The sequence below is a fragment of the Mustela nigripes genome, chromosome 2 (assembly GCF_022355385.1).
Source record: "Mustela nigripes isolate SB6536 chromosome 2, MUSNIG.SB6536, whole genome shotgun sequence".
NCBI lineage: Eukaryota > Metazoa > Chordata > Mammalia > Carnivora > Mustelidae > Mustela > Mustela nigripes.
Window position 1 is genome coordinate 190,481,727 of NC_081558.1, and position 72,089 is coordinate 190,553,815.

The window sequence follows — 72,089 nt, forward strand, 5'->3', positions numbered from 1 at the left end:
CAAATGATTATTAGCTGCTTGTGTCATTAACTCAGGTTGGAGGTGACTGAGTCCTAAGGTTCAACATATAAATTTAAGGGGATAAATGTTGTTGGGTTAGGGCTTATCTTTAAAGAAAATCACAAGACAGACAAGTATAAAGGTGACCATATGACCAGCCTGATCATAGGCTCCAGTCAGAGCTCTGCCAATAGGCTGGGTAGAAATTGACAAGATTCAGACTGCTGTTTCTCATAAGGACCCAACAGAATGAATCTTTAATGACTCGAACTGTAGGTTCAAGGATCCAAAGAATGCAGTCATTTTAGTTAAAGTACTATCAGTAAAGTACTAGTCTGAACAGACTGCATTTTATTTTACTGTGAACACTAAAGGAAAAAAAGTTATAACCGGGATTGTATGCCTGTATTTCATTTACAGTGTTTGAGTTCTGACAGGCCTGTATAACGGAGGCAGAACTCAACTAAAAAAATATGCCAATCAAGTGTCAGATTTTCACCATAACTTTCCTAGAAAGGTGTTTTTCCCAGTATCTACAAATCACAAAGAAACATGAGCTGTGAATCTATAACTGTACATAAGTACTGTTCTGGAAAAAAAATAGGAACAGATGACATTAGCATGACCAAGATGTTTGGTAAACAGTGAATTATGATTTTGAGATCATCCAAAAAAGGCTTTTTAAACAATTGTCCAGACTTTAAAAGTTTCTTCAGGTAGTAGATCAGTCCCAGTCTCACAGCAACTAGAACAAAAGCTTCAGTGAAGGACCCAGGGACCACTCCGCTGCTTGGGTCATTGTTGATCGCTCTGCGCACCCCCTCCTGATCTTCCATGGACGCCTGTTCATGCTCGACAGCTGCCATCATCCCTGCCTGCTCATTAATCATTTCTTCCAGCTTGTCCTGGTGAGCTTCTATTTCAATGTCTTGTCCTTTGTGGTCCTCCCCAATATCAATGGAAAACATCACTGTCTTTGGAGTCATGGTAGACATCCTGTTGCTAAAACAAAACCTAATGTGTTCCATCCATGCCAGCAGCAAATGTGTATTTCCCATTGGACTCTCGGTCTCCTTTATAAACTCTTCTATTATCAGGCCCTGTCTTCCCCACATCGATATCAGTAGGAAGCCTCCATCCACTGTCTCGAAGAGGAGGCCCACCGTGGTGCCCAAAGTGACCTGCCCCAAAAAGCACTCCTCTTCATGCCTGTGGATCCGGGCAAAGTAGCCCATGACTGTGACCAGAAGGGCAGCCAGAAGGGTGGCCAGGAGCACCAGCAGCTCAGGGAGCATAACCATGGTGTGAATGGGGCCAAAGCCAGGACCTAGACTGGGGCCTCAAGAGCTGCCACCACCACCACCACCACTGCCTCCCCAGCCACTGCTGCCTCTGCTCCTTCGTCAAGAACGAATTTAGTCATCTCTATTATCAGTCAAGCCTTGCCTGACCTCATCCACTGAAGCTGATCCTTCACACCACACCTAGGAGTCATCATTATTTCTGTAGTTATCACTTGGAATTGCAACATATGTTTATACAAGTAGCTTTCCTAATACAATATAAATTCTTTGAGTCTAAGAATTCAAACTTTTCCATTTTTGTACTCTGTATACCTATCATACTTGAGTAAGGCTTATTGATGCGATTGAGATGATTAGGGACATAGTAACCCCACTTCTTTTAAGGCGATGCATGAGGAACACGTAGGTGTTTGTAAGATATTTTAAAGATGCAAAAGCAAGTCTTCAGAGATATACTCTCAAAGAAATATTTCAAGAAATAGCTAGCACAATACTGAATGAGATTAACAAAGTTGGAAGAATGACAGTACCTGACTTTGAGACTTACTTTAAAGCTACAGCAATCAAGACAGTGTGGTATTGGCAGAAGAATCACTGGGACAGAATAGAGAACACAGAAGCAGATTCACATAAATACAGTTAACTGATCTAAGATAAAGCAGCAAAGGCAATACAATGAAGGGAAGCATAGATTGTCTTTTCAACAGTGGTTGAACAATGAAACAATTGGACAGCCACATACCAAAAAAAAAAAAAAGTATATCTAGACAATCATATTATCCTTTACAAAAATCAACTCAAAAGGGATCATAGATCTAAATGTAAAGTGAAAAGCTATTAAACACCTAACAAAATAACATAGGCAGAAGACCTGGATAACATTTGACATGACCATGACTTTTTAACACCAAAGACACGATCCATGAAAGTAATAACTGATAAGCTGGACTTCATTAAAATTAAAAACTTCTGCTCATTGAAAGGCAATGCTAAGAGAATGAGAAGACCAAGCCACAGACTGTGAGAAAATATTTATGAGACCCATCTGATAGTTTATCCCAAATACACAAAGTATTTTTTTTTAAGATTTTATTTGTTTATTTGACAGACAGAGATCACAAGTAGGCAGAGAGGCAGGCAGAGAGAGAGGAGGAAGCAGGCTCCCTGCTGAGCAGAGAGCCTGATGCGGGGCTCGATCCCGGGACCCTGGGATCATGACCTGAGCCAAAGGCAGAGACTTTAACTCACTGAGCCACCCAGGCACCCCCCAAATACACAAATTCTTAAAACTCAACAATAAGAAAATGAACAGCCCAACTGAAAAATATAAAGACCTTAGTAGACACCCCACAAAAAAGATATATAGATGGCAAATAAGCATGTGAAAATATGCTCAATATCATATGTCATCAAATGCATACGGAAATGCAAATTAAAATAATAATGAGATTCCACTACATTATCTATTAAAATGGTCAAAATCCAGAATACTGGCAACACCAAATGCCTGTGAGCAGGTATAGCAAAGGGAAGTCGCATTCACTGTTAGGGGCAGTACAAAATGGCACAGCCATTCTGGAAGAGAGTTGAGCAATTTCTTATAAAAACTGATGAGGGATGCCTGGGTGGCTCAGTTGCTTAAGCCACTGCTTTGGCTCAGGTCATGATCCCAGGGTCCTGGGATCGAGTCCCACATCAGGCCCCTTGCTCAGCGGGGAGCCTGCTTCTCTCTCTACTTCTGCTTGCTGCTCTGCCTGCTTGTGTTCTCTCTCTCTCTCTGACAAATAAATAAATAAATAAAATCTTAAAAACAAAAAACCGAGGAAGGATAGCTGGAAGGCAGGCAGGCAGGGACAAGCACGCCACAACCCTCCTACCTCCCAAGGAAATCACCCTTAAAAGGATCTTATACTATCCTGGTAGGAGCCCTCTATCCTTTGGACAGATAGTAACAAAAACCTGATCTGATCCGATGACAGGCCAGGGAGGGTTAACCAGATTAAAACAGCCCTCCAACAAGCCCAGGAAACCCCTTATACTTAGAAACTCTGATGGGTGGGGCATCTGGGTGGCTCAGTGGTTGGGCATCTGCCTTTGGCTTGGGTCATGGTCTCCCCCGGGTCCTCGGATCAAGTCCCACATTGAGCTCTCTGCTTTAGCGGGAGGCCTGCTTCTCCTCCCTCTCCCACTCTCCCTGCTCGTGTTCCCTCTCTAGCTGTCACCCTCTCCCTGTCGAATAAATAAATAAAGTCTTTAAAAAAAAAAAAGAAAAACCCTGATGGCAACCCTCTCAGCACCGACAGAGAAAAAAAAATTCTGTAACAAAACCAAACATACTCTTGCCATATGATCCAGCAATCGTGCTCCTTAGTATTTACCCAAAGGAATTGAAAACTTATGTCTACACAAAAATCTACACATGGGTGTTTATAACAGCTTGATTCATAATTGCTACAACTTTGACGTATCCAAGATGTCCTTCAGTAGGTGAGTGGAGAAGTAAACTATAGTATCTCTGGACAATGGGATATTATTCAGTGCTAAAAAGAAATGAGCTACCAAGCCATGAAAAGACATGGAGGAATCTTAAATGCATATTTTTAAGTTAAAGAATCCAGACTCAAAGTGCTATATACTGTATGATTCCACACCAAAGGGGGGGGGGTGGTAAAAAGCAAAAAGCAAAAGCAAAACTAGGGAAACAGTAAAACTATGGAAGCTGTAAAAACCAAAACTATGGGAAAGGTAAAAAAGACAAGAAGTCGGAGAGAAGCAAAGGATGAGTAAGTAGAGCCAGAGGATTTTTAAGGCAGGGAAAATACTTGTCCGATATTGTAGTGATGGATACTGTGTCATGATACGTCTGTCCAAACCCACAGAATGTACACCACAGAGAATGTTAACTCTGCAAACCAGAATGATATATGAATGCGGATTCATCCATTTTAACAAATGTATCACTCTGCTGGGGGATGTTGGTAAAGGAGAGGCTTGCAAGTGTGTGAGCAGATGTGCTAGAAGGTGGAGGAGGGGCTATAAAGCATCTTCCACACCAAGAAGTCACTTTGAGACCAAAAAACACAAAGCAAGCCACTCCACACCATTTACACAGTTCTGTTCAGGGTAACTCAACAACAGGGAGTGGATCGGGCAGTCAGGCTGTCCAGTGCTTGCTAGGCAGCTGCTCTCTGGGAAGTCTGGATTGTATAGAGGGAGGGGTTGCTAGTTATCTACAGTGATGCGATCTGTGTACCAGTGGGGAGAGAGCGGAAGAACTGTGTTATTTCTACTAGTTATCAACAGCTTTAGGGAAGATGAGAACAAGCCTTCCTGCCTTCTGGTCAGGATATACAGTAACCTTCAAGGGACCTAGCACATGTCGCCCCAAGGAAGGGCATTGCACAGGCATAGACACGATGGAGAGCCTAATATGGAGTCAGTATTGTCAGCCATCCCTACAAAGGAAATTTCTGTAACTTCCCCTCCCTTTTGCTGTGAAGCTTAAATGGCTCTAAATTAATAATAATAATAAAGTCTTAGTAAAAGAAAAATTTTCAGGCAGTCTCTGAATTGAGACCATCTGGCTAACAGTCAAGCCAGACGACCAGCTTCTAATGACTTCATAGCACAGTCTTGCCCTGACTCAGACTGTGAACACGGCATGACTTCTCCATAACTTCTAAAGTCGTTGACACCAACGACCCATGACCAATGCCTTGCTTCTTGCCTCTACCGTATGTAAAGGTAGTAGCTAGCTGCCGTGCAGGCAAAGGTGCTAGACATTGTGATGACTTAATCCTTATGGCAATCCCGTGAAGAAAGCTTGATGACTGCCACCATTTCTTGCTGAGGAAACTGAGGCAGAAAGCTTAAGTAGTCAGATGCAGATCACCAGCTGGTATGTGGCAGAGCCAAGATCTGTACTCTGGAAGCCTGGCTCCTGGGCTTGCACTTAAAACCACAAGGCCCCACAGAGCTGCTGTAGGAGTCCCCCTCCCACAAAGTCAGAGTCCTAGACATTCTGGTTCTCTGGAAATGCACTCACAGGTGCTTAAGATGCGAAGTCCTGAGCGACAACCAATAGCCTTCCGCAGCTTATTTTGTAAAATGAGATTTCGGGGAAGAAAGAGCGACAGTAACGGAGGCACAGCATTTTTCCACTTATAAATTTATTCATCACAACGTTTTATGCACAAACACATAGTTTGTGTGTTCATCGCACAGTTATAAATAGATACACTCAATCTGGTAAAATGTAGAGGAAGTGGGCAGAGTATTTTTAATCTTGATAAAATGCTTCAAAAAGAAGCCCATTCTCAGGCTCTTTGGGGTCAGATGTAGGGACATCTGTGGGCTAGATTCTTTACCGCTTCCTCAGTAGCCTTGAATGTAGATGTTCCATGTTGGGTCTATTTTTGATCCTCAGAACAGCTGGTATACCCAGCACCAGTCCTTCTACCTGACTGAAGTGATCCAATGTCCAGGAAGTTCTTGCCATGAAGGGATATACTTCATGGGCATTTCCATTGAGATCTTTTTTCTCAGAAACCATTCCCACTTTCCCCTGCCTACATTTGAAAATGCATCCTTTAATTCGTTACTTCTAATCTCTTTCTTCGCAGTCCATCAATTTTACAGCAGATGATAAACACTACACCCACTACTGCAACCAGGAGTGATGACTGGCATTGTTTTTATGTCACCTCGCAATATCCTGGTTATTATTTTTTTTCATAATAATATAAAGGTAATAACTCTTAGTTATTTTAGTCATTTCTAGTTCAAGTAGTACTAAATAAAGTTAAATTCATAGTACCCTTCTCAATTGAGCAATTGGAATCATTCTTAATACTATTTTAGAGGGGCGCCTGGGTGGCTCAGGGGGTTAAGCCTCTGCCTTTGTCTCAGGTCATGATCCCAGGGTCCTGGAATTGAGCCCCGCATTGGGCTCTCTGCTCAGCATGGAACCTGCTTCCTCCTCTCTCTCTCTGCCTGTCTCTCTGCCTACTTGTGACCTCTGTCTGTCAAATAAATAAATAAAATCTTAAAAAAAATATGATCTTAGAATATGATAGCATATTAAAGGTGTAGAATTATGTAGAGAAAAAGAACTGGTTTAAAAATTGGATTTTAAAAAACTAGATTTGGGGTTTTTTCAGGGGGGCGTCTCATTTCTGCACAATATGTGAGCACTGGCTGCCTTGTTTGAATGTCTTTTCAAGAACATCTGTATAGAAAACAGCCTTGCAGTATAGAAGCAGTGTCTCCTTCTGGAGCAAAGGAAAAGCTTGCTTACTGTTCAGTATAATATAGAGCACATCCCTCTCTGGGGAAAAGTCCAGGCAAGTAAAGTGCTGTAATAAAAGATGGAGGTTTCCTAAGCTTGTAGTTGATGTCTGCAGTGCAAGGTGCAGACATCACTGGGCCCCTTTGTGTTGCCCTGTGAGAGTTGTGTGCTTGGCTATGCTATTGCTAAGACCAACAGGGTTTTTTCCCTCTGAGCCAGAAGTCTTACGTCTTCAGCCAGCATCTATTCAACTGTGGCAGAAAAAATTGTTAGCTTGCAAGTAGGGAAATGTCTCAGCCCCTTCTAAGTTATTGACAAAAAGATCTAAAAAAAATTTAATCCACATTGTTATACGTAGATACAGGTTTGGGGTGAATTAGTGAAGTGGGGGGAGGAAAGAGAAATTAAGAGGAAATGCTAGTAGGAATAGGATTTATGATTTTTGCATCCCACTTCTTTTTGTTTTTCCATGTTTCTGCAATCGATATGTATATAAACAGAAAAAAAAATCAATGTTTCATAAAAATAACACACCAGGTATACATACTTTATTGCCAATGTGAATTATATTTCTTCCAAAATGGTAGTTCCAGTGTTTTCAAACTTAGGAATATAGAGAAGTGATGAATTTTTCTGTATTCTTTTATACCCTATCGCTTTATAGTATTCTTATTTGTTACAAGGATAGCTGATTCTATTGTGTTTTGTTGGTATAGAGTATTACCATCTACTAATAACTTTAGAAAGGAGGATGCAGAGTTGGTGGTGTCTATAGATGGTAGTAATACATAATATAATATGTTACTAAAGTGTCTTAGATAGCATGCTTCTATAAGCTATATATCATATATACCTTCTTTGTTATCCATCAAATTTATATGTATTTTATATACACATGTTTCCATCTCACATTTTATTTGGGCAAAATTTCCAGGTAAAAATAACTACTAACAGTGATAACAGATTTCCTTACCTTGATTCTGATTTCCACAAGAGTAACTTGGCTGTTGCATTGTTGATTAAGTGAAAACCATTGATTTAAGGTAAATAGTATCATCTTTAAAATGTTTCATTTTCTTTGTCATTTCATAAAGTTTTATTTTGTCCTCTATTTTTTTGAGCTAAGTTTTGGATTTTGTACTGGGTTGAATAGTGTCTCCCCTCCTGCGGTTCCCCAAATCCACATGCACTCAAAACCTCAGAATGTGACATTACTTGAGAACTGGGTTTTGGCAGATGTAGTTAGTTAAGAAGAGGTCATGCTGCACCTTTCCTCCCTCAACATCCATATTTAATAAGTTGGCTTGCTAATAGTTCCACCTTCAAAATACTTGAGTCTAATCACTACATCCAGCAAAACAAACAAGACCAAAACGACAATGACAAAAACACCATAGACTTGGCCACCATGATCGATCACACAGCATTTTTAGTGGTTCCTCTGCTTTCCCACTTACCTGCCTAGGGGAGTGGCCTTCCAGTAATGAAATACAAACACTGTTACTCTTATGCTTGAATGATATTAGTGGTTTTATGTTATATTTAGAATAAAATCCAAACTATTACCATGGCCAAGAAGATCTTTAAAACAGGGCTTCTGCCAATGTCATCAACCTCAACTCCTGCCACCCTGTCTCTGGATTCATGAACTCCCAGCTCCACTGGCTTTTTTCCTATTCTTCCAACACACTTTTGTTCCTTGGGTCCTTATATTTGCTATGCCCTCTGCTGGAAATCCTGTTCCCTAGATCCTTGAATAGGTGGTTCCATTTTGGCCCCCAGACTACCCTCTCAGGGAAGCTTTCCCTGACCATTTCAATGAACTCAATCCCTCTCATTTCCCTATATATTTTCATTGTTATTCTTCTCACCACCTCATCACTCTCTGAAATTGCTTTTGTTACCTTACTGATTCTTTGCTTGAAGCCTACCGAGTTCAAAACCTGCTTTCTTTTGCTCATGGCTGGGTCTCCAGCAAGATGTCAGGCACACAATATACATTCAGCGCATGTTCGAAGGAATGAATGTTTGTTTACGTAGACACATCTCATTTACACATTCTAGGTGCAGCACATAGTTTGTCTTGCCACGATCCATGCTATTTCATGTTTCAGAATTCATATTGCTTGACTTTTGCTGCCTAATAAACCATCCCAACACAGCGTCTTAAAACCACCACCACTGGATTTAGCTCGTGATTTTCTGAGTGTATTATGTTTCTTCAGGTCTGGGCCAATTCTACCCATCTCTGTGTCTGTGGTCAATCTGCTGGATGGCAGTTGTTCGGCTGAGGTATCTTAATTTTCCTCCATTCCTTGTCTCATCCTTCCAGCAGCCTAGCTTGAGCATTTTATTATTTTTTCCCCTTTTATATAATTTTTTATTTTTTATTTATTTTTTAATTTACGTATAATGTATTATTAGCCCCAGGGGTACAGGTCTGTGAATCGCCAGGTTTACACACTTCACAGCACTCACCATAGCACACACCTTCCCCAATGTCCATAACCCCACTAACCTCTCCCTCTCCCCTCCCCCTGGAAACCCTCAGTTTGTTTTGTGAGATTAAGAGTCTCTTATGGTTTGTCTCCCTCCAGATCCCATCTTGTTTCATTTATTAGTTTGGGCATTTTAATATGATGTCTCTGGGATCCAAGTCAAGAAAGTACTTGTCAGGTCTCAAGTCGGGTTGCATTTGCTATTGTCCCAGTGGCCAAGGTAAGACACATGTGCTCAGATTCAGGGTTTGAAAGTGCTGTCTACTGGAATGGTTACAGGGAGATTTGAAAAAATTGGGTGGTATTACTGAAACAATCTACCCCAGGTGGAAAACCACCATACGCTGTGTATATTTGTTTCCAATAGTATAGTTTTCTTGGATTTCTGGGCTACTGATTGCTAGAAAGGGAAATAATGTAGGAGAATGTGGAGAGTGGAAATTTTCTTGCTCTCAGAAAAGTATTGAGTCTGAGTAGATAAATGACCACACACTTCTGGCCGGAGAGTGAAATGGAGTCACAGTACAATGAGTCAATCTCTTTTCCCTTCCCCCATTCTCAGTTCAACCATCTGCCTCAATGTACCATTTGTGTACTTTGGTACACAAAGTACACAAATGGTACTTCCTTCTGAAGTTTGGAAGATTATAAGTAATTTTCCTAGATTGCAGATATTTTCAATCCTAGATTCTGTGTATTTCCTTGACTTGTTCAAATGAAAGGGAGGTAAGGGTGAATCCATCACGGTTGGCTTCCATTATCATAACCCTATGGTGTCTTCCAAATTTTTCTTTACATTAAAACTGCTCCTATACTCAAATCTACAATTATTAGTCAACTGTTACTTTCTTTGGTACAGATTATGGGGAAATATGGTTGGAATAAGATGGCCCCTATGATCAGTAAGTCATTTCACAGAAACTATATCTTGTGTTTCAGAAGAAAGTTTCTTCAGGGTAGTGCTCTAGGTCTTGTGGTTCTGAAAATACATTTAGCTTGATCATTAAGATAAAGTGTATTCTTAATAAATTCGAATTCTCTTTGTCACTCTCTCTCTCATCTCATACCCTCTCTCAACTTAAAGAGTCTTCTTCTAAGAGTAAACCTACCTTCTAAGTCCTTCCTTCTTCATTTACTTTGACAACCCTCATCTTGAAAACCTTTTTCTCAGACACTTTCCCAAGTAAGCATCTTTCCTACCAAGGGTTAAAGAGTAACACAACACTAACATGTGCGGGACAGTAAAACAAACAAACAAACAAACAAAAACCCTTTGATAACTTACAAGTTCAACTTACAAAGGTCCAGTGATTTTAGAATCTATGCCTGTTGCAGACATATTTTTTCTTTCTTTTAACCTTCAAATTATTTCCTTTCCCAGGGAGTTGTTTTTAAAAGACCCACATTTTATCATTCTTCAATGTGTTTTGAGTGTTAGTGTTTTAATACTTGAATGATATATGTGGAAGAATTTTTTGGAGTTGAATTCTAAATGCAAATTATTCTTAAGCACTCTGTCTTGACTAACATAATCTAATATTAAAATCTGGTTTTACTACATTTTTAGAAAAGAGTTTAAGACACAGTTAATATTAAATTTGATGTACTGTGAGAGCTCGGTGATCTTTAACCAGAACAACTTGTAACATTTTGTTCTTCTAAATAGCCTACAGTCAAATGGTGACTGCCTACTCTTCCTGACTAAGCTAAAAAGGAACTTACTGCTTCATTTAATTTTGCATTTATCATTCAACAAATATTTATGAAACCCCTGAAACAGGCCAGGCATTGGTCTCATCCCTGAAAATACCAGGATGTATAATACAAAATATCCTACTCGGGAAGATCACATCCTCGTGATGGATACAGACAAGTAAGCAAAAAGTTAATAACCCATGCTTTTACAGGGACATGAAATAGCATCTCTGGGAAACAGAGGAGGTGAAAGCAAAGGAAGTGATTTGTTCAGACGTAACAAGTTAACTATGGAAAAGACCAAGAAAAGGACCAAGTGAGAAGTGAGGACAAATCTGAGTTAAGGACTGGAAGGTGCTAATGGGGATCAAACAGGAAAGCTAGAAAAGTATTCAACGGAGTCCTAGAGAATCTAGGGGAATGATCTGTTGCTTTGAATCTTCAAACATTTTCTGCAATATTATGTTCCATTTGAAACACTTTAATCATGACTGTTAGCCTACATGCAAACACATTCTTCCATGTCCCTGGAGAAATAATTCTACCCTTAGCCAAGAGCCTAGCATTCCAGAAACTTAAGCCATGATACAGAAATCCAAATTCAATTCAACACCATCTGCATAACCAGCTGTTCACCTCCCATATTTCCTTCTTTTTTTCATGTACCACATGTTCATGGGAAAAAAGAAATTATGAATGAAAATGTTATCTGTGCTTTGAAGTCCTACATTTTCATAACCTCAAAGTCATCCACTGATGTTCTCTGACAGCGTCATTTATGCCGTCTGGAGAAGCAGACTATATTGTCTTGAGGCAGGACTCAGGTATTTGGTAATTGTTAACAGGGTCTTCATACTAAGAGCCTAAAAGCGTATTTCAGAAAACCAGCACATGTGTCTGGCAATTTGCTAGAATGGTGACATTCAACAAGACCTTGGCAGCTGGCAGGCACTCGCCAACCACAACACAGTTTCTGTCAGGCTCTTCTTTTTGGAATATGCCTTCTTCTCCAGTGACTTCCTGTGATTTCCTGTCCACATGTCCATCCACTTACTCGTCCTCAAACATTTATTTGCCTAATGCCTCTTACAGACTCAACAGACAATAAACAACGAACATATCTTTCAAGTATTGTCAATTACTCAAAGGCTTTCTTTTTGCTCTTTTACTCCCCGTGGTCACTGAAGGTAATAAAACTATCTAACTTCTAGGGCATTTTTTTTTTTTTAAGATTTTATTTATTTATTTATTTGTCGGAGAGAGGGAGAGAGAGCGAGTGAGCACAAGCAGACAGAGAGGCAGGCAGAGGCAGAGGGAGAAGCAGGCTCCCCGCCAAGAAAGGAGCCAGATGTGGGACTCGATCCCAGGATGCTGGGATCATGACCTGAGCCGAAGGCAGCCGCTTAACCAACTGAGCCACCCAGACGTCCCTTATAGGGCATTTTTTAAGTACTAAGTGAAATAGTGTGAGTCAAGGACTTAAAACAGACTGGTGGGGCACCTGACTGCCTCAGGTGGTAAAAAGCATGTGACTCTTGACCTTGTGATCTTAAATTCAAGCCCTACCTTGGGCTTGGAGCTTACTATCAATCAATCAATCAATAAGTCAATCATAGACTGGTCCATTGTAAGTATGCATTATGTATTTGCTATTAATATTATAATAACATCAAAAACACCATTAATACATAGGCCATAAATGTTATGGCCCACTATTTACCTAAAGATACAAATGTAGTGATCCGAGGGGGCACGTGCACCAAACGTTGATAGCAGCAATGTCCACAATAGCCAAACTATGGAAAGAACCTAGATATCCATCAACAGATGAATGGATAAAGAAGATGTGGTATATCTATATCTATATCTATATCTATATCTATATCTATATCTATCACACACACACACACACACACACACACACACACAATGGGATACTATGCAGCCATCAAATGAAATGAACTCTGGGGCGCCTAGGTGGCTCAGTGGGTTAAAGCCTCTGCCTTCGGTTCAGGTTATGATCCCAGGGTCCTGGGATCGAGCTCTGCATTGAGTTCTCTGCTTAGCAGGGAGCTTGCTTCTTCCTCTCTCTCTCTGCCTGCCTCTCTGCCTACTTGTGATCTTTGTCTGTCAAGTAAATGAACAAAATTAAAAAAAAAAAAAACAAAAAAAAAACCCGAAATCTTGCCATTTGCAATGACATGGATGGAACTGGAGGGTACTATGCTGAGCAAAATAAGTCAATCAGAGAAAGACAATTATCATATGATCTCTCTGATATGAGGGATTTGAGAGGCAGGGTGGGAGGGTTGTGGGGGGCAGGAAAGGAAAAAATGAAACAAGTTGGGATTGGGAGGGAGACAAACCATTAAGACTCTTAATCACACAAAACAAACTGAGGGTTGCTGGGGGTGGGGGGTAGGGAGAGAGCTGCTGGGTAATGGACATTGGGGAGGGTATATGCTATGGTGAATGCTGTGAAATGTGTAAGACTGATGATTCACAGATCTATACTCCTGGGGCAAATAATACATTATATGTTAATAAAAATAATTTTTTAAAAAGATTTTATTTATTTATTTGACAGAGAGATCACAAGTAGGCAGAGAGGCAGGCAGAGAGAGAGGCAGGCAGAGAGAGAGGCAGAGAGAGAGGAGGAAGCTCTCTGCTGAGCAGAGAGCCCGATGCAGGGCTCTATCCCAGGACCCTGTGATCATGACCTGAGCCAAAGGCAGAGGCTTTAACCCACTGAGCCACCCAGGCGCCCCAATAAAAATAATTTTTTAAAAATACAAAAAATGTTATGACCCACAACAACAATTTTATGAATGTAGCTAATTAAAATATTCTTGTAATTGTACTTTGTCTATTTTGGCCACACATACACACAATTTAAACAATTATCCAGTACATCAGAATGGTTTTACAGCTTATAAATGATGCAATTTGGGTTTTTTTAAGTGTATAGTTTATTAAACAAAATCTAGGATTATACTTCCTTGTCATTTCAGTCAACTAGTGTGGGAACCAAGGTATAACACGTTGGTTTATTGGTGATTTATTTTTTTAAATATAAAGCTTATTATGCCATGGAAACACAAAACAGGCAAATCAGTAAAACAGTAATACAATATTTAATTAGAAAAATCCTAAAATTAGCCTAAATATAATAAAACTATGTGGTTGAGAGGACTTTGAAAGACAAAGTTGAGTCTGATTCTGTGATGCATGCCGAGTAGGCATTCTGAAAGATAAAGAATCTAAACATCTCATCTCCCTGCTTCCTTTCCTATCTCTTCCAGAACAGTATGTCTTTAAAGCAGTCTGGCATAACGTATTTTGTGCATAATAATCTGTGTGTACCTCTTGTTGTCTCAGAAATTGTTGTTGAAACCTGTGCCTCATTATGATCCTCCAAAAAAGTGCATTTTTCCCCTTTTATTTTTGATCTATGATTTCCACAAATTAAAAAAATATGGTTAAAATATTGTTTGAAGACTATGAACTTGAGGTTAGAGGAGTCAAAGCCTTCTTCCTTTATCTCAAAAACAAAAAATGGGAAGAATTAGGATTCTTGAGAAGTTACTGCGATCTGGAAACTTCTAAACACTTTGCAAGTTTATGTCTTCAAGTTATCCTTGGAAGATCTTATGGCAAGGAAGCTTTATTATGAGGGTTGTGGGACCCATTAATATGCTATAAGTCTCTCTATTACCTAGAGACCTTAAGCAACCAGGTACACTGGAACAGAATTTCTGCTCCTCATAATGTACCTATAGTGCATTTTATTTAATTTTAAATGTCATTAATATCACAAAATGAGACTCAAAAGTTGCTGGGGCTATCTGGAAAAATAATTGGAGGGGATTAGAAAAGTGAAATTGCATGAGGGTTTGTGGTTTTGTTTAAGAATGTGGGAAATCTGGGCGCCTGGGTGGCTCAGTGGGTTAAGCCTCTGCCTTCGGCTCAGGTCATGATCTCAGGGTCCTGGGATCGAGTCCCACATCGGGCTCTCTGCTCAGCAGGGAGCCTGCTTCCTTCTCTCTCTCTCTCTCTGCCTGCCTCTCAGTGTACTTGTAAGTTCTCTCTGTCAAATAAATAAATAAAATCTTTAAAAAAAAAAAAAAGGAATGTGGGAAATCTGTGAGCAAATGATTACCTGACAGAGTAGAGAGTGGGGGTCTCTGCAGACTTGAGTCCGAGGCCTGTGAAGTGAAGAGCTCAAACAGACACTGAAGAAACTGTGTTCAAGGACTGTAGGACAGTCTGGGGTACAGGCTGCATGATCGGATCCCTAGACAAAAAAAGTGAGGAAACTTCTACTTATTTCTGTCTGGAACACACATCTAATACTTAAAGGGTCTTCACACAATGGCCCCAATTAGCCATCAAAAGACTTAGGAGGCTAAAGTCATTGTTGTGGAACTAATGAGTCATGGCAGGTATTATAGACTGAACTGTGCCCTTCCCCCCAATTCATATGCTGAAGCCCTAACCCCCAGTACCTCAGAATGTGACTATAGTTGGAGATGGGGATCTTTAAAGAAGTGAATAAATTAAAATTGAGTCCATTAGGGTGAGCTCTCACCCAATCTGACTGGTGATTTCATAGGAAGAGGAAATTTAGACACATGAAAGAGACACCATGCACAGACAAAAGACCATGCATGTAGGATACAGCAAGAAGGTAGCCTCTGCAAGTCAAGGAGAAAGGCCATAGAAGAAATCAAGCCTACTGACACCTTGATCTTAGACTTAAGGCCTCCAGAACTATGAGAAAATAAATTTATGCTGTTTAAGTCACACTTGCAGAGGTATTTTGTTATGGAAACCCTGCAAACTAATATGACAGGAAGTCAAAAGCAGAGAGACTGGGACTGTAATGGACAGACTGCTTTAGAAACACATGAAATAAACCTTGGGGGTATTCAGATTCAGGTGAGAGAGAGCTGAGACCCAGGAATCCTTCAATTTCTTCATCAGTGGAAGTAGCAAGGCCAACCTCACAGGGTCTTTTAAGGATTAAATGAATTGAGATACATATATATATATATATGTATATATATACTCTCTACTCTGTCAGGAAATCATTTGCTCACAGATTTCCCACATTCTTAAACAAAACCACAAACCCTCATGCAATTTCACTTATATATATATATTAACATATATATATATGTTAATAAACTGTGTAGAAAGACAGTGATATATGTGTTAGCTATCAGTATTTTTATTATTATCATTACAGGCAGAAACTAGTCAAAATATTGACTTAATCTTCTCAAAAATTCTTAGATTGACTGAGACATGGTGAGGTAAGTTTAGCTACTCAAGTTCACACCACCAGTAAGTGGACCAAAGATCTGACCTTAAGCCAAAGAGATCAAATGGAGCACTAAACAGAAGTTATATTTATGTTCACAAGATTTACATTAATCCAAGTGACTTCTCCAAGTGACAAATTTACAATTAAAAGCATATGGTGCCTGGGTGGCTTAGCTGGTTAAGCGACTGCCTTCTGCTCAGGTCATAATCCTGGAGTCCCCCAGTCCAGTCCTGCATCGGGCTCCCAGCTCCATGGGGCGTCGGCTTCTCCCTCTGACCCTCTCCCCCTCATGCTCTCCCTTGCTTTCTCTCTCAAATAAATAAATAAAATCTTTTAAATAAGTGAATATATATATTCACTTATTTTACTACTGCAGTCTGAGATGTAGAGAATGATACTATTTAGACAGTACTGAAGCAACACGTTTCTCTTTTTCTCTAAAAACATAGTATCTGTTAATAATAAGTAATTACGGGAAATACTCAATGACAAACATTTGAGGTAAACAGCAATAAACAGCTTTTGGAATACATTCAGAATGTGAGGCACCAGAGTGGCTTAGCTGGTCGATCATCGGACTCTTGATTTTGGCTCAGGTCATGGCTCAGGGTTATGAGATCAAGTCTGCACTCAGGAGGAGTCGGCTTACCCCTCCCTCCCCCTCCCCCTGCTTGTGCTAAACCTCTCTAAAATAAAATAGATAAAATCTTTATAGAAAAAAGAATATATTCAGAATGTTTTATTATATGCACTTTAATAGTATTCTATATTTTTTATTTTAAAAATATTTTCAGGAAGTAGAAATATCTGAATCCCAGATTGATCTAAAAGAATGCATTGATCCCATTTACAAGTTCTTTAATTCACAAACAAGTTTTTATATTTGACGGAAGAAAGCATTTTATATTTTCCTTGCGACGCATGTGTGTAGATTGAGATATACTTCCACATTTTCATCAAGTACAAAATTGTATTTGCAAAGTGGTGGTCTATGGAGAGAGAAGAAGAGAGAAAAAAAATAATTATTAGAAAAAAGTGGCAAAGTTGATATTTTTTCCTCATCAACGGTAGGATATTCAATACCTGCGATTGATTAGTTTTCCCAATGCAGGGACAAACCTATGGCCTTTCTTCCATTCCATCTCATTGGGCTATACAGGGATGAAGTAGACACAATATTTAGGAGAAAGAAAAAACTCTCTGTGTTTCAATTTCTCCTCTCCTTGATGCGTCATTGAGATATTTACTTTATAGGGAAGACATTTTTGGATACTGAAATAGCTGAAGCCTGAACTCAACACTTAGTGGCTGGGCCACTTTTTCTATCATGACAGGCACCATTAAAGAATGGGGCTTAATTGCATACACAGATTTTCTAATAATCTAATCAGTCCTCTTTTCCACCTACGAAAGTGGAGATGATAATCAGTAAGGAATTCTACATCTTGGAGGGATTGTGTATTTGGCATTTGAAGACTTCTGAAAAGTCAAGTCACTATGATGAATCAAGCATCTTGTCTAGTTTTTATCTTCCTATTAATGTCTTTCAAAGAATCTTAAAAACCTTCTTAAAATCCATAAAAAGGTAACCAAGTAGGGTAAGAAAAGATTGGTAAAAGTTCAGGAAAGGAGCTAAAGAAAAAAAATGGTTGAAATAAATGGAAATTTCCTATGTGAGTAACAGCAACTTAGTCAAGGAAAAGGGGTAATTCAGCTTCATGAGTGCTGACAGCTCCCCTTTACTTGACCGATGCATTGCTCTAGTTCAAGATGTACGTTGTTCCCAGGCTCCTTCCAGCTTGGTTAGGACATCACCGGACAAGTTTTTTATATATTCAACAGCATTTGGGGCGCCTGGGCGGCTCAGTGGGTTAAAGCCTCTGCCTTTGACTTGGGTTGTGATCCCGGGGTACTGGGATCAAGCCCCGCATTGGGCTCTCTGCTCAGCAGGGAGCCTGCTTCCCTTCCTCTCTCTCTGCCTGCCTCTCTGCCTCCTTGTGATCTCTGTCTGTCAAATAAATGGATAAAATCTTTAAAAAAGAAAAAAATATATTCAACAGCATTTTTAGGTTAAGTTATTCAATTTTTAAATAACTCAATTTTCTACATTTGCTAATGTGTTTAAAAGTAATAAAATATAGACATTCATTTTTTATTATAAACACGGATACAGAATACCACAGTATCTTCCATTTGAAATAATAAAGGCATCTTATATGTTAGTTTAAAAATAATAAAAAATAAAAATAATCAAAAAGGAATAAAAAATATGTTAATAAAAAAGATTAAGGCATCTTGAAGTTTGAATTTTAATACTGTAACAATAAGTGTAAAATGGTAATACTTCAATCTTGTAAGAGTTTTAGGTGTCAGCAAAAGTAGCCTTTTGTTGTTATCAAAAATCATCAACCTCCCTTCATTATTAAGAAGTGTGGCAATGACTTCACCACTTTTCCAAACAAATGTATATATACTTATGTCAATTCTTCATCTATCCTGCTATATCCCTTAATCACTGATGTGCCTGCAGTGTTCTGGATCTCCCTGATTTGCCTCATTTTTCAGTTGTCACAGTAGGACAAGTGTGTCATTAGACTTCTTACAAGGTTACCTCAGCTTTAATCATCGTATTCACATATTTACAATGTAACATCAAGGTGAGTACGATTTTATTTTTTTCCGCAAGAAAAGCTCACAACCCCATTTCCATTAAGATATGTTCAATCAGTAATATAACAAATGCATATTTTTGAATTAAATATTCCACATTTTACAAAGTCTTTACATGCATTACAAGACAGTTTAGGCAGGTTTACAATGCCTACCCAAAGTTCACTTTCACCAAAATGTGTGAGAAAAATTAACTTTCTTGATTTTTACATTGAGAAAAACCTATCTACTTCCTCTGCCATGACTCTAAGTTTGACATCATTCTATGTTATGTTATTCCATAGTTCCTTCTCAAAAACCCATAAAAATTTTTATAAAGTATAATTTGAAAGAATACTTGTGTTTTCATGTTCAACTACCATGCAAAGATTATTAATTTTTTTTAATTTCAAAAGGGCACAGAATATTGCATTTCTGATGCACCACTTACACAAACCAGTGAAATGAATACATTACTTTGATAAAGTATCTAAAATAATAAGAGAAACCTGTGGAGGTTTCTCTTTTGGAGAATTTTGAGAAGACACTCCAAAATTCAAACATAATTCATTTATTTTGTTTTAATCCATGAATTATTCCAAATAATAAGACACATATAAACCTATTTGAAAAAACTCCCCAGGGCTTTTGTACAATATATCACCACATCCAAGCTTATAATACTGCTTTTAAAAATTACTTAAGGGTGCCTGGGTAGCTCAGTTGGTTAAGGGACTACCCTCGGCTCAGGTCATGATCCCAAGGTCCTGGGATCGAGCCCCACATAGGGCTCCATGCTCAGTGGAGAGCCTGCTTCTCCCTTTCCCTCTGCTGGCTACTCTGCCTATTTGTGATCTCTATCTGTCAGATAAATAAATAAAAATCTTTAAAAAATAAACAAAAGAAATAAAAGAAAAAAAAATAAAAGCACAATGTTTAAACACCTATTAGTTTGGGGAAAATAAAAACCAAACAAGAAAAACATTGGGGAAGGCGCAGTCTTTGATGATGCGGAAGAAGCAATGGAACTCTGCTAAGCACCAGTAGGAATGCAAAATGTACAGTCACTTTGGAAAACAGTCTGGCAGTTTCCTCTGAAGTTAAACATACACTTACAGTATGACCCAGCTATTTCACTTCTAGGTATTTATCCAAGAGAAATGAAAACTTATGTTCACATGAAAACCTACACGCAAATATTTATGTTGGCTTTATCCATAGATAGCTATCAAAAACTGTGAACAAACCATATGTCTTCAAACTGGTGAGTGGATAAACGAACTTTGGTATATACATACAATAAAATACTATTCATCAATAGCATTCCATTGGTATAAGCAACAAAATGCATAAAGTTTGAATGTATGAAGCTAAGTGGAAAAAGCCACACTCAAAAAGGCACATGCTATCATGATTCCTTTTTACCTAATGTTCTGAAAAAGGCAAAACTAGAGACAGTGGTTGCCAGGGACCAGGAACAGGGTTATGGGTGCCTGGGTGGCTCAGTGGTTTAAGCCTCTGCCTTTGGCTCAGGTCGTGATCTCAAGGTCCTGGGACTGAGTCCCGCATTGAGCTCTCTGCTCAGCGGAGAGCCTGCTTCCCCCTCTCTCTTCTCTGCCTGCCTCTATGCCTACTTGTGATTTTTCTCTGTTAAATAAATAAAATCTTAAAAAAAAAAAAAAAAGAAAGAAAGAAAAGAAGGGGGTTAGCTCAAGACAGTTTTTGTCATTGATGGAAATGTCCTGTATCTTGAACGTGATGGTCATTTCATGACTCCATGAATGTATACAAATTCATAGAACCATATACCAAAAAGAGTACATTTTACCGTTCACTCAAGTTTCAAAAAGTAGCTTTAGTCCAACTTCTCTCAGGAAATTATCCCAGGTCATCTGCACTGTGAATACATATTCCTCTCAGTCCCTAAGTTCAAAGGCCCCGCTCTACTGGAAATGCCCTGAAGGGGAATTGTGCTGTAGCATCAGAGTTTATTATACAGAGATCATTACTGGTTGAGTGCGTACACAGCTTATCTGGACCATAAGGCATCACATTTTTAAAACTCACATTCCCAATAATTTGGCAGTGCTAATTCTCATTAATTGCACATTATCTGTGCAGACAGATCTAAATAGGAAACGCAGCTAAATGGTTACGGTAATTATCTAGGTAATTAAACTTAAAGCATACATTTCATCCAAGCATCTGTTAGCATCCCCAGCCAGGAGGGAATGTTGAGTTTTCTAACCACCCACAAAATGTATTTTTGGTTCCCCACCCCCTGCCCTGAGTAGAAACAACCGCATCTAAATTTTATAAATTTAGTAAATTTTCATTGCTTACCCACTGTTAAGATTTTACATAAAAACTGAAATTACATGCATGCTTATTTTTCCTCTATAGCATATTCCAATTACTTTACCCTATTTTTTAACCTATTAACCAATGAGTAAATTGGGTACAAGAGCTGTCTACGCAAAAATGATTAAGAAGACAGGGAGTCACATATAATGGTGGACACATCTGTCTGCTTTTTTCCCCTTTCCTTTCCCCTTGTAATAAGGGACTTAAAAAGGAGAAAGCAACCACTCTCTGTAGACTCACCACCAACCTATATCAAAGTGTGAACACTGTGTGCTGGGGTAGAAGATTTGAAAATATTCCTCCTCCTTAATGTTCCTTCTATAAATATAGTACAAGGAAACTGTTTACCTGCCAATGGTTTTCTATGCATCGAGAGTCAATATCCATAATAAGCACGCATTGGGGAGAAGAAAAAGCACCAAAACGCCTAACAATAAAGGAAAGGCTGATCTGAATATCCCACAAAAGACAGAATATAATGGCTGCCATTAATTTATATTTTGGAAGAAAAAAATGCTTCTAATCAGGTCCACGGTATTGCACAGCTCCAAGTACATTACGTTCACCTCATTATCTATGCGAACAGTGATGCCCGCAGCTCAAACTGCACGATTCTGCACAGAAACCTGGCTTGTCATTTAATGTAAATAATTAGATTCACGATTCACTTGTCACATGTGTGATGATAAGTAAGCCTGACAAAATATTAACAGTGATAGCTCCTGCTTGTAGCATTACATTTGAATTAAATTTTCCAAATACTCCACAATGGGAATAAATCACTATATTAATTAGTGAAAAAAATGTTTATTCCTATCAAAATAACAGCAACTAGAAGAAAAGAAAACAACAACATCAAAAACCAAGAAAAATATGCCTTCAAATCACTGCAAGGCACTTCTCAGCTGAGCAACCTCTCAGTTTCTGTTCCCTCACTAATAAAAAGAAGAAAAAACTTAGCTCAGAGAGGTGTTGCAAAGGTTGCAAAAGCAGTGTCTGGGATGTGGTAAATCTTAACACACTTAACCAGTATTATTCATCTTGAAAACGGCTTATGAAATGTTGAAACTATTCAACTAAATGCAACGCTAAATAACTAGGGAAGTTAATAGTAAGGCATTCAGGACAAAGCTATAAAATCATTGATTCAAATATTTAACTAATTTGAAAAAGGAAAACGTGTCTAAAGTTATACATCAACCCTCCATGATATATTGGAGTAAATTATTTGAGGAGTTACTACATTGTTCAATCTCAAGTTGTCTTATCAGGCTAAATATTACATTATGGCTATCCAGAACAATAAATATAACCACTTCAAAAACCTAACTTACCCCCAAATCGTTTGAAGTACTCAGATCTTGAAAAATCTGAATTTGAGTGACTCAGTTTACCTATTCATTTATTGCTTTCATTCACAGGTTAACTGCATCAGCCAATCAAAATTATATTGTTTTTTTTGTTGTTGTTGTTAAATCAATAAAAAAACTACAGTAAGATAAATTACAAGCCAATCCACTTTTAATTAATGTTTGCTTGTTTTATCAAAATATTTTCAGCCTTTCTGTAGTGTCCTGTTATTTTTTTCACCTTAGAGGTCATATTATCTTCTCGGGTAATACTACTTTCAACATACTTCATCCTCCTCTCCGTAGGATTGAATTTGATTCCTTCTTGTCACAGAGTAAGTAAGCATAAATCAAAGGATTTACTTCCCTGGCCAATCAGAAGAATCTACTTCCCTGACCACAGAGTGAGGCTCAAAGGTATGTACTTGCCCAGTCAAAGTCAGTGACGTGCAAAGAGACTATAAAAACTCTTTTCCCACCCATCCTCATGGGATGTGAGTTTGGAATCAAGCAGCAGCCAAGTTGGTATTATAAAGACTGAGGATAAAGCAATGTGAATGGCAAAGCCAAGAGCTAGCACAGAAATGCACTTGGTCCTCTGAATGAAGCTAAGCCAGGAGCCATTATCATCATCTTCTTCTTCTTTTTTAAGATTTTACTTATTTACTTGAGAGAGTGAGTGAGAGAGAGAGAACATGAGCAGGGACAGAGGGAGAGGGAGAAGCAGGCTCCCCTGCTGAGCAGCGAGACCAATGTAGGGCTCAATTCCAGGACCCTGGGATCATGACCTGAGCAAAATGCAGACGCTTAGTGACTGCACCACCTAGGTGCCCCCCCCCGCCAATTCTCCTCTTTTGATAGAGATCTCATCTAAATGCATATTCTTATCATTTATTAATTTTATTCTCCAAAAATTCTTATTTAGTATGGGCAACATTCATAGAAAGGTAATTAAGGAATCAAATATATAGATACAGAAACATAAAGAGAAATAAAAAGAAAGCTCTGCGGTAAACCAAAAAACAGCGATTTCTAGCAATCCACAAACCCGTGGCTATTGGCTCTCAGTTGACTCTCGTGATTGGAACAAATCACATGTCCCATATCCAAATAGACAGATGACCAACTCATTAAAGAGGTCTTAGTGGTTCTTAGTGCTTTCACAGAGGTTTTTGTGTGGGAATATGAATTCTGCCATAGTGAACACATACATCAATATCGTGGGGACAACGATAGTAGGAAAACCTCTTCAGTTATGAGAACGCAGAACTAAGAAAAACATATTAAATAGACATATAAATACTGCTGGATTCTATCATCTTCAAAAAAAAAAATCAAGTTATGATGTGACGTGGAGATATCTGTGACATAACAGTCAAACCAAGACATCGGATTGTAAAATTAAGGTACAGAGTCAGATTTTCCTCATGTTGTCGTATATATGCTAGAGCTTTACTTCTGCCAATATACTCCTAGGGTTGAATTTCCAGTGATATATAGAATCTTAGATACAACAGATGAAAATAGACTTTTTTCCTCTTCCCAAATAAAAATAAATTTAAGAGAAAGAAAAAAAAGTCATTGAAAGTCATGATGACTTCTATCTTCTATGACATATGCCTCCTTATACAGTTTTAGCCATTGAGCCCCATGCAAAAATTGTATAGAAGGAATCTCAACCACTCTGTAAATATATATGTATACATAAGAAATTATCGATCAAGTTCTGAGGAAGACATCTGTCTCTTTTTTTTTTTCATTTTTATTGTGTCTAGTGCAATGATAGTGTTTTTCCTTGGCTTAGGTAATGTGTTTCCAAACTAAGTTTCATTCAAACTAATTTTCACCTTTAAAAAAGTGCATTTTGCACCTTTTAGATATTCTAATATATCTAATTTAGATATTCTAATATTTATGTGAAATATAACCTGAAATACACAATAAACAGATGTTTGAATATATAAACTTTTAAAACATTTCTTAGCATACTAGCATACCAATATTTTCAAGCTTAAAAATTATACAATGAGGGGCACCTGGATGGCTCAGTGGGTTAAAGTCTCTACCTTGGGCTCAGATCATGATCTCAGGGTCCTGGGATCAAGCTCCACATCGGGCTCTCTGCTCAGCAGGGAGCCTTGCTTCCCTCTCTCTATGCCTGCCTCTCTGCCTACTTGTGACCTCCCTCTCTGTGTCACATAAATAAAATCTTTAAAAAAAAGAAAAGATTATACAAAGAAATCAAAATCTAGTTTTCTTACCTTTCTGGATACGTAAGTGATTGTAACATGATGCGCTGGATGTTGTAGCCGCCTGGGAGACATTGCAAATTTGTGCTCTGAAAGTATGTCAAACTCATGCTTGAAATATTTACAACATCATTTAAAAATCGAGCAAGAATCCTGACTTCTTGGAGTTCATTAGATGATGTTCTCTCCCTAAAGAGAGAATTTAATATGTTCAGCATATCAATAAAATATAATTTAACTCTAAAGTCAATGTCACGTTAACAATGCAAGATAGAAAGAATAATTTAAAGGAAAAAGGCCAAACAGTATTTGTTAAAGTATTTGATAAAATAATTTAAAATATGACCCAGCAATCTCACTACTAGGTATTTACCCAAAAGATACAAACATAGTGATCCGAAGGGCACCTGCACGCCAATGTTTATAGCAGCAATGTCCACAATAGCCAAACTATGGAAAAAGCCCAGATGTCAACAGATGTTGCCAGATTCTATATATATCTATATATATATAGATGTGTATATATACACACAAAAAACCCCAGAATATTATTCAGCCATTAAAAAAATTAAATCTCACCTTTTGCAATGACACAGATAGAATAGAGGGTACTATGCTAAGTGAAATAAGTCTATCACAGAAAGACAATTATCATATGATTTCACTCATATATGGAATTTAAGAAACAAAACAAGGGATCATAGGGGAAAGGAGGGGGAAATAAAATAAGACAAAATCATAGAGGGAGATAAACCATAGAGACTCTTAACTACTGGAAACAAACTGAAGGTTGCTCAGGGTGTGTGGTAGGAGGAGGGGGTAACTGGGTGATGGGCATGCAGGAGGGCATGTGATATAATGAGCACTGGGTGTTATATGCAACTGATGAATCACTGGACTCTACCTCTGAAACTCGTCATACACTGATTAATTAATCTAATTAATTAATTGAATTTAAATAAAATAAACATTTAAAAAACTAATTTAAAATAAGTTAAAACAAAATAAAATAAAAATATACACACCTCCATACAAAATTATTTGGGGATACTGTCTGAGAAAACAATGGGACATCTTATCTTTCTGACTAGATTGTACATTTAAGATTAAAGAAGTTCCCTTATGCTTCTTTTTTTAGACATCTCAACAACTATCATAGTTCCCTGAGTGGGCTGGATACTCAAATAACAATTTTTCATTCTTTTGTGCCATTTTACCAAGTATTTGTGCATTAAAGGAATAATTATAAAAGCCTCAGATTCAAAAGGAAAAACATAAAGGTAGAATTAAGTAAGTATATTTTTCTGAGCATTTACAGTGCACCCAGAACAGTAATAAAGTTTGACATACTTGACCTTATCTTAACAACTCCCTTTATTAGGTACTATTCGTATTGCCATAACAGATGAGAGAACTAAGTATCAGAGCACACAAGAGCCTTTCCTAAGCTAGTGACTGCAAAGCGAGAATGCAAACACAGTCATGTCAACATTCTTCAACATTCTACTGAAATCGCTCATCTTTGTGTGCCAGGAGCATTGCCTGGGGTCAGTTAGATCAGTATGGATCTGCTTAACTAAAAAGAGAACGCCAAAGAAGAAGGAAATGGAGGAGGAGAAGCGGAAGTAGAGGAGGAAGAAAGAAAAGGAGGGAGAGTGAGAGGAAGGGGGAAGCAAGGAAAGAAGACAGAAGAGAAGAGAAAGGAAGAGGAGAGAAAGAAATTAAAAAAAGAAAAACCGATTGTACTGGGACACCTGGTGGTTCAGTCAGTTATGCCTTTGACTCTTGATTTCGGTTCAGGTCGTGATCTCAGGGTCACAGGATCAAGCCCTATGTGGGGCTCCACACTCAGCATGGAGTCTGCCGAGATTCTCTCCTCTCCCTCTCCCTTTGCCTCTCCCCCTGCTCGTATTCTGTCCCTCTCTCTCTCTCAAATAAATAAATCTTCAAAAAAAAAACAACCTGTTGTATTAATTTCCTCCTTTAAGGCAACAATGATTTGTTGAACAAAGGCAACAACCACATGGAGAACACATGAAGAATGTGTCCAGTTCTTGTGCCATCTTACGTTTATCCCCATCTTTTCCTCCTCTTGATTCTTCAGAACAACTAGGCCCCAAAAAAAGTTGTCATCACACTCCTCAAAGCCCATCTCTGCTCCCTGCAGGCACTGTTATTACCTCCTCTTTCACGGAATAGAACATCAGTGATTCTCTAATTTCTATCCACGGCCTTATCTGGATTTCTCAGTGACACTTCCAAGTCAACGTGTCCAGATGGGAATGTGCGAACTTTCCCTACAATTTCACACCCACTTTAACGATTTCGAATACCAACTGTTTGCTCAGGACCACCAGATCTCTGCCTCTAGCTGACTCTGTCTGCTGAGATGCAGACATGCGCATGTACTGTTATTCACCATGTCTACTTGGACATCTCAAGGATGTCTGCGGCTCAGTAGGTTCAAATCTAAATGACATCTTCCCCAACAACCCTCCCCACCAAGAAATAAAACAAAACCAAACCCGACAGCTTTGGGATGCCTTGGTGACTCAGTCGATTAAATGTCTGCCTTTGGCTCAGGTGACAATCCCAGGGTCCTGGGATCGAGTCCCATATTGACCTCCCTGCTCAGTGGGGAGCCTGCTTCTCCCTTCCCCTGCTGCTCTCCCTGCTTGTGCTTTCCCTCTCTCTCTGATAAATAAATAAATAAATATAAGGTGGGGGGGACAAAAACCCGACAGCTTACAAATTTCTTTATCATTTTCAATGGTGCCACCACCAATTACCCAAGCCAGACGATGAAGATTCACTCTTCATATCCCCTCTTTTAACCCTTACTTCCTATCTATCATAAATTCCTACTGATTATACCTATGAAATATCCTGAGTCTGCTATGAATCCACCCTCAGTTTCCATCTCCACTGCAAGCACACAGGATACCACTGTTCCTCGCCTATATTCTTGCAAAAACAACCTCTCTTTTCCATCATCAACCCACTGTGATCGAATTGTTTTTCCAAAATAAAGATCTAGTCCCGGCTGCAACCAGACTGCCCCCAACTAAAACTCTTCAGTGGTTTTCATTTTCCCAGGGAGGAAAATAGAATCCTAGAAATGTCCTGTAAGGTCTAGCTCTTACAAAATTGAGGGGTTTTCTAACTCACATCTCTCTTGCTTTCCCTGCCTCCATTCTAAGACATTATAAAATTCCTTCAGTTCTTAAAATGGGCTACGTTCCCTCCTACTTCAGGACCTATGCATCTGTTGACCCTTCTGCCCGGAATATAGCAAAACATACGAATTTCTGCTCATCATTTAGGTCTCAACGAATATGACATGTCCTTAGAGAAACTTTTAGTGACCTCACTATCCCCTATTTCATGTTTCCATACACACTACAGTTTGCTTCAAGACATGCTTCATATTTTGTTTATACATTTTTATTTATTTTTGATTACTGTTATATCCTTAATTAACCTGTAACTTTAATGAGGGTAGGACCATGTCTATTTTTCTCATCATAGTATCCTCAGCACTTTGCACAGTCCCTAGCTCAATGGAGATACACATTAAAAATTATTTGAATAGAGGAATGATGAACATTATAATTTTACTTGTATTATGTATTTGTAAAGTCTATCAGCTACAATGGACAGAAATTATGTAACGATAGCACTCTAATCTGTCCAGAACTGTATCCTTAATTTCTAGTACTGGCCTATAGAAGCTTTCAAGATCTGATATTGGATGATTAAACTGGTTCCTCTCCATGACCTAGCTCAGTAAATGGCACCATAACTTAAATGTTTGCCTCAAAACTTGTTTCTTTTCTTCACTTTCACATATTTAATTAATCATAAAAACTCACCTATTCTAAATCATAAAAAATAAATAGATAATTTCTACAGATTCAGTCCAGGCCTCCATCATCTCTCAAAGAAATTATTACAACAGCCACCTCTCTGGACTTGTGTCACTCTCGTATCTCCATTACTCATCTTCTGAGGGAATCATTCTAACTAGAATGTCCAGAATTGATACCTCCTGTTTAGACTCCTACATTGATGTATTAATATATCTGGCATCATATTGTAATGTGTGGGTAATTTTTAGTGACATAAAAAATGATTACACTGTAGCATTTGGTATAAAAATCAGGATAAGATCTTAATTTTGCTAAGTGAAAAAAATAATGCACAGGGGTATGTACAAAAAGAAAGAGGAAGGAAATGAGGAGCTAGAAGAAGAGGAGGAGACAAAGATGTAGACAATTAGTAAATGTGAACATCCCTGAATGATATAATTATATATGCTTCTCCTTTTTTACTGTATGACACACTTTCTACAGTGAACAAACAGTCCCTTTCAATTTTGAAAAGGGAAACAAAAGATCATTTAAAAGTTTCTGACTTCCTTGGTTTCTGAAACGGTTCAAATCCCAAAGCATGACCAAAGCTATTAGCAAAGTGTTATTAATAGATAAACAAGAAAGCCTATGGCCAGGCTTAAGTGGACATATTTACCATGAGTATGTCATCCATGTTTTATATTCCTTCATGAAAAATGCACTAAGGCAAGTATGTGAATAAAATGCATCAATATTTCATGGTGTTCTGCACAGACATTTCCTTTGTAAAGGAAATCAAGAATCACAACTTCATTGCCTTCTGAACAAGCTGGCAATAGCTTCTCTAGGACCGTAAGTCTTTGTGCTGTTACTGAACTCTGGTTCTTTCCTGATTCCGTGCCTTTGAAAGCACTCTCTCTCCACTCCTGGACTGCAGTCTCTCCTTTTCAAATGCTCCCTTGCTTCTTTCTCTGTACACCCATAGCACGTAAGTACTCTGCTACTACAGAACTTATTACTCAGAGCTACCAACTCGCATTAGTCTCCTCCAGTATTCTGTGGCTTCCTTGAAACAATAATAGTACGATTTTATCTTGAATACCCATTATTTGGTGAAATGCCTATATACGGTCCATTGGTGCTAAAGAGGTGGATTCAAAAACCAAGAAAGCATGGGTCTCATAAACACAAATAAAGGATCATACACATATGTCTTATATATATGCACATATATACACTATTTTAAGTGATTTGAAGCAATAAACTATAAACTATTATTATAACACTATCAGTGCTCAAAATGAAGTGGCAAGAACTTAAGTTTCTCTTAATAAATGATGGGCCATGGGGTGCCTGGGTGGCTCAGTTGTTAAGCATCTGCCTTCGGCTCAGGTCATGAGCCCAAGGTCCTGGGATCAAGTACCACATTGGGCTCCCTGCTCCATGGGGAGCCTGCTTCTCCCTCTCCCACACCCTTGCTTGTGTTCCTCTCTCGCTGTCAAAGAAATAAACAAAATCTTTAAAAAAAAAAAAAGATGGCCCTTGATGTAAATGAAGAATTTGAAGAATCTGAAATCCTAATTTGATTTATTTAATATTCTTCTTTGGGTGACTGAGGGGAAGTTGAAGAAAGGGGAAAAAAAAACCTGATGCTCACTCATCACCAGTCTGATCCAACTACTAAATTATCTGTGCAATGTCATTAATCGTTTTAAGAAAATTAAAGTTTTAAGGATCTAATATTAAAAATATGTTCAGCTCGATGTTTAAAAAATTTTCCCTGACTTTTAACTCAAAATATTATTTCCAAGAATGGTCTTAGTATCCCATGATGAAGTAGTCTTTATGTTACTTCAGTACATAGGTTCTTGATATTTTATCATAATATACTTCTTTTACTATTATTTTTCTTTGTGAATTTCAAGGTTTTAAAGATTGATGTTCAAAACAAACTTCATTTATTATGAGTTATGGATACTTTTTACACTGTAGTATCATTTTAGATTTTAAACAAAGGTTAAAATTACAAATATCACTTCCATTGTTTGCAATGCTAATGTGCAAATATATAAGTGTGCAGAGATTTTTCCCTGGTTCGCTTTAATGGTTGATTAAGTTTGGACATCATGACGTATGCAGGTCTGAAGCCCAGCACACTTCAGATTTCATCAATTCAGGTACTGTAACTACCAAGACAATGACAACAGCAAACGCTGGACATATCAACTATGTTTCTGGAAATATTAAAGATGTCATCAGGAATAAGACTAAACTTAAACCAAACTGTTCTAAATCCAGGCACAACAAAATAAAATGTATCTTTTATTTCATCATGGTACCAGTGAGCCTTTTGAAAAGTTAGGTTATTTAATAGATTTCTAGAAGTCTAGCACAACAGGTTAGAAACTATAGTTTTAATAGTAGCACACACCTTCATATCGTTCTTTTGTTTAACAGGAAATAATGAATTTCTTAGTTTGAGTAATTATTAAATACACAAATATGCATTCAACAAACTCAAGCTGAGAACATTCTTTGAGATGACTAGATAACTTTAAAAATATGTATATAGGGACACCTGGGTGGCTCAGTGGGTTAAAGCCTCTGCTTTCGGCTCAGGTCATGATCCCAGGGTCCTGGGACAGAGCCTCACATCTGGCTTTCTGCTCAGCGGGGAGCCACTGCTCCCCCCCCCATGCCTGCCTCTCTGCCTACTTGTGATCTCTGTCTGTCAAATAAATAAAATCTTTTTTAAAAATATGAATATATACCTACATATACACATATACACAAAGAGTTAAATAGAAGATTAAGTAAAAACAAAACCCTCTTCTATTATTTGTGGGATTTGTGACTGGGAGTGGTTCTCAGAAATGCTGAAACTGGTTCACTCTACCGACAGAAGTTACCAGACATTTATTCACACCACTGTGAACACAGTGTTGCCTGAAAACCAGAGAGAATTAGAAGGCAAGGTAATTTGAGAAGAACACTGGAATGAGAGAATGAGAGGGAAAAAAATGTTTCCCCTATTGTTTGTAGTTCCTGGGTGTGTATGACATAAACAAGTTAGTCAACTTCGTATTCAGTATCTTCTACCACAGAATGAATGTATTAAAATACACACCTGAGATTCTTTTAATATTGAACATTTTAAGGCTCAATGGATTGAAAATTTGTACCCTTTGCATCATATTCCAAAGCAGATGCTTAAGAAAACAAAACATTTAATTGATCAAAGAAAAAAAATACCAAATTATACTTACTCATAGATCTCTGGCTCTTTAACCGTTCCAAGGTGGTTTAATAATTTAAATCTAAAACAGCCATCCTCCATAGTTTCAGCCAGAAGAGTCACAGTGAGAACAAAATAATAGGCTATAACACAAAAATACAGAATGCAATTCACATTATTACTTTTTTCCTTATTTTTGGTGTCTATGCAGATACACCTATATGTATATATGTATGCAGTGTAGGCACATATTATATATGCACATAATATTGAGAGCCACTCATTTAGTACATGGGTAATACATTTTATTTTCTGGCAATTTTTAACTAGACTTTAAAATGAGGAATGAAAAAGCCTGCCAGACAGTCATAGGTATGGTGAAAAGCTGGCCAAATAATTAGAGAATACTAATTGGTCTGCACCAAGAAAATTCAGAATTTAGGTCAATGAAGCACTTTTTCTTTTTCAATAGCACAACCAAAGTAAACATGACAATGTTCCTTAATTATCTGATGAACAGTCTTAGGTAAAATTGCTTGACAAATACAACCCCCAGTTTCACTGGCTGTTTAGGAATGACTTTAAAATTAAGTATGTCTAGTTCTTCTTCAAAATGCCCCAGCTTAAAATTGATGAGTAAATCTTCCAGAAGTAAGGATACTGAACTTACCCCTATATTCAGTATTGTCTGAGCCACACAGAAAGTTCTGACTCCCTGGGAGGTTTGTTTGTTTGTTTAGCACAAGAAGAATTTATTAGGAAATACGTAGTTCAAATAATTACTGAGGGCCAGAGATTAAGGCTCTGCCAGAAACACCAACCTAAAAATTACAGCCCAGAACTGCTTCAAGATCCCACTACTTCCACCTTCAAACAAGAGCTAGAAGATTAGCTGAGTTTGCAAGTTTAAGATACTTTCATTTCTATGATGGGAAGATGTTGATACATCTGGAGGGGAAATACCGAGGAAAAGGGAGGATTTAAATTCACAACAAAGAGCTATTTTTAAGTGCTCACTAAGTCTATCCCTTTTACCACTTAACATCAATATCCACTCTTCCTCCCATACTTCAAGTAAGATGCCATTATTGCCATTATTACTTAGATGCCCAGCCCCCAGTCCCAAGAACAGCTAAGTGGACCACATTTTGCTACAATCCGGTGTAAGGTGGTACCCATTCTTGTAGTTCTATCCCAATCTTGTTGTGATACTGTAACTTAAGGACTAGAATGCGCAGTCCCTCTCCATCATACCTTCCATAAGAGAGGTAGACACTAGTCCTTGTACTGTGAACCATCTTAGAAAAAAAATGTACAAAAAAACAGAACAAGGACTATGAAATTTTCCCGTGAAAATACACGTACGAAAATCATGCATGCTAGCTGTTAAATGCTGCTACTAACCAGGCAAGAGTAGTTAACTTCTTGTTTTATTCCTGATGCTGAGTACTACCTCCAATAAGGAAGTGTCTTTATCACCGGACCTCATCAATTTCTAGCACAAGACAGTTGAAGACCACTTCTTACTGGAAGCGACTGCTCAGCTTTAGACAAAATACTTTGCTCCACCTCACTCAATAAAGCAGGTGCTCAGACTTTCTCAGGTAACTTCTGGTATCATGGCACGTTGAGATGTTACAGAATAACCCCACCTCTCGCTACAAGTACATGGAAATGAAGAGTATACAATCCCTAAATCAAATACACAACCAAGCTCAGATGAAGGTAGGAAAAATATCAGGAAGCAGAAATGCGGAGGAAGTCAAGGCAAAACTTAAGATGGACTACAGCTCTGGATACCCTCAGGACTTGAGAACAGGATGTAGGGAGGCTGCGGCTGCAATGTCAGCTTCCACGCACAGGAGACCCGATGCCAAGTGACAGAGCTGAAATGAAAGTCCCTGCTCAGAGCCAGAGACCTTAATTCTCTGCTTTGCCATTTAAAGAGGAACTTGGAAAATTCTTCCTACTGGCTGTCTATGAGTCTTAGATGGGGGGGAAATTTTACCAAGACTAAATAAAACTCCAGGTAACATGGAATTTTTTAATAAGATTTTATTTATTTCTTTATTTGAGAGAGACAGACAGAGAGAGAGAGAGAGATAAGCAGACTCTGCCCTGAGCATAGAGCCGGACACGGGGCTCGATCTCAGAATCCTGACATCATGACCTGAGAGGAACTCAAGAGTCTTATGCTTAACCAACTGAGCCATCCAGGTGCCCTGGTAATAAGGAATTTAAATTAGCACTCATCACTTGGTGAAGACTCCCCAGCCCCTCCAAATTATATTAAAAATGCTCCAAGACTATGCTACATAAATTCTGGAAAAAACAAAATCCAACTTGCTCTGAAGAAAGAATTTTGAAGAGCTGACTACTGAGTTTTTTATATATTAAAAGAATACATGAGTCTTTATTTTGAAATAGCACAAATATGTTTCTTTAATTTTTAAGAGACTTAAAATGACCACTGAGACTAGAAAATGATAATAATAAATCAAAAATAAATAGATTAATTAATTAATTAATTAATTAAACCAGAAGAAAACTATAGAGTATCTGCTGGATACAATTACACTGACAATAAATGAAGAAAATTTATCTGAAAAGAAAATTAATATCTTCAAAGTGCTGAGTGAAAATACTCTCAATGTAGAATTCTATCTTGAATTAAATTTGCATTCCAGAGTAAGGAAAAGATAAGGTCATTTTCAAGGAAATAAACAAACCGAAAGAGACCAGTAGTAAAAAGTCACTAAGAGTGTATTTTAGTAAGACCGGGATTAGACTCAGAAGGAAAAAGTGGTGGAGGGAAAAGATAACAAGAAAAAAGGTAGAAAACTGGGGCGCCTGGTGGCCAGTGGGTTAAAGCCTCTGCCCTCGGCTCAGGTCAGGATCCCAGGGACAGAGCCCTACATCGGGCTCTCTGCTCAGCAGGGAGCCTGCTTCCCTTCCTCTCTCTCTGCCTGCCTTTCTGCCTACCTGTGATCTCTTTCTGTCAAATAAATAAATAAAATGTTAGAAAAAAAAGGTAGAGGGGCGCCTGGTTGGCTCAGTGGATTAAGCCGCTGCCTTCGGCTCAGGTCATGATCTCAGTGTCCTGGGATCGAGCCCCGCATCGGGCTCTTTGCTCAGCGGGAGCCTGCTTCTCTCTCTCTCTCTGCCTGACTCTCTGCCTACTTGTGATTTCTCTCTCTGTCAAATAAATAAATAAAATCTTTAAAAATAATAATAATAATAATAAAAATAAATAAAAAAAAAAGAAAAAAAAGGTGGAAAACTAAAATTGGCAAATAGGGTGAGGATTTGTTGTAATGATAACATTCCTAAAAAATACTGATTGTTAAGTAACATGTGAAATAAAATACTATAGAACATAATATTCAAGACAGAAAAGAAAACACAGGTTCAAAGTCTCTATGAGATAAATTGTTGCTGTGATAGAATCAGATAAAATTGGGAGTCAAAATGCCATTTTATGCATAAATCGTCTTGAACTCTTATATATCTAAGAAACCACAGCCTCAGACTACATAAAGCTAAAATCTAAACAAAGTTGCTGCCTGCTTAGAAACAAAAGAATTAAATAGGACTCAGATTCCAACATAATAAACAAAAGGTCCAGGATGTGACTGAAAATTGCCCATTATAGCGAGAACAAAGATAACCACAACTTTGGTGAGAAGGGACAATGAAATGATGCCAATATTGAGATGAATCGGATGCTGGGATTATCTGACAAGGATGTCAAAGAAGCCATCCCCAAAATGCTTCAAAGTCAGTTAGAGCCTCTTGTAAAAATGAATAGAAAGATATGAGCAAAGAAATGGGAGCTGTTCGGGCGCCTGGGTGGCTCAGTGGGTTAAGCCTCTGCCTTTGGCTCAGGTCATGATCTCTGGGTCCCAGGACAGAGCCCGGCATTGGGCTCTCTGCTTGGCAGGGAGCCTGCTCCCCCCCGCTCTCTCTCTGCCTGCCTCTCTGCCTACTTGTGATCTCTCTCTCTGTCAAATAAATAAATAAAATATTTTTTTAAAAATGGGAGCGTAAAGGAAAACAAAGTAGAAACTACATATGCCAAAGCTATGGTAATGTATATAAAACTCACTGCATGTGCATGATGATGGAGGAAAGAATGTCAGCTCTTCATCCACTGCAGGTGGATGATGGAGGAAAGAAATCAGCGAACGTGAACACAGATCAACTGGCCAGCCAATCGCAGCAACAGAAAGAAAAGAGACTGAGGGAAAAACAGGGGCCTCGGATAGCTATGCGACCACAACAAAGATACAGTATCTGTGTTACCATGTCAGAAAGAGAGAAAAGAAAGTGGCACCAAAGAGTATTCAAAGAAACAATGGCCAGTGATTTTCTAAATTTGGTGAAGAAAACAAATATGCAGATTCAAGAAGCTGAGTGAACCTGAAACACGATAAACCTGAACAAATCTTACCCAGTCGTATCATCATTAAATGTCAGAAAACAAAAAAACAAAGAAAAAAATTGAAAGCAGCCCAAGACACATGATGCATTATCTATAGGAGAACACCAATTTGAGTCATGATGGAATTTTTTTTAAGATTTTATTTATTTATCTGACAGACAGAGATCACAAGCAGGCAGAGAAACAGGCAGAGAGAGAGAGGGGGAAGCAGGCTCCCCGCTGAGCAGAGAGCCTGATGTGCGGCTCGATCCCAGGACCCTGAGATCACAACCTGAGCCAAAGGCAGAGGTTTTAATCCACTAGCCACGCAGGCACCCTGGATTTTTTTTTTTAATCTGAAATAATGGAGACTAGCATTTTTCACACATTATGTGGCACCTTTTTCAAAGGTTAAAAGAAAGAGCTCAGCTCTGAACCTCATATCCAGCAAAACTATCCTTTGAGAATAAAGGAGGAATAAAGGCACACTAAGACAAAGAAACACTTAAGGAATTTCTTATTAGCAGACTCAATCCCTTAAATATTGTAAGGGATTTCTTCAAACAGAAACGAATTGAAGTCATCTTAATGCATCAAAAACAAAGAGGTAAAAATGGGAAAGGGAAGACAGCTGCACACATACAATAGATTACCCTTTTCCTTGTGCATTTTATATACTTGATGATTGAGACCAAAATTATCACACAATCTGCTACTCAAGACAATGAGTTTTTAAAGTGGAGAATGTAAAGAAACCAAAATGCAAGTCAAGTTCTCACACTTCACAGAAAATGTTGATATCGGGAAACTATGAAAAATCCTATGCGCTTATTGTCATGGTGGTAGACCTCTCCAAATAGATCCACGTCCTAATCTCTAGAACCTGCGAATATGTTACCTTAAATGGCAAAGCATAATCAAGATCTCAAATAGAATTAAAATTGCTAATCAGCTGCCCTTGAAATGGGAAGATTATCTGATTTATCCAAGTGGGAGCAGTGTAGTCACAACGCCTTAAAATCACAATCACAGCCTGTAAAATCACAATCAAAATCACAATCACAGCCTGTAATCACAACGTCTTAAAAGCAGAAGAGGAAGACAGAAGAGAATCCTAAAGAGAGATGTGAAGCAAAAAGGGTTGAAGAGATGCAGTGGGTATGAGGGAAGACTCAAGCCACCACTGGGGAAGAAGAGGCCATGAACCAAGGAACGCAGCCAGCCACCGGAAGTGCAAAAACTCAAGGAAACAGGTTGTCCCCTGAAGCCTCCTGAAATGCAGTCCTGCTGCCACCCCAATTTTTGCAGTGACACCTGTGTCAGTCTTCTGACCTCAACAGGACTAGAAAGATAATAGATTTGTGCTTTTTTAAGCCAGTAAATTTGTGGTAATTTGTTATGTTAGTGACAGAAAATGAATCCATATTTTAATGTGAAGAATGGGAAGCTCTTGTAACAAATACCTAAAATAAGAAAGAGGCTTTTTAAAATCAGCAATGAACAGAAGCTTAAAGAACTTTGAGAAGCATGATAAAAAAAAAAAAAATAGCTAGATTACCTTGAACACATTGTTAGTGGAAATGCAGATGGTAACACCCCTGCTGGTGAGGCCTCAGAAGGAAGGGACAAGTTACTGGAAACTGGTAGAAAAAAGAATACTTGCGAAATAGTCACAGAAAGCCTAACAAAATTATGTTTGAAATTATATGGAAAGCAAAAGTTGTAAATAAATCTGGCCTTGTTTCTTATTGGTGTTTACGGTGAAACTGGGAGAGGAAAAATGTAAATTGAGATAAAAGTGTCACACGAAAACCAATGTGGACAGAATGATTTGAAAAATCCTTATCTTATCAGGTTTGGGAAAGATACTGACACTAAGATTCATCATCAGGAAACCACGCTCTAGAGAAAAATCCAAGAGTATGGCTAGACAACCGTTTGGCTTAGAATGATCAAAAAGTCAGTAGTCAGTAACACAAAAGGCTCTTTGGAAAGATTAAGTATTTGGTTCTTAGATTCCCTCAACCATCTCAGCAGAAAGCCAAAATAGAGATAGGATTATCTACAAAAGATATTTGGAAGTACCTCTCTTTTAACAGAATGAATCTCTGATATATATGGACATCTACAAGGTTTCTGACAATGTTGTAGTAGCATAAACCATGCCAGCTTAGACTGAAGGAGACAGGGTACAAAATGAAAGAATGCTGTTGGACCTCCAAAATTTTTCAGGCAAGGAACAGACTGTTAAAACTATTCAGCTGTAAGCATAAGTTACCATTGATACAAAATAAATAAATAAATAAATAAATAAATAAATAAATAAAATAAAGTAAAATAAAAAAGAAGAAAGAAAGAAGAAAAAAGATGACTCTAAGAAGCTAAAACATGGAGTCATGAGCCCACAGAGCCGATCCCAGGGGAAATAAATCACAGGGAATTATTCCCAACCCTTGAAACCAAATGGGATTTGCCTCATTGGACTTTAAAATTGCTTCAGACTATTGCCTCCATTTCCTTTCATTTTTTCCCCCCTTTTGAACAGGAATGTCTAGTATCCTATGCCTGTCTCATCAATGTATTTTGGGAGCAGATAACTTATTTATTTATTTGACAGACAGAGATCATAAGTAGGCAGAGAGGCATGCAGAGAGAGAGGAGGAAGCAGGCCCCGTGCTGAGCAGAGAGCCTGATGCGGGACTCGATCCCAGGACCCTGGGATCATGACCTGAGCTGAAGGCAGAGGCTTTAACCCATTGAACCACCCAGGTGCCCCACACTTTGTCATTCTTATAAGGCTAATTAGCTTCTGACCCAGCAGTTGCATTTCTAGGCCTTCATAAAGGAGAAATAAAAATGTAAATTCACATAAAAAACTATATATAAATATTCATAGGAGCTTTATTCGTAGCAGCCAAAAACTAAAAATATCCCTGATACCCTTCAAGAGATGAACAATTAAACAAACTAAAAAATCAAGTCCTTATTTGAATTGGACTCTAATAAATTTCAGAGTTCCTTGAAATTACATGATGGAATTTAAGTGGGTTGGAAGAACATTTTGGAGGAAATATAAATTAGTATATAAAAGCAATCATTTATTCACTTGTTGAAAATATTAACTTACAACAGAATGGACTCTTGCCACTAGTATCCAAAAACACAATGGTCTCTCTTCTTGTTTTTAAGGCATCTTTCCATAGCTCGGCTTGATAACCTAAGATTTGAGAAACATTAGAAACCAGATTTCCATCAAACAGCACACAAAGCTTTCAAATCACTAAAGCAACTAAAGAATCAATGTGTTATAATAATAATTATAATAATAATTTATGATTTTTATAACTTAAAACCACTTTCCAAATAATTTTATAGTCTATTCATTTTAATTACATTATAAATCAAATTCAAGATTCACAAACAAATGCCCTCCCTTAGCTTATCAGAGCTGTGCGGACTCCATACGGCTACAATCCATTTGTAACAGTTTTTACTATTTTTTACTATTTTTCATAAATTCAGAATTTTACATGTACCTCCTTTTAGTAAATTCAGCAGAATAAAATGATTAGATAAAACAAACACAATAAACTACCACAACTGAACCAGGAAGAAATAGAAAGCCTGAACAGACCCATAACCAGTAAGGAGATTGAAACAGTCATTAAAAATCTCCAAACAAACAAAAGCCCAGGGCCAGACGGCTTCCCGGGGGAATTCTACCAAACATTTAAAGAAGAACTAATTCCTATTCTCCTAAAACTGTTCCAAAAAATAGAAATGGAAGGAAAACTTCCAAACTCATTTTATGAGGCCAGCATCACCTTGATCCCCAAACCAGACAAGGATCCCACCAAAAAAGAGAGCTATAGACCAATATCCTTGATGAACACAGATGCGAAAATACTCAACAAAATACTAGCCAATAGGATTCAACAGTACATTAAAAAGATTATTCACCACGACCAAGTGGGATTTATTCCAGGGCTGCAAGGTTGGTTCAACATCCGCAAATCAGTCAATGTGATACAACACATCAATAAAAGAAAGAACAAGAACCATATGATACTCTCAATAGATGCTGAAAAAGCATTTGACAAAGTACAGCATCCCTTCCTGATCAAAACTCTTCAAAGTGTAGGGATAGAGGGCACATACCTCAATATCATCAAAGCCATCTATGAAAAACCCACCGCAAATATCATTCTCAATGGAGAAAAACTGAAAGCTTTTCCACTAAGGTCAGGAACACGGCAGGGATGTCCATTATCACCACTGCTATTCAACATAGTACTAGAGGTCCTAGCCTCAGCAATCAGACAACAAAAGGAAATTAAAGGCATCCAAATCGGCAAAGAAGAAGTCAAATTATCACTCTTCGCAGATGATATGATACCATATGTGGAAAACCCAAAAGACTCCACTCCAAAACTGCTAGAACTTATACAGGAATTCAGTAAAGTGTCAGGATATAAAATCAATGCACAGAAATCAGTTGCATTTCTCTACACCAACAGCAAGACAGAAGAAAGAGATATTAAGGAGTCAATCCCATTTACAATTGCATCCAAAACCATAAGATACCTAGGAATAAACCTAACCAAAGAGACACAGAATCTATACTCAGAAAACTATAAAGTACTCATGAAAGAAATTGAGGAAGACACAAAGAAATGGAAAAATGTTCCATGCTCCTGGATTGGAAGAATAAATATTGTGAAAATGTCTATGCTACCTAAAGCAATCTACACATTTAATGCAATTCCTATCAAAGTACCATCCATCTTTTTCAAAGAAATGGAACAAATAATTCTAAAATTTATATGGAACCAGAAAAGACCTCGAATAGCTAAAGGGATATTGAAAAAGAAAGCCAACGTTGGTGGCATCACAATCCCGGACTTCAAGCTCTATTACAAAGCTGTCATCATCAAGACAGCATGGTACTGGCACAAAAACAGACTCATAGATCATTGGAGCAGAATAGAGTGCCCAGAAATAGACTCTCAACTCTATGGTCAACTAATCTTCGACAAAGCAGGAAAGAATGTCCAATGGAAAAAAGACAGCCTCTTCAATAAATGGTGCTGGGAAAATTGGACAGCCACATGCAGAAAAATGAAATTGGACCATTTCCTTACACCACACACGAAAATAGACTCAAAATGGATGAAGGACCTCAATGTGCGAAAGGAATCCATCAAAATCCTTGAGGAGAACACAGGCAGCAACCTCTTCGACCTCAGCCGCAGCAACATCTTCGTAGGAACAACGCCAAAGGCAAGGGAAGCAAGGGCAAAAATGAACTATTGGGATTTCATCAAGATCAAAAGCTTTTGCACAGCAAAGGAAACAGTTAACAAAATCAAAAGACAACTGACAGAATGGGAGAAGATATTTGCAAACGACATATCAGATAAAGGACTAGTGTCCAGAATCTATAAAGAACTTAGCAAACTCAACACCCAAAGAACAAATAATCCAATCAAGAAATGGGCAGAGGACATGAGTAGACATTTCTGCAAAGAAGACATCCAGATGGCCAACAGACACATGAAGAAGTGCTCCATATCACTCGGCATCAGGGAAATACAAATCAAAACCACAATGCGATATCACCTCACACCAGTCAGAATGGCTAAAATCAACAAGTCAGGAAATGACAGATGCTGGCGAGGATGCGGAGAAAGGGGAACCCTCCTACACTGTTGGTGGGAATGCAAGCTGGTGCAACCTCTCTGGAAAACAGCATGGAGGTTCCTCAAAATGTTGAAAATAGAACTGCCCTATGACCCAGCAATTGCACTATTGGGCATTTACCCTAAAGATACAAACGTAGTGATCCAAAGGGGCACGTGTACTCGAATGTTTATAGCAGCAATGTCCACAATAGCCAAACTATGGAAAGAACCTAGATGTCCATCAACAGATGAATGGATCAAGAAGATGTGGTATATATACACAATGGAATACTATGCAGCCATCAAAAGAAATGAAATCTTGCCATTTGCGACAACATGGATGGAACTAGAGCGTATCATGCTTAGCGAAATAAGTCAAGCGGAGAAAGACAACTATCATATGATCTCCCTGATATGAGGAAGTGGTGATGCAACATGGGGGCTTAAGTGGGTAGGAGAAGAATAAATGAAAGAAGATGGGATTGGGAGGGAGACAAACCATAAGTGACTCTTAATCTCACAAAACAAACTGAGGGTTGTTGGGGGGAGGGGGTTTGGGAGAAGGGGGTGGTATTATGGACATTGGGGAGGGTATGTGTTTTGGTGAGTGCTGTGAAGTGTGTAAACCTGGTGATTCACAGACCTGTACCCCTGGGGATAAAAATATATGTTTATAAAAAATAAAAAATTATATTAAAAAAAAAGAAACCACAAAATTTAGTTCCATGAGTACAATTCCCAGTTCTCCTACGTATACACATTCATAGATGTATGATGCATGTGTAGCATAAGTAAGTGTGTTGTATAGATAACATCTATATACACTATATTCCAGATACCTATGTTATTAGTACATTTGAAATATTATCACACAAACACATATATTTAAAATGCTTCCTACTTTATGTACTTGTCTGTTCCCACATCGCTACCACCGAACTTGAAATCTGAATGTAATAGAAAGAACACTGAATTGAGAATTAAGGAGTCTAACTCTATTTATCACTTGTGTCCTTACATAATCCTTCTGTTCCCACTGGGTCACAGTTTTTTCACTTTTATGGAAAAGCAATGAGACCAGAAAAGCAATCCCCAACATGAGGTCTGGAGAAAAAAAAGGAATCCTACAAGACGTCTTCTGGACAGAAGGGGTCTATGAGAAAATAGGTCTGGCAAAGCCTGCAGATTGCCTGCCTCTCTTAGCAATTCTCTATGTGCCTTAGTATAAATCTCCAGCCCAAGAAAACTGCAGAAAGCTGTTTAATTCAGCCACTGTTATTGCTTCCCATTTCATTGAGCCCCTTTGGCTTTGGAAACATTTCTAGCAGATCCTGATCACGACACTGATAAGATGTTCCATGTTCATGACAAGCGTGGGGTCTGGTGATCTCTTCAGAAAATCCTGAGCAAAAAACAGCTTCTGAGACTCTTTCAGCTCTACCGTTCTATTTTTATGTGGATTCTTTTTTCCGCTATAATTTCCCACCGCCAGGCTGTCGTTACCGAAAGTTGCAATACGTAACCACTCTTGCCAAGATTTATCGATTTGGAAGGTGTGAACCATATATGATTCATGCCTACTTGCTAATAGCAAATGAAAAGCTAACTATGGTTTACACCTCTCCACTTGCTCCTAAGACTTACCATAAAAATAAAAACCCTCAGTGCCACTAAAAAATGCACAAGTCTCAAGAAAAAAAAAAAAATGCAGTCTCTTTCTTCAGTGGAAATACAGGTGAATGATAGTGAGATTCCTTTACAAAGCAAGAGCAAGGATCATTATGGACCACCAAATTTACATACTACATTGAGCACAGTTGCTTAAATTCCCCTGAGCCGTTGATTAAATTCTCTTCACTAAACACCTTAAAAATATTTAGTAGGAAATAAACTGTTTTCTCTGGTTGTTCCACAGGTAATTTTTCCATAAAATGCTAACATGTTCACAAGTAAATATGGAAGCTTCAGGCAAAACTACTAACAATTATGTGATTCATTTTCCATTGAAACTTAGAGTAATTATAAGTCTTGCTTACCTAATCTAGGACACGATTTGCCCTTGTTGTAGTCACAGTCCACACATAAACCATCTTTGAAATCTTCATACGAAAGACAAGGAAATGAAACAAAATTGCACTTTGTTTCCAAAGAGGCCATGAACAAGTAAACTGCTCTCTGGTGGTCGCATTTAATATACTGAACTCCTTAAGTGTTAAAAATCAAGCAGAGGAAGGACAGATGTATTAAACCAAGTTCAAGTAAACTAGAGAAAAATTAAAGGTTACGTTCTACTCAATACTACATATTTGTGAGTATTAAAAGTGTTGACTACAATGTACAGTTTTATCTCAAGCGATTAAATAAGTAGTGACACTGAAAATATAAATTTAGTAAGCTTTTACATGAGATTTATAAGAAATTTTTCTGAAGTACTAATTACCACAGGAAAAAAATGTTCAATTTCAATAATTTGACAAACTCCATAAACACGGTGCTGCCATAGTTAGTAACTCTGTGCACATCTTTCCCTTCTAACCTCACACTACTAACATTTCTACTCAGTGTCAGAGAGAACTAGGAAACCAGGTAACATTAAAGCTTTATCATGCCTATTTCTTTCTCCAACGCCTCACATCCTTACAACATTTGACCAAACTTCTCTAGCCGCAGTGGCCTTTCGCTGTGTGTTACTTGACAAATTGTCATTGTAGACATCAAAACATTGCTTCCTATGACTGAAGTGAGCCAAATTCCACACCTGGAGCAGCTGCTCAGCTTCTTATTTAAGAACTGAGTACAACAGGGCGCCTGTGTGGCTCAGTGGGTTAAGCCGCTGCCTTCAACTCAGATCACGATCTCAGAGTCCTGGGATCCAGCCCCGCATCGGGCTCTCTGCTCCGCAGGGGGCCTGCCCCCTCCCCTCTCTCTGCTTGCCCCTCTGCCTACTTGTAATCTCTCTCTCTCTGTCAAATAAATAAATCTTAAAAAACAAACAAAAAAAAAAAAAACAAAAAAAGACAAACCGTAAGTAACTCTTAATCTCACAAAACAAACTGAGGGTTGCTGGGAGGAGAGGGGTTGGAAGAGGAGATTGGGGTTATGGACATTGGGGAGGGTATGTGCTATGGTGAGTGCTGTGAAGTGTGTGAACCTGGAAATTCACAGACCTGTACCCCTGGGGATAAAAATATATGTTTATAAAAAATAAAAAATTAAAAAAAAAAAAAGAACCGTGTGCAAGAGACTATGAATCTGTGCTAGTATGGTATCGGAATGATGGTAAAGATTAAATCCTGATACCAGGGGCGCCTGGGTGGCTCAGTGGGTTAAAGCCTCTGCCTTCGGCTCAGGTCATGATCCCAGGGTCCTGGGATCCAGCCCCGCATCGGGCTCTCTGCTCAGCAGGGAGCCTGCCTCCTCCTCTCTCTCTCTGTCTGCCTCTCTGCCTGCTTGAGATCTCTGTCTGTCAAACAAAACAAAACAAAACATCTTTATTAAAAAAAAAAAATCCTGATACCAAACTCATGTTACATGACACCCAGGCCATCGTTGTCTCCTTCACCAACTTACTACTTCGAATGTTTAAAATCATGAAATAAAGCTGTTGAAGTTAATGCAATGAATCCCACCATGACCAGATGGGATACCGACTGCTAAACTTTATGAACTGAGAAAAATCCAATTCAACCATTTTTTGCCAATTACTCCCCCGAATCATGAGCAAGGGTGATCAAAATCTTCCCCACAGGTTAAAAAGGAAAAAAGTAAATTTGATTTTCTTTCATCATTTGAATCATACGTAATTCATTCAAATGATAATGTAATTCATTCATTGGTATACCTGATAAAATGGATGTAGGACAGCCAGGTTGTGTTTTTCCTCCATTTGGATAAAAATCTATATGTCCCACAGGCTCTTTAATGCCTAAACCTAGAAAGAAAAACACTCAGAAATCACAAAGTGAATATAATCAGGCCAACAACACTTTTACACAATAAAATCTCCTATAAATTCCACTGAAAGTGACTCCTAAAATTTGAATTGAAAATAAAATAGAGGCCATTTTTTTAAAAAAGATGCATTTTTCTGGTATTAATGCCTCACGTTAATTCCTCATGAAAATTGTATGTCATTAATTTAACATATTTACCAGTCACCAATTTACTATGGGTCCATTGCAGTTCCATGAGCCACACATATATAAGAAAGAAAGTAAAACAGAGAAAAACTTCTTTCTGTAGTAGAAATTACATCTTGGTGGAGAAAGACATAAAAAACAAGTACAGCTACAGTATGTCAGAGTGTAAGTGCTGAAGAGAAGACACAAGGGGCCAAAGAGGACCCTAAGTGCCTGGTCAGGGTGTACGATGGTTGCACTTTTAAGTAGTTTGGTTAGGGAATCTCCTGCTAAGGCAGTCGAGTCACACAGTGACATGGAGGATGTGAGTGAGACAGTGAGACAAGCAGGAAATTATATGAGCCTCCGTAAAGTACTCAAAGAAGCCAGGTTAGCCAGAGCATTTGGTGTAAGAGGGAGCACTGGAGGACATCAAGTCATATAGGACCTTTTAGGCAAGTGGGATCATTTGCTTACCCTCTGGAAAAGGCCTAAGACTTGGTACTAGATTCACTAACTAGAAAAAACTACATAAGCTGCTTCAGCTCGAACAAAGTGGGTCAGAGAGACATAAATGTGCAGCTATGTCTTAAGGGCGTCCGTGTATCTGTGGATCCTCCGGGCATTGGGTAAGGTGCGAAGGCTGGATCCACTATTACCAATATGGGGGTTAAAACCCAGGGAAGTCATGGGAATGAGACAGGGTAGCAAGCTCAGAATACTTGGGGAACGTGATAAGATCTGAAAATCTTGCCGGGAAGTCCTGACTCCTGACGTTTTGGCTTAAGGCACAAGAAATTTCCTAAAGGATTAACTCTTGAAAGTGATCCACAATAGATTAAAATAGCAGAGACAAACACTTGGGTCTGACAGTAGGATTAAGATGCAGGACAGGATTTAGTGATAGTACCTAACAGAATAAGATAGCTGCTGGTGAGGTTCCAGAGCCTGAGGACACTGGGCCTGTGTGTTACAGGGGAGGGGAGTCATTGTGTAAGGAAAGGCAAAGTACAATTCAGATAACCTCGTCAAAACTCCTTAGAATCCAGGGAAGTATGAGAGTGATTTGACTATGACCTGCGGAGGGTAGGCTAGCCAATCCCTCTTTACATTCCATCATCTGCTTGCATTCTCTTAAATATGACCAAAAAAAAATTATTATTATTTATTTTTTTTTAAATTTTGGAGACCGTTACAATTTCCCTATTCTGAATTCAACATGGAGTTCCAAGACTAGGAGTTCCAGGTTGGAGACATCATTTTCTCCAATCCTCCACTGAAGTAGAATCAACCAAGAAGACTCCTCGGGAATCAGGGAGAAGCAAAAGACATATTTATATTAACGTACAAGCAGCCCTTGATTCATTCAGGCTTGTTTTTCCCCTTTACCAGAAGGAAGGGGCAGAGAAGTTTGGTGTGTGTAGGTCATTCATTCCCTTGGATTCAAGGAGGGTAAGGAGAGTAGCTATGGCTTTTTAAATCTTCTTTTTATTATAATTTACTATACAGGCACTCAAACAAGAACATAAATCTATAGATTATTATAAAGCAAAGAGCCACTATTTATAACTATCACACCCCTGTCAAGAAATAGCACCTACAAATCCCTAGCTCTTACCTAATTACCTAATTAATAACATCTTTTAATAAAATAATTATTTTGCTATTCTTTACCTTCCAAGGATGCCTCCCAAAACATCACAGTTTAGATTTGCCCATTTTGGAACTGTATATAAATTGACTCATATTTCATGTAGCTTTTGTGTAACCCTTTTATTATAAACTTGCTTTTTTATAATAATCCAAATTGGGTGTGATTCATTATCCATTTTTATATGTTGCAAAATTGGTTTACTAATATGATGTTGACATAGAATTTTTGTATCCATGGTTATAATAAAGAATGTCTATGAATTTTTTCTGTAATGTCTATCTCGAATTTTGACATTTTTATGACTTTTAAAAAAAGTTATAAACAGTTTCCAATTCTTTATTATTCTTTGAGATCATTTGTGTGAAAGTGGTCTTTCTTTTCCCTTAATTGTTTGGTAGAGATGAATAATTTGCCTAGAATTTACTTTGTTGGAAGTCTTTAAATTACAAGTTTTATTTCATTAATATTTATAGAACTATTCAAATTTTCTTTCCTAATTTCTCAGTTTGGTAAATGCTTTTGCTTTTTCATAAAAATTTTTCTATTTTATACCATAACATATAATCACACATTTTCATATTTATTTGCATAATGTTGCTCATTACATCATAATATGATCAATTTCATATCTGTAGTATCTGTAAAACTTTTTCTGTTTTATTTTATTTTTTCATATATATATGTGTATATATATATATATATGGATGGATTTTATTTATTTTTCAGAGAGAGTGAGGGAGCGCACAAGCAGGGGGAGCGGCAGACAGAGGAAGAAGCAGGCTCCACAATGAGCAAGGTGCCCGAGTGGGACTTGATGCCAGGACCCTGGGATCATGACCTGAGCCAGAGGCAGACACCTAACTGACTGAGCCACGCAAGTGTCCCTTTATTTGTTTTTAAGGTTGTATTTCTTTATTTGAGAGCGAGAGAGGGAGCAGGAGCATGAGGTGGGGAAGGGGAAGGGCAGAGGGACAGGGAAAAGCAGGGAGCCAGGTGCCAGGCTTGATCCCAGGACCCCAACACCAGAGCAAAGGGCAGATGCTTAACCTACTGAGCTATCCAGATGACCTTTACAAAATTATTACTATTCACTGTGCCTTCTATTTTTGTTCTATTTTTTCTCCCCAAGAATATATTAAATTGGAGGGTGGATATATAAAGTTTAAGCATTCTATATTCCTCCATTTCAGGGAAAGAAGGTAAAAATAAGATATTTTACAAGCCTCGGAGCACCTGGGTGGCTCAGTGGGTTAAAGCCTCTACCTTAGGCTCAGGTCATGGTCCCAGGGTCGTGGGATTGAGTCCCACATCGGGCTCTCTGCTCCGTGGGGAGCCTGCTTCCTCCTCTCTCTCTCTGCCTGTCTCTCTGCCTACTTGTGATCTCTGTCTGTCAAATAAATAAATAAAATCTTTAAAAAAAAGAAAAGACATTTTACAAGCCTCATGTAAGGGTCTCAAAAATACTTCCCATACTCTAAGCAACAGGAAACCTGCCATTAGAAAAGTGACTCCAAATTACCAGTTTACTTCCCTGGAATATTTCTATCTTCTGAATGTTGGACTATAATTTTTTCCTGATATCCCAGCAAGGATGTTAGTTCAAATTATCCAATTCATAATTTTGGAAGGCCACGTAGTGTTTTTAACATATACTTGTGATCTCTGTCTTTTAGACAAATAAATAAGATCTTTGGGGCACCTGGGTGGCTCAGTGGGTTAAAGCCTCTGCCTTCGGATTGGGCTGTGATCCCAGAGTCCTGGGATCGAGCCCCGAATCGGGCTCTCTGCTTGGCAGGGAGCCTGCTTCCTCCTCTCTCTCTGCCTGCCTCTCTGCCTACTTGTGATCTTTTGTCTGCCAAATAAATACATAAAATCTTAAAAAAAAAAGAAAAATAATAAAAAGTATGAAGAGCTAATTCAAAGGCTACAGGCAAAGCTGAAGTTGGGATTTCAGAAACAAGAGCTCAGAGAACTGCAGAGAACTGGGCAACAGGTGCACTGTGTGTGGGATAAATAAGTGAACTTGGATTCCAAAGAAGGAACAGAATGATAGGGAGAGAGAGAGAGGCTCAGTCCCCTGGCATGTAGCCATAGAAGCTGAAAATTTGTGCTCTGTGGCATTTATGGCATCTGTATCTCTCACAAAGGAATTGGTATGAATCACCACAAGGACAATTCAGAGGACTATGGGAGCAAATAAATGACCCGAACCAAAGAGAAAAGAAACCTGAGTAAACAGGGAAATCAGAACAGCCTTAGCATGGCTTCCTCGCTTCTCCATGGTAGCCACGTATCCTGCCCGTGCCCACAGCCACAGCACATGTAAATCATCAGCTGGTCAGAGCAACAAACTGGGGAGGCATAGACTCTGGAATCATAAGATTCCAAATTCTGGCTCTGACACTTGTGGCCATGACCCTAGCTTCCCGAACAGCAATAAAAAGGGGATGATATTTCCTTATCTCATGGGGACTTAGGAGAATGACATAATTCATTCACAGAAAGCATCTAAAACACTGCCTAAGGTATAGGAAGTGCTCAAGAAGTAGTAGTATCATCAATTTCATATGAGGAAGGGCCTCGGGGCCATCTACATTCTTCCTTGAGAAACTCTGATCAATTAAAACTGTCAACAGTATGAACAAGGTGAAGAAGTACTTTATATTAAGTTTCCATTTTTTAGGATGATAAGACCAGTCCTGGAAACCGGAAAGAGGGTAAGCGGATAGCAAAAAGTGTCATTTAACATCACGAACTCCAAGAAATATTGCTTGTGGGAAATAGAATCATTTGATAATAATTTATATTTTATAATAATTTTAATGTATAATATATAATAATTTATAATTTATAACAATGACTCGTCACTTTACCCACTACTCTTTGCCCTTTTACGTTCTCATCCTCCCCAATGTCTACAACTTTTCATTTTCAAATAATTTAGCAATAAATCCTACATTGTTACCATTGGTATCAGAATGGATAACATCCACAAACTTCGCATCAGTGTAAGCTAATCTGTCCTTAGGTGATTTTCCAGAAAATTTTGGCCCAGCAGGGTCAAGACCTGGAATTCAAGAAAGAAACTATCAGTCGATGAATCAATTCTTACTACAGTGTTTATTAGATCATATGTTTACATTATTATTACATTATAAGCATGTCTATATAGTTTTAACTTAAACTTGTGCAAAAACTAATATTAAGATAAATGAAACTAGATGAATAGCAAATATCTTCGTTATCTGAATGTTACTTTTCACCAATCGTCAGTTTATCAACAATCTAATGTTAAGCCACACTTAGAGATGCCTCAACAAAACTGTAGGTTTTATTTTCTTAGCGCTTTTATTTAAGAAGTACTTAGGGATAGGAGCACATGGGTGGCTCAGTCGTTAGACATCTGCCTTCGGCTCAGGTCATGGTCCCAGGGTCCTGGGATGAAACCCCACATCGGGTTCCCTGCTCAGCAGGAAGTCTGCTTCTCCCTCCCCCACTCCCCCTGCTTGTGTTCCCTCTCTCACTGTCTCTCTGTCAAATAAAAAACAAAAATAAAACAAAACCAAAAACAAAAAAAAGAAAGGAAAAAAAGAAGTAGTACTTACAGATAAACCACTAGTAACTTCATAGTTAATAATAAGTAACTACTACTGCCCTGAGAGGGAGGGGAAATGAATAATATCCTGGTCCTGTCTTGAACCTCCTGCCTTATGAGTTCATCCCAGATCTATCTGCAGTTCTAATATGATTTTTAAGTGCCAAATACAATTTGGGATGTGGCATAAAACATACTATTATCTTATAATTCATTTTTCACAAAAGTTTCCCACATACACACAAGAAAAGAAAAATGTATTAAGAGTTCCATGGGCTATAGATATTATTTCTGGTGTATCTGAAATTTATCTTTTTTTAAGATTTTATTTATTTGACACACAGAGAGAGAGAGAACATAAGAAGGGGAGTGGCAGAGGGAAAGAGAGAAGCAGGTTCTCTGTGGAGTACGGAGCCCCACACGGGACTTGATCCCAAGACCCTGAGATCATGACCTGAGCCAAAGGCAGACCCTTAACTGACTGAGCACCCAGCCGCCCCGTATTTGAACTTTTAAATAGAAATTCTAGGCTCATGACCTACTGGCGAGTGTTAAAAAGGTCAGGGTGTGGGAAGGAGGTAAAATTCAGCAAGTTGAGAACTTCTATGCAATGGAAGATACAATCATCTCAAAAAATATATTTAAAAAAATAAAATATAATGTTGCTCATCGCAAGCCCTTCTCCTATCCTGGTTTATTTAAGCTCACTTAACTGAATGAGGCAGAAATTTCTCTTCTCATGAATAATTCTGATGTAGAACTAGCACATTTGCTGGACTTTTAAACCTTGATGATTGCTTGGCCTATGGAGTCAATCAAACTGGAATAAAGTATGAGTAAACACATCTTTTTTTTTTTCTTTTAAAGATTTTATTTATTTATTTGACAGGCAGAGATCACAGGTAGGCAGAGAGGCAGGAAGAGAGAGAGGAGGAAGGGAAGCAGGCTCCCTGCTGAGTAGAGAGCCTGATGCAGGGCTCGGTCCCAGGACCCTAGGACCATGACCCGAGCAGAAGGCGGAGGCTTCAACCCACTGAGCCACCCAGGTGCCCCAAGTAAATACATCTTAACATAAAGTAGGATGACTACGGTGGTTGAAACAGAATGGGCTTTGGATGCTAGAAAATTCTGTATAACTCCTGGCTTAGCTGTTCAAAACTTTTTGACCCCCTCCCCCTACATTCATTCCATTAACCTGTTTTCACACCTAAATAATGGGGATAATATTAAAACTGATAAGAATAAGTATAGTAAGGTTATACTTAAGGTTTGTAAACATCCTGTCTGTGCAATTTATTCACCTCTCCCTGCCCCCTTTGCTTAATTTAACTCTATTACTTTTATTGACACTTGAAATCATTATAAATCTTCTATGGACACAGATCTCAATAGTTGTTAAAAAGCTGAATTGACGGGAGAGGGATATGATCTTTCTATTCTAAAATCACCACCAAAAATAAATAAATAAATAAAATCACCACCATTCCCAAATGGAAGCATGAAAATCCATGTCAGCATTATTTGGTTACTAAGCTTTCTGGACGGAGGAATTCTGTTGCGAAAATATGAGGGCTTTCAGGATCTAGACTCCCTCAATCTGGGATATCAACTCCTGATTCTCTCTTCTGCTTTTCAAATACAATTTTTAAAATAATTGGAATGTGTCAAAGTTTATGAAAATTAAGTACATGGTTCTTTTTTTTTTTAAAGGTATTATTTATTTATTTGACAGACAAAGAGAGAGAGAGAACAAGCAGGGGAAGTGGGAGAGGGAGAAGCAGACTTTCTGCTGACCAGGTAGCCTGATGCGGGGCTCAATCCCAGGACCCTGGGATCACGACCTGAGCCAAATGCAGATGCTTAATGACTGAGCCATCCAGTTACGCTTAAGTACATGGTTCTATATTTAGTTAGTACATGAACAAAGTTTTATATTTAATGGGTCAAATTTTCCTCTGGATTGTTACAATAATGTGTCCTTAAAATTCAGTTGGGGTGGGGCGCCTGGGTGGCTCAGTGGGTTAAAGCCTCTGTCTTCAGCTCTGGTTGTGATCTCAGGGTCCTGGGATAGAGCCCCACATAGGGCTCTCTGCTCAGCAGGGAGCCTGCTTTCCTTCCTCTCTCTCACTGCCTGCCTCTCTGCCTACTTGTGATCTGTCTGTCAAATAGATAAATAAAATCTTAAAAAAAAAAAAATTCACTTGGGTTGCAGAAATCGATTTTCTTCATCCCATTTCTATAGGAGTACTTCAACAATGTTAAGAACTAAATAAGAAACAAGACTTTAGAATCTAATTAAACAAAGCCTAGCATTTGAATATAAAACAGAAAAAGAATAAATGTGTGTCATTTCTACTAATTAATTATTATGACTGATAACTTTTAAACAGAATAACTTCTGATGCTTTAAAGAATGCTAAAACACATTTTATCAAAAATATTTTACCTGTTATTCTTCCAAGTTGACCTTGAAATATCTTTCCAACAAATCCACTAATATGAGCCCCTAAGCTCATACCTATGAAATGAAAATTATGAAGAGATGCCCCATGATCCTGCAAGTGAAAATGCAATGTTATGATTTTCATTTCAGAAATCACAAATTATGCCCTGCACATCAATATTCTAGAATTTGTTATTTTTTTTCCCTAGTTTAATACATTTCTGGGAGATGGAGAATGGGATTTTATAATTTGAAAACAACTATATCTTTGTTCAACATTTTCCATAAGAGATCTGATCTTTCTCTATACACTCTTAGCAATACAAGTACATTTTTAAAAACTTTAGTTATCTGTTATCTAAACTAGTAGATGCAAAAAAATACATTTAGTTAAAGAATTTTGTAATAATGGTAGTAGACATTTTAGGGTACTTACCTTGAATAAGTGTTTTGTAAATCTCATATTTATATTCACATTAGTCTTATGAGGTATTTATTTTTATCCTATTGCCTCAAACTATTCCTGAAATCTATTAAATGTCGGTTAACATGGTTTGATAATGAGTTGCCCAAAGCCATGTATACTTAACTACTGTAAGGGAAAAAGATGGACATCAAGTTTATAGACTATAAAAACAGATGAATCAATTACCTCCACTGTCTCTCCAGACAGATGGTTTGGTTTTGTCCAAATTGGGGGATGTAAAAATTACACTGTTCCTGATTATATTCAATGGTTACTATATGCCAGGTACTGGTTAAGGATTAATTTCATGGGCGCCTGGGTGGCTCAGTGGGTGCTTCCCTCTTTCTCTCTGCCTGCCTCTGCCTACTTGTGATCTCTCTCTCTGTCAAATAAATAAATAAAACCTTTAAACAAACAAATACAAAAAGAACTATTGCTTTGATATGCTAACACTTACAGCCATCTTTAATTTGTGTAGATGGATATAATTCTGTACCTAGTTATGAAATCTTTTTTTTTTAATCTTAAAAACTCAGTTATGATGTTTTGTCTTTAAATCTTTTTTATTTTAATTTTTTTAGGGGCATTTAAGTGGCTCAGTCATTAAGCACCTGCCTTCAGCTCAGGTCATGATCCCAGGGTCCTGGGATTGAGCCCAGTGTCCGGCTCCCTGCTCAGCGGGAAGCCTGCTTCTTCCTCTCTCCCTTCCCTGGCTTGTGTTCCCTCTCTCAGTGTGTTTCTCTGTGTCACATAAATAAATAAAATCTTTTTAAAATTTTTAATTATTTTAAACTCTACGTATACTGACATGATGTTAGGGTAGTGATTCCATGTGGACCAAGGGGATAAACTATACAACCATTAGGTTCTTTAGATATCCTTTCTAAGGTATGGCCAATGTGTTTCTAGTTAAATCAAGTGTAAATTGGTAAAAGTGAGGGGAAAAACATCTTGAAAAGTAGCATTCTTCTGCCGACCTTGGAGGGAATTCTTTGTACCCTTTAGAAATGTCCAAGATTTAGGAGCAGGGTTGGGGTAAGTCAGTTACATTCAGGCCAGTTTTAGGTCACCTGCAGTTTGAATGATCTACATTTACTATGTAAAACCATATGGAGATCAGTGTCTGTTATAGAGAGAGATGTGGTGGTGATGAGCACTTGAGAGAAGGGTGATTTCTGATTTGGAACATTCTGGGGCTTGACATCTGCTTTGAGTTGTGTTGTGCTGAATTCCCAAGGATCCCTGAAATTAAGCAAGCTCACCAATCCAAGAAGCAGTTTGCATGTAATGGACAGGAATCAGACTGGAAGAGTTCAGAGATCAAATCTACCTCTAACCGTCTGTGTGACTTTAAGCATTTGCTTAATCTCTCTGCCTCATTTACTTATCTATACATTTGGGATAACCAAACTTTATAACAATATTTTATATAAGTATTAAATGAAATTAATTCTTTTAAGGTTTTACTTATTTATTTGACAGAGAGAGAGATCACAAGTAGGCAAAGCAGCAGGCAGAGAGAGAGGAAAGGAAGAAGGCTCCCTGCTGAGCAGAGAGCCTGATGCGGGGCTCGATCCCAGGACCCTGGGATCATGACCCGAGCCGAAGGCAGAGGCTTTAACCCACTGAGCCACCCGGGCGCCCCTCAAAGCAATAATTCTTAATGTGTATAGGAAAAAAGTATTTATCTTACTACTACTTGGTGGTATTGCACAAAACACTGTATATTATAAAACATATAGACTATATAAAATTCTTACCAAAAGATTCCGAATGTAGCTACTTAAACTCACAGCAACTTTTCTGGTGTTTTTAACTGCTCTGTTGTAAAGGAGAGTTGTAGCACCCCGGTTCCAGTCTACTACAATTACATTTATATCATCTTGATTCAACAAAACCCTTAGGAAGTTCTGAAGCCATTGAGGAGCAGAGCCCGTTGGTCTGTACCCATGAATAAGCCAGACTGTTTTCTTGCTGACGTTGAAATTAATGTTAAGTGAGTTATTCTGCTCAAAGAGGGGCTCAGCACAGTTGAAGTTGTTCCTTGTATACATCATTAAGGAAATCTCCATTTGGGGAGAAAACAAGTCTTTGAGGGAATCCTTTACACCCAGATGAGAGAATTGAAGGCATGATCTTTTATTCTCTGAAATAAGAAAAAAAAAAGTCAGTCAAGCTGAGTACTGGGATAGTATTTGATACAATTTCTATTGCTGTTAACAAAGAACAGATTTGAACTTGGAGTGAGGATTTTATTTCATTAGTATTTCCACATAATACTCTGAGCAACGACAATGTTTAATGTGTTGATTATGTAAAAAGACTCTTTGAACAAGAAGCATCCAAAATTTTTTAATAAGAAGAAATGATTGGTTTAAAAATTAAGAATTATTTTTTATCTGTACAAAAGAGCAACGGTTATCACCAAAATCATTACTATTGTTAGTAAAGGGGCACCGGGATGGCCCAGTCAGTTAAGCACCTACCTTCAGCTCAGACCAGGATCTCAGGGTCCAGGGATCCAGCCCTACACTGGGCTCCCTCCTGGGCGGGGAGTTCTGCTTCTCCCTCTCCCTCGGCTCCTCCCCCACTACCTCATTCATGAGCGCGCTCTCTCCCTTTTTCTTCCTCTCTCTCAAATAAATAAATAAAATCTTTAAAAACTACATTGTTAGTAAAGAAACTATTATGCCCACCAATAAAAGTAAACTAATTCTGAGCTTAACAGAAATCCTGCAGAATAATATATATGGATAATAATCATTCAAGAAAATATATTTCATCTAACCAGTGATCAAATAAATACAAATCAAAACAAAAGGGTATCATTTCTTCCTATCAAATTCAACAAAAAGAAAAATTTTAATACATAATATTAATATGTTATTTAAAACATAATCATTTTAATACATAATATTTGTGACATGGATGCTCAGAGCATGTGTGAGACAACCTCCTTTTGAAAGTGAAATTATATGGTACACATACATGTGTTAAAAATATGTGTTCTTCCTTATTTTCTTCCTAGGACTTATATTAATGAAATAAACAATTTGTATTAAATGTAAACACATTAATAGCAGGATTATACATAATTGCACAAACACTTAAAATATCTTAAATATGATCGTATAGTATTTTCATTGATGTGTGCATCCTATGGGTCTGCCTATCCATCAACCTACCTTCCTACCTACCTACCTACCTTTCTTACCATCTATCCATCCTAGAAGGAAGTTGGGCAGAATGAAATAACTAAGCCAAATCAATAGCAATAGCCATACACAGGCAGTGAAACAATGGCTGTTTTTTAATTTTCTTTTTCACAGAGTCTCAGAATTGTAATTTCTTTCAACATAAGCATCCGATCCCAATTTTTTTTTTAAGATTTTATTTATTTATTTGGCAGAGATCACAAGTAGGCAGAGAGGCAGGCAGAGAGAGAGGGGGAAGCAGGCTCTCTGCTGAGCAGGGAACCCAATGTGGGGCTCGATCCCAGGACCCTGAGATCATGACCTGAGCCAAAGGCAGAGGCTTAACCCACTGAGCCACCCAGGCGCCCGATCCCAGTTTTTTTTTTTTTTTAATGAGCATATGCTTATACTTTTCTGGAAGTTCAAGTTATTAAAAGATTAGGAGAAATGATCTGTCAATTTATATCAAAAATTCATAAAACTGTTAATATAGTTCATGCCAATAATTCTACTTCCAAGAATTTATCCCAAGAAAATAGCCATTTAAACATATAAAAATGAACTAATATAAATTATTTTAGTACTGGAGAAATAGAAGTGATTTAAATGCCCAGAAATAATGATGTGATTAAGTAAACTACAAATATATTAAAATAAATATATATTATATATACATATATTTAAAACTATAGACATATAATGCATATTTGATAAATCCATAATAATATGCACAAATTATAACCTACCTTTTAGTTTGGAAAGTATATATGTGATATTATCACAATTATTCAGAAGATAAAGGAGGAAGAAAGTGAAGGAGAGGCACAATGAGTTCCCAGGTTAACAGGTGAGAGACAGTCAGACAAGTGAAAACTTTGAAACAAACCTCATTTGTCCTAAGTCCTAGAGAATGAGGAAATAAATCAAACCGCAGTGCAACATCACTGCTTACTACTCTATACAAATTGCATAGGGAATTGTGTACATCCATCTTTCCACCATCCGAAATGTTTCCATTAGCTGAAACTCTGAGAAGGCCAAATGCAATCAATCAATATACCCAAACTGCTGGTCCGCTCCAAGCCAAGGTAGATTTTACCTGGCTCTCGGATGTGTAATGAGGAATAAAAAGTAGGATCTCTCTGATAAAGTAAGGGACAGAAATCACTTGAAACAATCAACAGAGCAATCTATTATCTACTGCCGATGTAGCAGTAGTTGCAGAAAATTCAACAGCACTCTCATTCCAATACAAGAAAAATCATGTCTCAAAAATAGGACGACATCAAGAGAAAATGTGTTGAGGTAAAAAAAAATTAGCATAAAATTAAAAGTGGAATAATGAGATATTACAACTCAAGAAATGAAAAAATGCAAGTGTAAAATAAAAATTTGTATTACATGTGCTAAAACATGGAATGCTCACCTGACAGTAAGAAATGAAGGAAGAAAGACTTGAATTATGAAGGGAAACACAGATATGGGACAGGAAGTGATGATTAAGTGACAAGAAGTTAAAAATCATCACTGTTGCCCTGGCGGGGGTCGGGGGAGGATCTGGACAGGGAGGAGGTTGCAGTTATAATGACTAAGGAAGTAACTGCATTCCAGGATGTGCAAACTGAAAAGACACATCACAATCTAAAGCAAAGCAGTTAATCAGACTCACCAAAAGGCTTCCTAGAAACTAGTTTGTCTTTTGATTGATTGATTGATTGATCAGAGGGAGAGAGCACATGCAGCAGGAGCAGAAGGCAGAGGGAGAAGCAGGCTCCCTGCTCAGCAAGGATCCTGATATGGGACTGCACCCCAGGACCCTGGGATCAAGACCTCAGTCGAAGGCAGATGCTTAACCGACTGAGAAAGAGAAAAATATTCTAAGAACATCAAGGCAGAAAATCCACGTTAAATTAGAGGAATGAAGTCACGATGACTTCAGATTTGTCTTCCAAAACAATACATTTAGACAGATAAAAGTGTAATGAATGAAGGTTATAAGTGAAAAAAGTTTGTGGCCTAATGATTTTATATCCTTCCTGTAGTACACCACTCATAAATGACATAGTACAGTTCCTGACATCATCGCTGGTAAATAAATGTCAGATACACTGAAGACAAGATTCACAGAAACTCATAGTATTACTGTAAGATCAAAAGTTCACATGGAAATAGGTAAGACACCAAAACAAGCGTATATATTATAAAACTGAGTGAAACACACATGCAATATCAAAGGCATTCTTATTCAAATGTTTGCTAAGAATATTTAATTATTAATATAAGTCAATATACCAATAAAATGGGACTACAGGTTAAAAGGAGTATAGAGAAAAAAGTGTGGTACAAAAATTCCTTAACTGGGGGATTCAAATGATGTCAGTTTTTAAAATTTTTAACAAACAGGCTTTAAAAAGATATTGAAAACCTTAATGTTAACCACTGTGCTATATAAAACAGTACTCATAACTTTGTACACGCTAAAAAATAAAGTATAGCAAACAGTATACATACACAAAAGAAAATGAAAAAAGATAGAAAGTAGAAAACATGAAACAAAATGACACAATTACACTAGGGAAGAAAACATATATGATACATAAAGTTATGTAATTGTATAAAAATTGTCCATTAAAAAGCAAAGAATCTCGGATTTCATTCAAAAAATAAGCACTGGGTGTTGTAAGTGATTAATCACTAAAATTACTCCTAAAACCAAGATTGCATTGTATGTTAACTAACTAGAATTTAAATAATATTTCTATATGAAACTTGGCTGTAAGTTTAAGAAGCACACAGGAAGTTTTAAAGAAATGGGGGAGGTATATTCTACACAACGTAAAATAAAAGGAAAGCTGGTTGGTGTACTCGATTATAGAGTGTCTCCAATTCATCACTCTTTCTTGAATCCATGCCATTTTCCCTATAACTTTTGAGTCATTCTTCTACTATCATAATTAGTGATTTGCCTCATTTCTTGATGTGGGCACATACAGTTTGCCATGGAAAATAGGACCCTGGTAGACCTAATGCAAGCAGAGGCTTGAAATGGGCTTGCGTGTTATGGAGCTGGCCTCTCATACTTCTGCCATCGCCGTGAAAATATCCTTGGTCTGGCCCGATAGAAGAGGAGAGAGAGGGGCAAAAAAGCCAAGTTGATGGTTGCTGCTTAATCAATTCCCACCTTACCCCACCCAGTGTGAGTAATACTTCTTTAAGTCATATGCTACTGAGGGAATGAGGGTTTTTTTTTTAAGATTTTTATTATTATTTATTTGACAGACAGAGATCACAAGTAGGCATAGAGGCAGGCAGAGAGAGAGAGAGGAGGAAGCAGACTCCCCGCCAAGCAGAGAGCCCGATGCGGGACTCGATCCCAGGACCCTGAGATCATGACCCCGAGCCGAAGGCAGAGGCTTAACCCACTGAGCCACCCAGGTGCCCCGAGGGAATGAGTTTTTGTTTTGTTTCATTTTGTTTAGCTTTATTGGGACATCATATAATTGATTACATTGGTAATATTAGTATCAGGTAGAGAAAATAAAAACAAAAGTTTTCAAATGATAAAAAATGTTAACTAGTATATATTAAAACTCCTAAGAAACATTAAACTGACTCAATTCTGGTAGATTAAATTAGGAGTAGAAAAATAAAGTTCTAGGTATCAAAAACTTAGCAGAATCCCCAATAAGATTGTCAAATTTCTCAGCAGAAACTTTGCAGGCCAGAAGACAGTAAGACGATATATTTATGCATTTAAACTGGTGAAGAGAAAAAATTTCTAACTTCAATTCTATAACTAGCAAACTGTCCTTCAAAAATGAGAACAAAATTAAGATTTCCTTAAACAAACAAGAGCTGAGGGAGTTTATTACCACAGACTTGTTCTACATGAAATGCTAATGGGAGCCTTCAAGTTAAAATGAAAAGATGTTAGATAGTAACTTAGAGTCATATGAAAATATAAAGAGCTCTGGAAAAGGCAAATGCACGAACAAATATAAAAAACAGCATTTTTGTATTTTGATTTGTAATTCTACTTTTTAATTTTTACAGAATTTAAGACAAATGCATTAGTATAATTATAAACCTATGTTAATGTTATGCAATATAAAGATAAAATTTTTGTCATAATAACTGAAAATGAGGAAAGCGCAGAGCTGTAAAGAAGTAGCTATTTATGTAAAAGTTAAGTTTTTATTGATGTCTATTTTTTAAAGTTAAGTTAGTATCAATTTAAGAAAGGTTGTCATAACTTTAGGATGTTACATATAATCCATATGATAATCACAAAGAAAATAATCTATAGAATACACACAAAGGAAAAGGAAAAGGAAGTCAAAATATGTCACTACAAAAAATCAACTAAACACAAATAAAAGAGGAAATGAAAGACAAAAAAAAAGCTATAAAGCATATAAAGCATATAAAAAACAACAAAGTGGCAAAAATAAGTGCTTCCCTATCACTAATAACTTCAAACATAAATGGATTAAACCCCCCAATAAAAAGAAACAGATTGAGAGTGGATAAAAAGCCAGCATCCAACTATATGCTCTCTATAAGAGACTCACTTTACATCTAAAGACACTTATAGGCTGAAAATGTTAGGATGAAAAAAACATACTCAACACAGAAAGTTACCAAAAGAGGGCAGGGGTACCACCTAAATGTCCAGTGAATGAATGGATAAAGAAAATGCAGTGTATATACATAATAGAGTATTATTCAGTCATTAAAAAGTATATCCCGCCATCTGCAACAAACGGATAAAACTAGTTTTTTACAGAGAGATAATTTTATACCAGAGGTTCGGGAGGAATAGGTGGGGAGATACATATCAAAGGGTGCAAACTTTCAGTTGTAAGATGAGGAAGTTCTGAGGTCTAATATGCAGAATGGTGACTATAGTTAATAATATGAAACTATTTTTGGTTCTGTCATAATACTGTAAACTTGAAAGTTGCTGAGAGTAAATCTTAAGCATTCTCATCACACACACACAGTCTTAATTATGAGAGGAGATGGATGTATGAATTACCTTGATCTTGTCAATCATTCCACAATGTATATGTGTATCAAATTATCACATTATACAATTTAAATATACACAATTATATTTGTGAATTATTCATCAATAAAGCTGTATGGTGGGGAAAGAGCAGATTGGGATGTCTATACTTCTATCAGAGAAAATATACTCTAAGTGAAATTCTTGCAAGAGAAAAAGAAAAGACAATGATAGAATTAAAATCGTAAAACTCCTAGAAGAAAACTTAAGAGAAAACTTAATGACTTTGGATCAAAAAGTCATTATTTTTTTAACATTACTAAAAATAGCACAGGCAATAAAAGAAAAATAGATGAATTGTACTTTATCAAAATTCAAACTTTTGTGTATTGAAGGACATTATCAACAGAGTGAAAAGGCAACACAAGGAATGGGAGAAAACACTGACCAATCATGTATCTGATAAGGCATTTATATCCAGAATATATGAAGTTCTCCCATAATTCAATGATGACAACAACAGCAAATAAACAACCAATTAAATATTTGGCAAAATATTTGAATGAACCTACAGGTAAAGATATAAAAATAGCTAGTAAGCACATGAAAAGAAGTTTAATATCACTCATCATTAAAGAAATGTAAATCAAAGCCATAATGAGATACCACTTCAAATCCATTAGGATTTCAAAGTTTAAAAAAGTATGACTATTATCAAGAAACAGAAAGTAATAACTGTCGGCAAGAACATGGAAAAACTGGAACCCTGTCCATTGCTGATGGGGATGGAAAATGGTATAGTGTTTCCTAAAAAATTTAAAAATAGAATAACCATATAATCTAGAAATTCCACTTCTAGGTATACACCCAAAGAACTGAAAGTGGAGTTTCAAACATACTTACATGCCCATGCTCATAGCAGCATTATTCATAATAACCAAAAGGAGGAAGTAATCCAAGTACCCCTTGACAGATGAATGTATAAACAAAATCTGGTGTAGACATATAATGAAATATTATTCAACCTTAAAAAAGAAGGAAATTCTGACACATGCTACAACATGGAAGAACTAACTGAAATTAGCCAGTCACAAAAATATAAGTACTATATGATTCCATTTACATGAGGTACCTAAGGTTGTCAGAGAGAAACATAAAGTAGAATAGTGGCTGCCAGGGGCTGGGATGGAGAGGTAAATGGAGAATTACTGTTTCATAGGTAAAGAGTTTCAGTTTGGAAAGACAGAAAATTTATGGAGATGGATAGTGGCAATGGCTGTACACCCGTATCAGTGTACTTAATATCACTGAACTGTACACTTAGAAATTATTAAAATGGTTATTTTTATGTATGTTTTATCACAATTATGCTTTATAGACTTCAATTCCTGTCATGAAAGATATCCAGACTCCTCTTACTTCCATGAACAACTAGAATTCTGGATAAAATGTATATATAAAAGTTTAGACACTGGACAACAAAGGGCTCAGAACTGTGATCTCTAAAAGAAAGGAAATAAATTATTTGAACACTAAATCTAATAGCTTTCTGACTGGAATAGTCTACCATGCAGGAAGGTTGGACCCAAGGAAAGCAGAGTGGTGTTCCCAAACCAGGGAGAAAGATGGGAGTTTAGGGAGGGTAACTAGAATTAATATCAGATGCCACAATGGAAGGAGCTATGTGGAGGCAGAGTTCCGAAATCTGCAGTGGGGTCCCCATGAGTAGGTTGCTGAATATAAACCCATGTATGCTGAGGGTAACAGTCCACAAAGAGCTCTAAGCTGAACAATTCAAAGGTCACAAATGCTCTGAAAGACAATAAAGTTCTGGCGAGTCAGAGTCAAAGAACCTTAGAGAACAACATGGATGTTCAGTAGAAACCCTAGAAGGGTCTTTTAATTTTAGGTCTTTTTTTTTTTTTTTTAAGATTTTATTTACTTATTTGACAGAGAGAGAAATCACAAGTAGACAGAGAGGCAGGCAGAGAAAGAGGGGGAAGCAGGCTCCCCACCGAGGAGAGAGCCGGATGCAGGGCTCGATCCCAGGACCCTGAAATCATGACCTGAGCCACAGGCAGAGGCTTAACCCATGGAGCCACCCAGGCGCCCCAATTTTAAGGGAGCTTAATTAGCTCTAGTGTAAAAGAGACCCATCTTTTCTGCTTCTCATTCTCTCAATTCTGCTTGCTTTGATTTGGCTTCATTTTCTGGCAGGGAGCAGGCAACGTGTCTGAAATACTGAGAGAAAATATTAATGATTATGAAGTAAGCAAGGATTTCTCAGACAAGTTTACAGTAAGTGGAACACATAAAAGAAAAAGCTGATAAACTGGACACTGTCATAATGAAACACGTCTGCTCCTAAAAGGACATTGTTAAGAATATGAATATGCAGGCTTGCAATATGTACACCTGAAAACCACCTGTGTCCGGTACATGTGGGGTGGAGGGAATGTACACACACAGACAGGTAAAACATTCAAGAACTGTCAAAAGAATTGAAGACACTTAACAAAAGATGGCATAATGGCCAATAAGCTCAAGAAAGGATGCTCAACATCATACATCACCAGGAAAATATAAATTAAACCAAAATAATACCTTACTACACGCCCACTAGGATGGTGAAAATTATAAAGACTGACAAAACCAAATATAGGTGAAGATACAAAGCAACTTCAAGGTTCCTTCATTGCTGATGAAAGTGACCAAATGGTACAATATTTTGGAAAACAGTTTGGTAGTTTCTTAAAATGTTAAATGACCCTAAAAAGTCACTTTCAACTGTTAGCCCATGAAAAATGAAACACTTGGAGCGCCTCGGTGGCTCAGTCAGTTAAGCAACTGCCTTTGGCTCAGGTCATGATCCCATGATCCTGGGATGGAGGTCTGCCAAGCCTCCTGCTCAGCAGGGAGTCTGTTTCTCCCTGCCCTCTGCTGCTCCCCCTGCTTGTGCTTGCTTGCTCTGTCAAATAAATAAGTAAAATTTTTGAAAAAAAGAAAAAGAAAAAGAAAAGCATTTGCCCACAATATTTATAAATTTGTAGAATTTTTTTTCATAAGGACCCTAAGCTGGAAAAAAACTACATGTCAATCAAAATGAGTATGAATATATAAATTGTAGTATAGCTATACAATGGAATATTACCCAGCAATAAAAAGGAATGAACTACCCGTACATGCAACAACCTTGATGAGTCTCAAAAACATGACGCTAACTAAGCAAAAGACTCCAAGAAAAAAAGTACATATTGTTTGATTCCATTTGTATGAAATTCTAGAAAAGAGATATTTAATCTTGAGTATCAGAAAGGAGATTTGCTTAGAACCAGAGAAGGAGAGGGGATTAACTGCAAAGAGTTCACTTTGGGGGATGCAGTGAAAGGTTTTATACTTTGACTGATAAGACTGTTACATGCTATGTAAAATGTGGTGCACATATTTTTTGAAACTCATGATAGTGTACTCTTTTTTTTTTTAAGATTTTATTTATTTATTTGACAGAGAGAGATCACAAGTAGGCAGAGGCAGGCAGAGAGAGAGAGGAGGAAGCAGGCTCCCTGCTGAGCAGAGAGCCCGATGCGGGACTCGATCCCGGGAACTCGAGATCATGACCTGAACCGAAGGCAGTGGCTTAACCCACTGAGCCACCCAGGCGCCCCACACAGTGTACTCTTAAATGAGAATATTTTATCGTATTATGTTATAACCTCAATAACCTCAATATAATCTCAATAATTAAGTTAAAACTTACAGCAAATGTCAACTTTTTTACAAAGTGTGAAAAAATACAAAGCTTAGTAAATCATTTTTAAAAGATAGAACACCTCTAATATCAAACATAACAAAGATAGGACAAACATGCCCACAGATAGGTATGTGAAGTAGAGATTATTACAACTCAAGCAATAATTTTGAAGCAAAATTCCCAAATAATACACAACTAAGCACCCATAGTCCACAGCACAGTCCACAGCATAAGAGTAGGACAAGAAAAATTAATTTTAACTAACATTATTTTACATAATTAAAATAGTATATTTTATTAGAATGATAAAATATTACCTATTTCATTCCAATAGCGATTATTGTATTAACGATGAAACACTGGTGACATTATTTCCATTAAAATTAAGAAAGTATAAAAATATCTGCTGCCACATATTCTAACTTAGCAATAGTATAAGAAAAAGAAATATGATATAATCGTTGGATATGACATCATTATTTGTTTCATGTGATACAATATTCTACCTAAAAATATGAAAATAGGAACTAAAAAAAATTAATCCAATGGGAAGTTGTAGTATAGACATATAAATATACAAAAACCATTAGCCTTGGCTCATATTAGCAACAGTCAATATAAAATATAATAAAGAAAAGTATTAAAACACACAAAAATATAATTATTAATATTGTAAATATATTTTATATTTTCTCAGCTCTCCAGCTTTTCTTTTTGAAAACTTCCCCACACCCCAACACTACGTGAATTTTTGGAACTCACCATAAAGACATGCTCTCCCTTCATCCAGGGCCAATCTGAAAGTGTAATCAGCCTACACCCAGGATTAGACCACAGGAGGATATGAAATTCAAACACGTCCATTTAGGACCTTTTGGGGGAAGTTGAGAGAGAAAGTGGCTTCCTTCCTTCCAGATTTCAAGCTATAAGGAAACACATCCTGAAGCTACAGAAGGTAATCATTTTTTCCCAGTATGATCCAGTGGTATTTAGTGTAAAAAATTTCAGTTATAGGAGGTAATATATTTCTTCTTTCCTTAGCTAGTTTGAACCAGGTTCCTATGATTTGCAAGTTAACTAGCTCTTTGCAAAGAGGAAGAGAAAAAAAGGAGAAGGAGAGATGAAGAAAAGGAGGAAGAGACCGAGAAAAGAAGACCAAAGGGAAGAAAGAAAAATAGAATACCCTTAGAAGAAAACATCAAAGCTTAAAAACCTTACATAGGAACAGAAAAGATCTGAATAAACACTGAGATATATCATGATCCAGAAAGGAAGAGATATTACAAAATCAATTAGACTCATATTAACTTATATGGGTAATGCGATTCTAAATTAAGGTCGCAATGAGATGTCTCCAGGAAGGGAATAAATGCCCAAAGAAAATAAATGATTTTTTAAAGATAATAAAATCATAATTTTATAGCAAACGGCTATAACATTACAACAAAAACAGAAAACTTTCAGTTATGATAATAAAATCATAAAAATGATTAAAATGTTTATATTATAAACCGATTAAAAAGAAGCCTCTGAAACTGAATCAAGAATTGATACACAGATTGAAACAGAATGGTAACACCCAGAAATAAACAATATTACCCATGATAAAGATGGCAATTCATAATCAAAGATAATAGATTTTTAAATAAACAAGGACTAGGATAATTGATTCTGGGAAAGTTTTAACTTATATGAACTAGAAGAATATAGTCAATATGTGCATGACCTTAGTTCAAGGAATGACTTTCTAGCATAAAAACAAAAGAAACTATAAAATATGAGACTAATAAATTTCACAGCACACAAATTTCAAACTTCTGTGCATAAACACTGTACACTAGCCAAAAGACAGGGATATATAAGTTAGGGAAATATTTTCAATGCAAGGTATGAAGGAAATTGATATACTTACATATAAAATACAAAGGAAGAAAATACCCAACTGAATATTAAGAGAAAGATATAAACAGATATTTATAAAATAAAATAGGAAAATGGCTCAGTAAGTCCTCAAAGTGTGCTTAATCTTCTTAAAAATCAAATAAAGATTAATTAAAATTATATTCCCATATCACTTTTATTATTATACCCATTGACTATTAACATCAATGTTTATCATGGGATTTTTAACAGTGATTAAAAGCAGATCTTCCTCTTCTCCCCAAGGAGAGAGCCTGGTGAGGGGCTTGATCCCAGAATTTCGGGATCATGACCTGACGCAAATGCTTAACCCACTGAGCCACCAGGTGCTCCTTGCCTTGCAGCTTTGAATGTTGACCAAGTTAGTAACAGAGAAGCCTCAAAACCCAGCCAAAAAAAGCCAATAAAAAAATCTAACACATTCTGGAAAGGTTTAACCCGACTCCTCTGATACTCCTCTGAAACCCCACTCTCACCCTCAAAAGACTCCAAGAAAACCTCTTCTTTCCTTTTCCTCATTTTTGAAAACAATATGTATTTGTTAACAGCGATAACAGTACCATCAAAGATAGTAATAATGCTTAGTGGTTATTCAGCACTCACTCCAAGTCAGGCACTGTGCTGCTTTATATTTGCTATCCTGTCCCTCATTTTATATATGAAAATCGCATAATTAAAGAACACTTATGAGTGACATCTGAAAAGCACAACCATACTCGTGGCACAAACGATCATGCAAACAGTGGAGCAACCTAAATTCACTAGCTCCATTATCTTCATGTGCAATAAAAAGAATGAAGATCTTTTGGGGCCAGCAAACTGTCAGGTATGAAACAAAAGACTGACCTTATGCCTACAAAAACACAGGTTTTACTTTTACTTCTCTGTTAAATAAATTAAAAAAATCTTTAAAAAAAAATTCTCAAGCATGGTTTTAAAAATGAGGGTTAAAAAGACTGGGAAAGTTTGTTTAAAATGATACATCCCCAGAGATTCTGATTTGGTAGGGAAATCTGTCTTTTTATTTTTTAAAAAAATATTTTACTTATTTGACAGAGATCACAAGTAGGCAGAGAGGCAGGCAGGCTCCCTGCTGAGCAGAGAGCCTGATGCGGGACTCGATCCCAGGACCCTGAGATCATGACCTGAGCCGAAGACCGAGGCTTAACCCACTGAGCCATCCAGGTGCCCGGAAATCTGCATTTTTTAAAAGATTTTATGTATTTATTTGACAGACAGAAATCACAAGTAGGCAGAGAGGCAGGCAGAGAGGGAGGAGGAAGCAGGCTCCCCGCTGAGCAGAGAGCCCTATGCAGGGCTGGATCCTAGGACCCTGGGATAATGACCTGAGCTGAAGGCAGAGGCTTTAACCTACTGAGGCACCCAGGCACCCCAGAAATCTGCATTTTAAAATGCATACCCCAGGGGATTCTGACACCCATAGTCCATACAGGTCTACCCCAACTGTGTAATGTGAAGGCCTACACCTGGCAAGTACTTTGAGACAATTACAGAGAAAATGTACATGGAAAAACACACAGTGGATTATACTAACCTAATTTATAATTGAGCAAATCACACACTTATGTTACCTCCTCTGAGCTTTATGACTTTCACTACCACTTAAAAATGAGGAGACCGAGGTTCACAGAGCTTAAGTGACTTGGCCTTGATAAACAAGCCAGCAGGACTTGAATCTGGAACTTTTAAATGCAAATTCCATGTTCTTGCAGATTACCCTTATCTTAAACTTTTGTACTAAAGCTGCTTGTAGGCATGTGATTTTAGCAAATCAGTAGAGGTAAATTACTAGTCACATGAGATTTTTTAATACAGATTATACAAACTTATACAAATTTAATAAAATTTTAATACAAATATATGAATTTTTATACAATGTAGAGAAAAATAATGATGAATTTGTTGAGGCAATGAGCTGAGTGCCTTGGGTTTTGGAAAGATCACTGCCCTACAAAGCCTGCCAAGTTCTACAAATTTCTACACTCTCCCTTCTCAAAGTGTAGTTCCACACACCCACAGGCGTTAACTGGGAGTTTATCAGAATTGCAGAATCTTTTTTTTTTTTTTAAGATTTTATTTATCCATTTGACAGAGAGAGATCACAAGCAGACAGAGAGGCAGGCAGAGAGGGAGACTGAGGGAAGCAGGCTCCCTGCTGAGCAGAGAGCCCGATGCGGGACTCAATCCCAGGACCCCGAGATCATGACCTGAGCCGAAGGCAGCGGCTTAACCCACTGAGCCACCCAGGCGCCCAGAATTGCAGAATCTTGGGCCTCTCTTCCAGCCTGTGGATAAAAATCTCTAAATGAAACAAGATTACAGAGTATTTTATATTGCATATTACAATTGTTATCTTAGAAAAATGACTCAGTTTTTCTGAATTTCACTGTCCTCAACTGTAAAACAAGAAAGAAGAATTAAGTATCTTTAACATCTCTTCCAAGTTACTGGAACAGGAGATTTGGCAAACTATGGCCTGAGGGCCAAATCTGGCTGGCAAGATAAGGCAGGTTTTTACATTTCTAAATGGTGGGAAAAAATTAAAATAATAATATTCTGTGACACGTCAAGATTGCAACGAATTCAAATATTATTGTCTATAATAAATTTTATTAGAACACAATGAGACTCATTAGTTTATGAATTGTCTAGAGCAGTTTCCATATTACAATGACAGAGCTGATTAGATTCAGCAGAGACTGCATGGCCCTCAAAACCTAAAATGTTGACCATCTGGCCTGATACAGAAATATTTGCTGACCCTTACAGCTACAACTACCATTTAAGCACTTAGTATGAATCAGAAACTGTACTTATATATAAGTTGAATATATGTGCATATGGATAGAAATCTGTAAAGAGTTTGTTCAGCTACTTCTCCATTCCCCTTTTATTCCATTAAAATTTTTTTTTAGATATTTATTTGAAGGAGAGAAAGAGAGAGTGTGAGCTGGGGGAAAAGGCAGAGGGAGAGCGAGAGAGAGAGAGAATACTCAGGCAGACTCCCTGCAGAGCACGGAGCCCCAGGGGGAGCCCTACCTGAGAGGCAATATGGGCTCCCCATGGGGCTCCCACACAGGGCTGATTCCAGGACCCTGAGATCACGACCTGAGCTGAAATCAAGGGTTGGCTAGCAGCTTAACCCACTAAGCCACCCAGACACCCCTCCATTTAAAAATGTTTAAAACATCTGATAATCCCAGGTTTTCAGAATTTTTTTTTTCCCTTTTTGAAGGGAGATGCAATCATGTAATGATTTTCATGTTGAGGAATGTGAGGCGGGCTCTCTAAAAGGCACATATCAAAATCTCTAGTGGAGAAGGAAGGGGAAATTATAACTTGAATAAAACATACTTATATGAAATTAATTGCTGAAATTTCAACGATTTCCTAAGCATGTGGGATTTCCAGGAAAATGAGAGGGAGCACCAAGAGTTTGCATGGGTTACGAATGATTTCGAGAATAACTGAAATCTTTAATTTCCTTATTTTCTATTTACTGTCATTAATATCTAAAGGGCCTGCTATTCTATTTCAGTCAACAGAGACAGAAACATACATAGTAATTATATCAGAGTTTTCCCTATTGAAAATTTAGGTAATTCCTAAGTACTAATCAAAACAATAATCTTAGAAAGTTTGCCACAGGAGTTTGGAGTATAAACTATGATTCTAAAATAATGCAAATAAGTAATGACACAAAGTTAGGGGGCTGGACTTCAAATTTCTCTGACTTCTAAATTAAGATGCCACTATCATACATTATACAAATATATAAATGCTTATCGAGAAACATCTCAATGAGAAAAATATAATAAACTATAATAATATCACTTATCACTTAGCTTCTGCATTTGCTTATAAAATTCAAACATTTCTAGAATTTGATCAACCCAAATATCCAATTGAAAAGAAACGAGAAATAATTTGAACTTCTAGGTGATATTTTAAGGTTATTCAAGGATGCATTCAAGAATTTTTTTCTAAAAGGAAGTTTAAAATAAAGAAAAT

The 72,089-nt window shown here is 37.5% G+C and overlaps 1 protein-coding gene and 1 pseudogene across 1 annotated transcript; both read right to left on the minus strand.

The window, feature by feature from the left end:
- Positions 1-1,301, minus strand: part of LOC132010613 (transmembrane emp24 domain-containing protein 2-like) — a 3,334-nt pseudogene extending 2,033 nt beyond the window's left edge.
- A 15,710-nt stretch (positions 1,302-17,011) lies between these two features.
- On the minus strand, positions 17,012-56,256 carry LIPI (lipase I). Its single transcript, XM_059388377.1, has 9 exons — positions 55,945-56,256; positions 53,722-53,830; positions 50,646-50,747; positions 45,750-45,839; positions 43,945-44,007; positions 39,355-39,444; positions 31,839-31,950; positions 24,734-24,910; positions 17,012-17,099 (listed from the first exon to the last, which is right to left on the minus strand). Exons 1-9 carry the CDS (start codon positions 56,254-56,256, stop codon positions 17,012-17,014), a joined length of 1,143 nt encoding a protein of 380 aa, XP_059244360.1.
- Between the last annotated feature and the right edge of the window lie 15,833 nt (positions 56,257-72,089).

Excerpts from the sequence above, each read along its gene's own strand:
- LIPI (XM_059388377.1), bottom strand. The coding sequence starts at position 56,256 with ATGGAGATTTCCTTAATGATGTATACAAGGAACAACTTCAACTGTGCT. Across the intron at positions 53,831-55,944 it reads GCTACATTCGGAATCTTTTG|GATCATGGGGCATCTCTTCA; the intron begins GTAAGAATTTTA and ends TTTCACTTGCAG. Across the intron at positions 45,840-50,645 it reads TATCCATTCTGATACCAATG|GTTTAGGCATTAAAGAGCCT; the intron begins GTAACAATGTAG and ends TTTTCTTTCTAG.